The sequence below is a fragment of the Ochotona curzoniae genome, unplaced genomic scaffold (assembly GCF_017591425.1).
Source record: "Ochotona curzoniae isolate NIBS_2020 unplaced genomic scaffold, NIBS_Ocur_1.0 contig_883, whole genome shotgun sequence".
NCBI lineage: Eukaryota > Metazoa > Chordata > Mammalia > Lagomorpha > Ochotonidae > Ochotona > Ochotona curzoniae.
Genome location: NW_024466599.1, coordinates 54,682,914 through 54,749,656, shown reverse-complemented (window position 1 = coordinate 54,749,656; position 66,743 = coordinate 54,682,914). Strand labels below are relative to the sequence as shown.

At 51.0% G+C, this 66,743-nt stretch overlaps 7 protein-coding genes and 1 pseudogene across 10 annotated transcripts in view; 4 read left to right on the top strand and 4 right to left on the bottom strand.

Moving 5' to 3' along the window:
• The first annotated feature begins 2,482 nt into the window (after positions 1–2,482).
• Positions 2,483–6,992, top strand: VAMP8 (vesicle associated membrane protein 8). The gene is made up of 3 exons (XM_040993597.1): positions 2,483–2,613; positions 3,985–4,143; positions 6,591–6,992. Exons 1-3 carry the CDS (start codon positions 2,611–2,613, stop codon positions 6,732–6,734), a joined length of 306 nt encoding a protein of 101 aa, XP_040849531.1. The 5' UTR covers positions 2,483–2,610; the 3' UTR covers positions 6,735–6,992.
• Positions 6,993–10,942: 3,950 nt separating this feature from the next.
• Positions 10,943–19,905, top strand: VAMP5 (vesicle associated membrane protein 5). The gene is made up of 3 exons (XM_040993596.1): positions 10,943–10,980; positions 18,896–19,033; positions 19,477–19,905. The coding sequence occupies exons 1-3, from the start codon at positions 10,978–10,980 to the stop codon at positions 19,675–19,677; spliced, it is 342 nt and encodes a 113-aa protein (XP_040849530.1). The 5' UTR covers positions 10,943–10,977; the 3' UTR covers positions 19,678–19,905.
• A 1,645-nt stretch (positions 19,906–21,550) lies between these two features.
• On the top strand, positions 21,551–23,182 carry RNF181 (ring finger protein 181). Of its 4 annotated transcripts, none has more exons than XM_040993593.1 (5): positions 21,551–21,694; positions 22,249–22,379; positions 22,534–22,643; positions 22,789–22,863; positions 23,035–23,182. In XM_040993593.1, exons 1-5 carry the CDS (start codon positions 21,609–21,611, stop codon positions 23,092–23,094), a joined length of 462 nt encoding a protein of 153 aa, XP_040849527.1. In that variant the 5' UTR covers positions 21,551–21,608; the 3' UTR covers positions 23,095–23,182. The 4 variants fall into 4 exon arrangements, with proteins under 4 accessions (XP_040849527.1, XP_040849528.1, XP_040849526.1 ...); XM_040993592.1 differs by having other exon boundaries at positions 21,575–21,733; XM_040993594.1 differs by lacking the exon at positions 22,789–22,863 and having other exon boundaries at positions 21,570–21,733.
• A 631-nt stretch (positions 23,183–23,813) lies between these two features.
• On the bottom strand, positions 23,814–27,191 carry TMEM150A (transmembrane protein 150A). The gene is made up of 7 exons (XM_040993590.1): positions 27,063–27,191; positions 26,643–26,690; positions 26,287–26,373; positions 25,736–25,803; positions 25,232–25,359; positions 24,857–25,034; positions 23,814–24,599 (listed from the first exon to the last, which is right to left on the bottom strand). Exons 1-7 carry the CDS (start codon positions 27,125–27,127, stop codon positions 24,358–24,360), a joined length of 816 nt encoding a protein of 271 aa, XP_040849524.1. The 5' UTR covers positions 27,128–27,191; the 3' UTR covers positions 23,814–24,357.
• Positions 27,192–30,607: 3,416 nt separating this feature from the next.
• On the bottom strand, positions 30,608–35,619 carry CUNH2orf68 (chromosome unknown C2orf68 homolog). The gene is made up of 4 exons (XM_040993589.1): positions 35,439–35,619; positions 35,228–35,346; positions 33,421–33,572; positions 30,608–33,169 (listed from the first exon to the last, which is right to left on the bottom strand). Exons 1-4 carry the CDS (start codon positions 35,543–35,545, stop codon positions 33,047–33,049), a joined length of 501 nt encoding a protein of 166 aa, XP_040849523.1. The 5' UTR covers positions 35,546–35,619; the 3' UTR covers positions 30,608–33,046.
• Positions 35,620–35,929: 310 nt separating this feature from the next.
• USP39 (ubiquitin specific peptidase 39) lies at positions 35,930–61,396 on the top strand. The gene is made up of 13 exons (XM_040993588.1): positions 35,930–36,249; positions 37,056–37,125; positions 38,297–38,391; positions 39,473–39,609; positions 42,231–42,383; positions 44,573–44,798; positions 46,881–46,958; positions 52,470–52,537; positions 53,374–53,562; positions 55,123–55,265; positions 58,177–58,312; positions 60,075–60,161; positions 60,895–61,396. Exons 1-13 carry the CDS (start codon positions 35,985–35,987, stop codon positions 60,940–60,942), a joined length of 1,695 nt encoding a protein of 564 aa, XP_040849522.1. The 5' UTR covers positions 35,930–35,984; the 3' UTR covers positions 60,943–61,396.
• LOC121165124 lies at positions 41,366–41,999 on the bottom strand (annotated as a pseudogene).
• Positions 61,397–63,655: 2,259 nt separating the features above from the next.
• Positions 63,656–66,743, bottom strand: part of SFTPB (surfactant protein B) — a 6,087-nt gene continuing 2,999 nt past the window's right edge. Inside the window, exons 7-11 of the mRNA XM_040994098.1 lie at positions 65,581–65,764; positions 65,277–65,437; positions 64,752–64,832; positions 64,409–64,490; positions 63,656–64,078 (exon numbers count right to left, since the gene is read on the bottom strand). Coding sequence (XP_040850032.1) covers positions 64,428–64,490; positions 64,752–64,832; positions 65,277–65,437; positions 65,581–65,764 — 489 coding nt within the window. The 3' untranslated portion in view covers positions 63,656–64,078; positions 64,409–64,427. The remainder of the gene's footprint in view (positions 64,079–64,408; positions 64,491–64,751; positions 64,833–65,276; positions 65,438–65,580; positions 65,765–66,743) is intronic.

Here is a 66,743-nt window from a genome sequence, read left to right as displayed (position 1 = left end):
AGTGAATCATTGGACAGAAGATCTTTCCCTCGGTCTGTCCTCTTCTCTATATATCTGACTTTGCAATAAAAAATGAATAAATCTTTTGAAAAGAAGAAGAAGGATGCTCACCATGTTCGATCCTTAAAGAATTGCAAATTAGAGCAGCTACAATGAGAGATTACCACATTACTATTTGAGTGACTAAAATACAAGGCATTGACAACATGCAGTGTTGGTGAGGGTGTGGAACAACCGCCTTCACAACCAATGGGATTGCAAAATGATATAACCACCTTAGAACATGGTTTGGTAGGTTTTTTTTTAATTTTTAAAAAGATTTGTTAAAATCTGCCTTTAAATAAAAATAAGTGAATATTTTAAAAAGAAAGGAAAAGGAAAGGGGTGGAGTGAGGTGTTTGGGAGAAGAGCTGATCATTTAGCGTGACTGAGGGGTTGGCTGGGAGGTGAGTCTCATGACAGATAAGCTTAGAAAAGCAGGTTGAGTACACTCTCAGAATGCCAAGCAGAGAAGTATGGGTTTTAAGCCAGAGGCTGAGTGGGACTTAGTCAAATATGTGTTTTTGGAGGATAGTAGATAGTGAAGGAACAGACAAGCACAAGAACAGTCAGTTTGGGTCCCAGCATGGTAGCCAAGCAGCTAAAGTCCTTGCCTTGAACATGCTGGCATCTCATATGGATGCCAGTTCTAATCCCGGTGGCCCCGCTTCCCATCCAGCTCCCTGCTTATGGCCTGGGAAAACAGTCGAGAATGGCCCAAAGTCTTGAGACCCAGCACCCACATGGAAGATCTAGAGGAGTCTCCTAGCTCCTGGCTCCTGGCTTCAGATCCGCACAGTTCCAGCCATTGCAGCTACTTGGGGAAGTAAATCATCAGACAGAAGATCTTCTTCTCTGTCTCTCCTCTTCTCTATATATCTGACTTCCAAATAATAATAATAATAGTAATAGTAATGGTCAATTTGGAGGAGGTTGGATTTGTCCTGTCCAGACAGGATCACTGGCCTTGACGAGGAAACAGGAGTTGCTGTGGATAGGAGACAGGGAATGTGGGCTACATGACCAACAATGATTCAGGACTCAGCGAATGGGATGGAATTATGGCAGTGTGGATAAAGTCACCACCTGAAATGCTGGTCCCAACTGTGTCACTTCCCATCCAGCTCCCTGCTTGTGACCTGGGAAGGATGGCTTAATCCCCAAGGGCCCCTGCATTCACGTGAGAGACCTGCCAGAGGCTGCTGGATTCACATTAGCTCAGCTCTGGTCATTGTGGCCGTATGGGGAGTGAACCAGTGGAAGGAAGATTTCTCTCTCTCTGTCTCTCATCTCTGTAACTCTTTGAAGTGAAACAAACAAATCTAAAAAAAAAAAAAAAAAAGAGGGAGAGGTTTGTTTGAACAACAACAGGGAGCCTGAGTCTCCCATATGGGTGCAGGGGCCCAAACACTTGGGTCACCCTCTGCTACCCACCTGCCCCTCCTCCAGCCACTAATAGGGAGTTGGTTTGGAAGTGGAGCAGCCAGGACCTGAACTGGAGCCCATGTGGGTTGCTGGTGCCACAGGCAGTAGATTAGTCTGCTAAGCTCCACACTTTTTTTGTTTTTTTTAAGTATGTGTTGGTGAAGGTGACATTTCCTCTTTGGAACTGTCATTTCTTCTGGGATGAGACAGGAATGTTTGTTTCCTTCTGCATGTCCCTGTTATTGTTCTTCTGTCTTGATAAATCCCATCCGGGAAGAGCAAATTTTCTCTGGCTTTTCTTTGGCCTAGGGCCACATGGGTGGAAAAATTCTTTGTGCCTGGGTCCTTGTCTGGTTCATTGGGTCGTCCTCTGGCCACTGACTTGGGTCACCGACCCTTTTCCCTCCCCCCCTCCTCTGGCCAACACACTGTCCCCTGAAGGGAAATGCAAGATAGTTGAACCCTAAAAGGGAAGGAGTCCAGTCGGTGGGCTAATATTTCCCGACAACCTAGCTGATAGGAGATACCACGCTGGGCACATCGCTGTTACTGCTTAGCACCTGCAAAAGCTAAAGAAGTGAGGAAGTTCTCTCAGCTTCATGTAACCTGTAACCCAGAGCCTTCTGTCATTGAAGCTCAAGGTGACAGCATTCCAAACTTTTAACCTTTCTTGTCCATCCACAGTCCTAAGGTCTTGCCACCTCTGCACCTGCTTTCCTGTGATCTCAACAGTCATCCTCCTACTCTCCCTCAAATTGCTTCAAATTGATTCCCGGAGTTAGACATAGCCTAGACTTTAAAACTTGTCAGTCCAGCCTCAGGAAGCCCAAGCAGGCTGCTTGATCTTTGCTTTGTAGTTCCTGACGAGCGGTGAGAATTTTGGTGTCCCTCGCCTAACCCTCTTCCCCCACCCCGGGGAGCCTTGTGGCTTTAAGCTGAAGCCCTGGCTGGGTGGAGACTTGGGAGGGCAGGGACGTGAGTCCGCCTACCTGGGGAAACCTGCGTTAGGTGTGGCCGGAGCGCAGGGATGCGAGGTGGGCAGGGGCGGGCTGAAAGTTGGAGAAAGCAGGAAGTGGAGCGAGAGCTGCCTGGGAGGAAGCAGCCAGGGTGAGCTGTGCTGCTGACGGGCCCCAGCGACTGGCAGACATGGTGAGCGATCCGGGCGCCAGACGCCGCCAGACCGGGAGGGGGGCTGCTTTGCAAACGGGGGCTGGGGACTGGGGCTTGGCCGGCCGGAAGGGAGGCGCGGAGGGTGGTGGCAAAGTCAGAGGGCCGGACCACTGCTTGTGGCCTCTCTGACAAAGTTGGCCACAAATAGTTCTGAGCCGCCTGGGCGGTGTTCCTCTCCCTTCCTACCATCTCCCTCCCCTGAACTCCTCCCCACCTCTTGCCCCCACCACACACCTCTCTCCTGACCCTGAACTGGGCTGCGGTGGGGGTGGGGGAGTCCGAGTTGCCGGCGGAGAGTTGCTGTCACTTTCCACCTCCTCCCCCCCTCCACCCAGGGCCAAATTGGCTGTTGTGACACCCGCCACTGGGGCAGCGAGTGGCTCTGTCGTTCCTGGCTCAAGTTCCAGGCCAACAGTGCCAACTCTGACATCGGGGCGGGGAGGGGTAGTGGGGGGGGGGCTTCCACTTTATCCCTGTACAAAACCCCAAAAGATCTGCCCCAATACCGAGTCAAAGGAAGCAACCAGGGGACCAGAAATTGGTTTTCTGGGCTAAATCAAACTTCCTCCAACTCCCTTGGCTGTGTCCCTGGGTGCCCAGAGGGTCAGGAGGGGAGGAGCTATGTGCTGTTTTCCCTCCCTGTTCAAAAACCTTATCATGAAGCCCGCGGCAGGAGGCACAAGACTGGAAGGCTTGTCCTCTACTTCCCCCACCACTTAGGTGGCTGTTTTCATTGAGTATCTGCACAGAGCAGGCGGCGCCAGGGGCCCTGTGCCTGGGCAGGGTGCCGGCCCAGCCAAGAGGGAAGCAGAAGTGTGTGTTCAGCAGTTCAAGACGCCTTGTGGGGGACTTGTTTGCTCCCTGCTCTGGATCCCAGCCGCAGAGCTAGGACTTGGCTGTCCTGGAAGCCCCTGGGGCTGGAACAGTCCCCCAGCAGCTGTCTGGGAGCCCAAGGAACCCAGGGCCAGATGCTGTGTCCTGGTGGCTGGCTCTGACAGGTGTCCTGAGGACTCAGTCGGGCAGGGCTCCAGGACTTGGGTCTGCCCAGAAGGAGGACACTATGAGATGCCAGCTCTGCAGCACCCACCACCCTGTGTGAGCAGGCCCTGAGAACCCAAACGAGCAGCGTGATCCACTGTGGCCAGCATCAGCTCTCACCATCCAGGAGTTGACACATGTGCTGTTTATGGCACGAGTCAGACAGGAGAAGATGGCTTGTAAACAATTCAAGCACTAAATACACACTGAAGCATACCTCAGCATACCCTGCCCTGCCCTGCCCACTGAGCCCCGGGTCTCATACCCCACCTCCACCGCTTTGCCTTAATTAACCCCTGTCCTGTGTTTCAGGAGGAGGCCAGTGGAGGTCGAGGAGATGACCGCATGCGGAACCTGCAGAGTGAGGTGGAGGGAGTCAAGCATATCATGACCCAGAATGTGGAGCGAATCCTGGCACGAGGGGAGAATCTGGACCAGCTGCGTAATAAGACAGAGGACCTGGAAGCCACTGTGAGCTGTGGAGCCCCTGTGGGCTAGGAGAGTTGGGGCTGGGAGGGAGGATTGCTGGCTGGCTGGCTGAGTGGAAGGGATGGGTCTGTCACATCTACTGCCTTTTCATCTATTCTGGGTATTGACTTGAATTGGGTCCCCGTTTCCTATTCTGCTTAGTTGCGTCCATTGGTCATCGGGTCCAGGGAATGAGTCCTGTGACTGGGTAGGGGGTAAGAGGCTGACCCATGGAGACATTTTCTGAGCCAGAAAAATGGCTCAATCAACACATTCATTAATTAAAAAAAAATTATTGATGAGGCCAGCACCATACCTTAGCAAGTTAAGCCTCCATCTACAGCAGTAACGTCCTGTATTGGTTCAAGTCCCGGTAGCTCCACTTTCTTTTTTTTTTTTTTTTAAGATTTATTTTTATTATTATTTTTTTTTTTTATTGAAAAGGCAGATATACAGAGAGGAGAGACAGAGAGGAAGATCTTCCGTCCGATGATTCACTCCCCAAGTGAGCGCAACGGGCCAATGCTATGCCAAAGTGAGCACAACGGCCGATGCTATGCTGATCCGAAGTCAGGAGCCTCTTCCGGGTCTCCCACGCGGGTGCAGGGTCCCAAAGCTTTGGGTCGTCCTCAACTGCTCTCCCGGGCCATAAGCAGGGAGCTGGATGGGAAGTGGAGCTGCCGGGATTAGAACTGGCGCCCATATGGGATCCCGGGCATGCAAGGTGAGGACCTTAACCACTTGCGCCACCGCGCCGGGCCCAGTAGCTCCACTTTCAATCCAGTTCTCTGCTTATGACCTGGGAAAGCAGCAGAGGATTGCTCAAGACCTTGGTCCCGGTTCCTAGCTTCAGACCAGCCCAGCTCTAGCTGTTGCAGCCATCTGGGGAGTGAACCAGCAGAGGGAAAATCTCTCGCTCTCTTCTCTCTCTCTGTAACCATACCTTTCAAATACACATAAATAAATCGTTAAAAAGCAGCATTACACAGAGAAACAAAGAGATCTTCTATTTACTGGTTTACTTTCTTATGGCTGAGCCAGACCAACGTTCCACAAGCCTGGAGCTCTATCTGGGTCTCCCATAGGAGTTTAGGGAGTCAAAAACTGGGGCTATTCTCTGCTGCTTTTCCAGGTACATGAACAGGGAGCTGGATTGGAAGCAGAGCATATGAGATGTCAGGGTCGCAGGCAGTGACTTAACCCACTGTGCCATAGTGCTGGCCCCAACCTCTGCATTCTTAGGCTTCTCTGCTTCGAGATTTTCCCTGTGAAGGTTGCCTGTGATAGTCATCTAGAGCCAAACTCCCCCTCCCCAGAGCAGAAACAGCCCTTCTGTGAGAAGCTTCCTGGGGTGCTGAGCTCCTCCAGGAATTAGGAAACAGGTGGTGGGAAATTGCTAGAGTCTTGCTGAGTCAGCTTGAGAAAGATGCTGGGAAGAGTAATGAACTTCTGCTATGCTGAGGTCCTCTGCCAGCTGGGGCTAGAATAATATCTCCCACACATCTTGCTGGACCTCATTCCTCCCTCTCCCTAGCCAAGGAGTGAGGCCAGCTGCTCAAGAAGGCAATAACTCCAAAGGTCAGCCCAGCCTGGGGGCCTTGGCTTTCCTGTCCAGCCCTGGAGAGACTGGTTCTTGCTTTTCTTTCTTTATTTCTTTCTCTCTCTCTCTTTTTTTAAATCGGAAGGACAGATTTACATAGAGAAGGAGAGACAGAGAGAAAGATCTTCAATCCACTAATTCACTCCCCAAGTGGCCACAACAGCTGGAGCTGAGCTGATCTGAAGCCAGAAGCTTCTTCCAGGTCTCCCACATGGGTACAGGGTCCCAAGGCTTTGGGCCATTCTTTATTGCTTTCCCAGGCCACAAGCAGGAAGCTGGATGGGAAAAGTAGTCAGAACACAAACCAGCACCCATATGGGATGCTGGTGCTTACAAGGCAAGGATTTAGCCACTAGGTCACTGTGCTGGGCTCTCCTAATTCCATCTTGCTGCTGATGCAGACAGCAGGTCGCTGCCATCTTTGTGGGAGATCTGGACTGAGGTACTGGATTCTACTTCGTGGCTGGCCCAGACCACTTCAGACAAGGGAGCAAATCAGCAGATGGGAGCTCTATCTGTCTCTCTGCTTCTCAGACCATAAGAATAAATACACAGGATTGCTTTTTTTTAAAAGAACCCGCAATGTGCTTGATAGTACAAGGAGAATAACAAAAAGGGACTCCTGGCCTGTATCCAGGTGGAGAACTCCCAGGAGCTTAGGAATTCTAAACCCGAACCTGTTCAGCCAGACTAAAGATATAGGTGTGTGGGGGATGGGGAGCAGGGGTAGATTATCTCTGTATTTAACAGTTTGTTAGCACGTAGATATTTTTGCTGTATAGCAGGTGGGCCTTCTTCTGGTACTCCCCTTATCTCACTCACTCCGCCTTTTCTCACCCATCCCCAACAGTCAGAACATTTCAAGACGACATCACAGAAGGTGGCGCGCAAGTTCTGGTGGAAGAACATGAAGATGATCATTATCATTTGCGTGATTGTCTTCATCCTGGTCCTCATCATTGTGCTCCTAGCCACCGGCGTCATCCCCACTTAGGGAGCCCCTCCTCCACCATGGGTGCCAAGAGGGACCCTTGCTCCTGCTCTCCTCCATGGGAATGCTGCTTGGGTCCCCTCGGGGCCCCTCTGCCGCAGTATGACACCCTTCCCCCCCAGAGTACCTCGGTCCCCCAGAAGGAGATACCTGGGCTGTGGCTGTATTCCATTGGTCCTGAGAGCAAGTTGGAGAGACTTAGAGGGCTCAGTTTGGAAGCTGATGGTGGCTGGGAGTGGGGGCAATAAAGACCTTCCCATATCCGTGTGTGTGTGTGTGTGTGTGTGTGTGTGTGTGTGTGTGTTTATGGTGGCGTCCCTTTAGCCCAATCTAGGAACCCCTCTGGCTAAGGTTGTCCCATGATGGCCTCACATAGGCAGACAGATACTCTCTTTATTCTTCTCTATTCCATTCGTTGTCAGGGGTCTCAAGAAGAAGCATTTCCTATGGCTGGTGCAGTGGCTCAATTGGCTAATTCTCTACCTGTAAGTACTGGCATCCTGTACTGGTTCGTGTCCCAGCTCCTCCGCTTGCCATCAAGCTCTTAGCCTGTGGCCTGGGAAAGCAGCAGAGAATGGCCCAAAGCCTTGGGACCCTGTACCTGCATTGGAGACCCAGAAGAAATTCCTGGCCCCTGGCTTTGAATTGACTTAGCTCCAGCCATTGCATCAATTTGAGGAGTGAACCAGCAGATGGAAAATCTTTCTCTCTATCTCTCCTTCTTTCTGTAAAATCTACCTTTCCAATAAAAATAAATAAATCTAAAAAACAAACAAATAAAAAGCAATGCATTTTCTGGGGCCGGTGGAGAGTTCTTTGCATAGAGAACATTCAAAACCTGCACAGCACTGGAGGGCAGTGTGCAAGATTCTTAATTATCCCCCATGGATAGTGCCACTTTTTTCTTTAAAGATTTATTTATTATTGGAAAGTCAGATATACAGAGAGGAGGAGAGACCGAGAGGAAGATCTTCCGTCCAATGATTCACTCCCCAAGTGAGCGCAATGCCGATGATATGCAGATCCGAAGCCAGGATCCAGGAGCCTCTTCCGGGTCTCCCACACAGGTGCAGGGTCCCAAGGCTTTGGGCCGTCCTCGACTGCTTTCCCAGGCCATAAGCAGGGAGCTGGATGGGAAGTGGAGCTGCTGGGATTAGAACCGGCGCCCATATGGTATCCTGGGGCACGTTCAAGGCGAGGTCTTTAGCCGCTAGGCCATGCCGCTGGGCCCGCCACTTTCTTTTTTAAGGATTTATTATTATTTTTTTTAAGATTTATTTTCATTGGAATGGTAGATTTTGCAGAAAGGAAAGATCTTCCATCTGCTGGTGCACTCCCCAAATGGCTATAATGCTTGGAGCTGAACCAATCCTAAGCCAGGAGCTTCTTCTGGTTCTTCCACATGGTTGCAGGGTCCCAAGGCTTTGAACTATGCTCTACTGCTTTCCCAGGCCACAGCAGGGAGTTGGATGGAAAGTGGAGCAGCCAAAAAACAAATCTGTACCCTTATGCAATCCTGGTGCATGCAAGGCAAGGATTTAGCCATTCAGTCATGATACTGGGTTTTCTTTTTCTTTGAAAAGTAGAGTTAAAGAAGACAGAGAATGATCTTCCATCTACCAGTTCATTCCCTAATAACCGTAACAGCCAGAGCTGTGCCAATCTGAAGCCACAAATAGGGAGTTGGATGGGTAGTGGAGGAGCTGGGACACGAGCCAGTACCCATATAGGAATATGCCAGCATTATAGCTAAGGATTAGCATACTATGCCACCGTGCTGGCCCCTGCCACATCCTGTTTTATTCCTCTTCTGGAAGTGTTTGCTGAGGCCTGCAGCTTTCCTGGAATGAGTGCTTAGAATGTGGTGTGGGGCTTCCTGCCTCTGCTAGCACAGCCATCTCTCCTCTGTAGCCCGGCTGGTATCTAGACCCAAAAGCGATAACTTCTCTATTTCTGATGCTTCTGAGTGTCCCATTGGCCTTTGGCCTGCTCCTGCCCTTCTGAGTCTCTGCTGTCCTGAGGGGGCGAGCATCTCTTCCCCCAGCACACCCTGGCTGGGTACGGTCATTGTCACGGGACAGGGCCCCGGGGCCCTCCTTCCTGTCCACACACAATGAGCCTCTCTGTGTTGGAGCCCGCCTCCTCCCCACCAGGTCCCACGGTCATCACGGTCATTGCTGTTCTTCCCAGCGCCCAGTCTGCCTGGGCGTACGGGGAGGGTTCTAGCCACTTCCGTGCCTCTTGCCTCTGTAGGCTTTCCAGAAATGCAAACAGCCTGATGTTGGAAGTCAATGTAGGTGGGGTAGGCTGAGCAGACGGGACTAGAGACTACACTAGGCAGTCCAGGCCTGCAGTTCTGCTCCTAATCTGAGCAAGAACAGGGGTTCAAGTGGGGTGGGTTTGGCCAGCCTCTCTCTCTTTCTCCCTCTCTCTCTCCTGCTCCCTCCCAAGCCCTAGATCCAAAGAACTGAGGGAAAGATTGAAGAGGCCTGTCCAGGGTAGGGGTGGGCTCTGTGCTCAGCCAGGTGGGCTGTCATTAAGATGCTGGTGGTGGGGAGAAAAGTGTTGGTGACATCTCTGCAGCGGGGGGAAGAGGACAGGATGGACAGGTAGTCTCAGCTCTGGAAGGCTCCAGAGTAGTGGCAGGCAGCCGCTTCCCCATCCGAGGATGAGGGAGCGGGGATGCACCAGGGTAGAGATGCACTTGCTGTGGGTGTGAGGACAAGAACACAAAGTCAGAACCTTCCCAGGAGGGTCTTTTTTCTAAGTTGATGTGAAATTCATAGGACTTGGGGTTACCATTTCTTCTTCCTCTTTTTTTTTTTTTTTTTAATGTTAAAGGGATCCTGGCAGAGAGGAGAGAAAGATAGAGAGATTCCCATTTGAAGTTGATTCCCCCAAATAGCTGCAACAGCTGGAGCTGGGCTGAGCTGAAGCCGGGAGCTTCTTCCCAGTCTCCCACATGAGTGCAAAGTCCCAAGATTTGATTCTCCTCCTCTGCCTTCCCAGGACATAAGCAGGAAGCTGGATGAGAAGTGGAACAACAGAGACTTAAACTCCCTCTTGTGTAGAATGCACACACCTTAGGCAGTGGCTTTACCTGCTATACCACACTGCTGTCCATTTCAGTGGCAAGGTACTGTGAAAGCATTGCCCCAGATAACCGCATCCATGAACAGGGTTGCCTGGGTTTAGGTTCTGGCTCTGCTTCCCATTCTAACTTCCTGTTAATGCAGACCCTGGGCAAGGGGTTGGGGATTGGAGAGGGTGATAAAGCCTCAAGTGGTTGGATCCTGGCCCTTCACATGGGAGACCCAGAATGAGCTCCTGGTTCTTGACTTCACTGTGGCTGTTTGGGGGTGGGGAGAGTGAAACAGCTGAAGAGCATTTCTTTCTGATGCTTTGCCTTTCAAATAAATTGTCAATAACAATCGAAAAGGTGCCTGATGCAGTGACTGAATGGGCTGATCCTCACCTTGCATGCACTGGGATCCCGTATGGGTGTTGGTTCGTGTCCCAGCTGCTCCACTTCCCATGTAACTCCCTGCTTGTGGCCTGGGAAAGCAGCAGAGGATGGGCCAAAGCGTTGGGATCCTGCACACATGTGAGAGACCTGGAAGAAGCTCACCTTTAGTCATTTGGGCCACTGCCTTTGTCTCTCCTTCTCCTTTCCAAGAAAAATAAATAAGTCTTTAAAAATTTTTTTTGAAAAGGAATATCATGCTTCAAGCATCACCTTTATTTATTTAATTTCAAAACTTTGTCCGGGAGGATCTGCTTGGGCTAGGAGTGAGAAGTGACCACTCAGGGCACCCTCAGCAAACCAGCAGGGTCTGAGAAGACTACCCTACAGATGCTTGTTGAAAAAAATGGATGAGCCCTCCCCAGCTCATCTACTGTACAATGCTGACCCTCGAGATGGGCCGACTCCACACGCCCAGCTCACCCACTGGGCCAGGAGGCATGTTCAACCTCGCACCGGGCAGCTCAGTATCCCCTTAAACAACCAGGCTGAGGTGTCCCTCGAAATCGGGCGCCGGCGGCCCGGCAGGAGGCGCCCCACGGACCCGGGTCGCTGTCGTGGGCCGCTTTCGGTTTGCCCGGGTCTCGGTCGCAGCTCGCGGAAGGCGCGCCCCCCGCCCTCGGCTGCCCGGCCCCGCCTCTCCGCTTCCTCCCGGGCTGCTGGCACCGGCGCCGCTTGGCGGGCAGAGAGCCGGGCGCGGGCGAGGCGGCGGCAGCGGCGGCGATGGTGAGCACCCGGCTGCACGGGCGGGCGAGGGGCCCCGGGGCCCTGACGGCGTGAGGGTGGGTGCCGGGCGACTTGGGTTCGAAGTCCGGGAACGGCGGGGGAATGGCTGGGAGCGTCTTCCTGGGCGCATGGGCTCGGACCCGATGAGTGACTGGTGGCGCCCAGCGGGACCGGAGCCACAGGTTTCCACGGCTGGCGCGCATCCTGGGAAGGAAAAAGGGGGCGTGCGTCCCATCGGGTGCCCCACTCCCCGCGATGCAAGCAAGGTTCACGCTTGCCTTCGCCCTAGAGCCGAGTAGCCGAGCACAGGCTTTGGAGTTAGACCTGGGATCCTGACTCGGTGACCTCGGGGCAAGTCACTTGACCTCCCTCCGAACGTGTTTTTCCGCGTTTGAGAAGTGGGGTCAGCAATCACTGCCTTGTTGGGAGCTCTGGCCCAGACCTGCCTGGCACCCAATCCACTGCTAAGGAGTAGGTAATGCCATGACCTCTTGGCCCTTCTCTTAGCCGGGAGGAGCCAAGCCTGGCCCGGGAGCTGGAAATCTGAGCAGACTGACACAGAGATGGAGGTTGTTCCAGCCCCTGGGCAGGTTGGTGCAGGACAGAGTCCCTCCTCCCCACCCCTCAGGGGAAGAAACAAGTTTATGTAAAGTTCCACTGAAGTTATCAAGCCTGTCTCAGCCCAGACCCCCTCCTAACCTCTACTTAGTGACACATTCCCCAGTTGAGTCACCCCCAATCTGGCACTGTCCAATCTTGCCAAGGCTTGAGGTGTCAGGGACAGCTGGTGCCATTCCACCTACTGCCCATTCCAGCCCTGGTTTCTGGGAAGGTGGACCAGGCAGGAAGCAGGCTTGGTGCTTACAATTTCTGCTGTTGGAGAAGTTGGCACACTTTGTGATGGATATGGTCTGCCTAGGGGTCCTGATGCCTTCATGGCCTGGTCTCCAGGGGACCCAAGGCAGGAAGAGGAAGTGAGGCAGGAAGGTAGCACTGAGCTCAGAGGCCAAGCCAGGAAACTGAGGGAGGCTCTGAGAACAGAGCCAGAGCCCAGAGCACACTCCTGAGCATGTTGGAGGAGGGATCGGGCAGAGCTGGGGTTAGTTTTTAAAGTGAATCTTAGCTCCCAAGTTGAAGAGAAAACTCCGGAGTGGAGACAGTTTGCCAGGGGAGGCTAAAAAGGTTTTTTTTTTTTTTTAAAGATTTATTTTATTTTTATTGGAAAGGCAGATATACAGAGAGGAGAGACAGAGAGGAAGATCTTCCATCCGATGATGAGTGCAACAGTCGATGCTATGCCGATCCGAAGCCAGGAGCCTCTTCCGGGTCTCCCACGCGGGTGCAGGGTCCCAAGGCTTTGGGCCATCCTCGACTGCTTTCCCAGGCCACAAGCAGGGAGCTGGATGGGAAGTGGGGCTGCCGGGATTAGAACTGGCGCCCATATGGGATCCTGGTGCATTCACGGCGAGGACCTTAACCACTTGCGCCATCGCGCCGGGCCCAAGGTTAAAAAGTTTTTTAAAGGATGCTAACAGATCATGGATTAGAGTCTGGGGACTCTACACAGTGTTTCAGGATGCGTAGGGATTGCTTCCAGGGCACCCGTGGATACCAGACTTACAGGTGCTCATGTCCCTTCTGGGAAACGGTGTGGTATTTGTATATAACCCACACAGTCAGTCCTCTGCAGGGTTCCGTTGTCTGTAGATATCTGAATCACTTCTCAGTCTTTTGGTTACTATCAAGTGTAGATGCTTGAGAAAACCTAATCCAATGCATATACTGCATTGTTTAGGGATTAAGATGACAAGGGGGGCCCCGGTGCAGTGGCGTAGTGGTTAAGGTCCTTGCCTTGAATATGCTGGGGTCTCATATGGGCACCGGTTCTAGTCCCGGCAGCTCCACTTCCCCTCCAGCTCCCTGCTTGTGACCTGGGAAAGCGGTTGAGAATGGCCCAGGGCTTTGGGACCCTGCACCCATGTGGAAGACCCAGAGGAAGCTCCTGGCTCCTGGCTTTGGATTGGCTCAGCACCAGCCATTGTGGTCACTTGGGGAGTGGACCATCAGATGGAGGATCTTCCTCTCTGTCTCTCCTCCTCTCTGTATGTCCACCTTTCCAATAAAAATAAATAAAATCTAAAAAAAAAAAGATGACAAGGGGAAAATCTGTATGTGTTTGAGAGATGCCACCCCCCCCAATATTCTCCACCTGCACTAGTTGAGTATCAACCATTTTTTCTGTCCCACCCTACTGCCTCCCAGCCCCACCCTGTCCTTCTACTCGTCGCTTTATTTCAAAGACTTATTTATTTTTATTTGAAAGGCATATTTACAGTAAGAAGGAGAGACAGACGTCTTCCAGTCTTTGATTCACTCCCCAAATGGCTACAACAGCCAGAGCTAAGCTAATCCAAAGTCAAGAGCCTCCAATGGGTCTCCCATGGGGTGCAGGGTGCCAAGGCTTTGGGCCGTTCTCTACTACTTTTGCAGGCTGCATATAGGGAGCTGGAAGTGGAGCATTTGGGACAGGAACCAGTGCCCATAGGTGCTGCTGGTGCTGCAGGAAGAGGATTAGCCTGTTGCACCACCGCGTAGACCCCACTTCTGTCCCTCTTCTGCCCGAAGCTCTTTACCTTTTTTCCCCTCCCCGGTCCTTCTTCCTTTCTTGCTTTTCTCTCCTGTAACTCATTCATGCAGCAATGATTTCATGGGCATTTCCTTGTGCCACACGTGAGGGCAGCCCTAAGGGATCAGTAGGGCCAAAGCAGTGCAGGAAAGGCAGAGGGCAAAGAGGAATTACTTGCATTCATTCTCCAATACATGGGCCTCACTTCGAAGAATTTGTGTCTGGAGCCACAGACACATGAGCATCAGAAGATGTGGTCATTTTCAGCCGGCCAGCAGCACCCATGATCCTCCCATTATCTGTGCCTAATTTAGCAAGTAGCTAAGGTGCTGAACCCAGGAATCTGTGCAGGTTCCACTCCCAGGACTTCTACTGGCTGTGATGGTGGACAGGTGATTTAATATCTCTGCCCCCAACGTTTCTTGTAGAGGTAGGACAATGATCATTGTGAGGAATACACGAGATGGGGCACATGAACAGCCAGCAGCACAGTGCCTAGCCGGGGAACCTGCTGATGGAACGGTGGCTGTCAGGACAGAAGATGTCAAACCTTGCCAACAGCCTGTAGTACCTGATGTAAAGAAACTAGATGCTGCTTCTCAGAGGCCATGGAGGGTTCTGGATTTAAGATCTAAGAGGTTTTGCTGAGCACAAAGATGGACAGGGGAAGAAGTTAGGGATGTGTGGGCTACACCGACATGAATGGCTATTACTTATTAAGCATGTAGTATGTAGCAACCATTATGCTAAGCATTTTGTTTACAATCTGTCACATAATTCTTGGCTAATATTATGAGGCAGGTGTTGCTAGTTGCACCCCTTTACAGATGAGGGAAGTGGAGTGCTAGGAAGGTCATGCCCTCAGTGTCTGCTCCAGTGCTGGTGAATGGCAGAGGCAGGATCTCAACACACAGAGGAATGTATTGCAGGGCCTCAGCTGAGTGCCCACCCAGGAAGGTGATGATAGCCTGGCACCTGCCTAGTGCCATCTGACGACACTGGAACGGGAGAGAGGGAATGGCAGGGGGAGTTTGGAGAGTTGTGTTTTCAGAGACGGAACCAAGAGTGTGGAGCCCAGAGAAGCCTGCCTGGAGACATGTACATCATGAGAAGCTGCCCTGTGCAGAGGGCAAAAGTCTGTCAATAACATTTCCTGTGCAGCTATTACCCTCTATGTGACAACAAGGATTCCCATTACCCATGGTTCCAAACCGCAAGCCCGAGGCAAGTGTTGTGGCATAGCAAGTTATAGGATGCCCACGTCCCATATAGCTAGTGTTGCTGCGAGTCCAGGCTGTTCCACTTCCAGCTCAGCTTGGATGGAGTTCCAGGCAGCTTCCTATATCAGCCCTGGTGCTGACAGCATTTGGGAAATGAACCAGCAGATGAAGATCTCTCTTTCTGTTTGTTTCTCCCTTCCTTAAAACATTTATTTATTTGAAAGAGTTACAGATGGGGAGAGTGGCTAAAGTCCTCGCCTTGCATGCACCAGGATCCCATATGAGCGCAGTTTTGTGTCCCAGCTGCTCCACTTCCCTTCTAGTTCCCTGCCTGTGGCCTAGGAAAGCAGTCGAGGATGGCCCAAAGCCTTGGGACCCTGCACCCATACAGGAGACCTGGAGGAGGAGGTTCGTCCTGGCTTCGGATCAGCTTAGCTTTGGCTATTGCAGCCGCTTGGAGAGTGAACCAGCAGATGGAAGATCTTTCTTTTGGTATCTTCTTCTGTCTGTACATTTGACTTTCCAATAAAATTTTAAAAATCTGACTTTCCAATAAAATTTTTAAAAAGAAGGAGTTACAGGGAGGTTAGGGGAAAGACAAAATAAAAGAGAGATCTTTCATTTACTGATTCACTCCTCAAAAGGCTGAGATGATCAGGGCTGGGCCAAAGCCAAAACCAAGAAAAGGAAATCCATCCAAGTCATTTGCCATGTGAGTTGCAGGGACCCAAGTTTTTGGACCATCTTTGCTTGCTCATCTAGGTACATTAGGAGAGAGGTGGATCAGAAGTCGTAGAGGAGCTAGGACTTCCACCAGAGCTCCTATGGGATGCTGGTGTCACAGGTGGCAGCTTAATTTGCTGCATTACACTGTCAGCCCCTGCTCTGCCTTTCAAGTAGATGAAAATTAATAAAACAAATCAACAAAACCCCCTCAAGCTTTGTGGGTCCCTGGTAGTGGCTAGAAGTGCTTCTCTCTTACCCACCTTTCTCTGTTTGCCCCGGGTGCCTGGTAGGCATCTGCTCACACTCTGGCTTTTGGCACTGCTCCCTAGCTTCTCAGTTGGCTTCTCTGCTCTGACTTTTCTCATTTCCTTCTGTGCCTGCCCAGCACCAATGGGGAAATCTTCTCAAAGTGCTTTTCCAGTGCTGCCTTGGCTCCAAACCCTGCACAGCGCCCGGGTTATCACACGCTCCAAGCCAGCCTACTCTGCTGGACTTTTACTGTTTTCTCCAGCCTCACTCTGCCCTGTCACCATACCCTCTGTCCAGTTCATCCCTGTCGGGGGTGTCCCCCAGCTCCATCCCATCCTTCCAGGGGTCCCCAATGGCATTTCTACCTCTACCCTTTGTGGGTTGCCACAACACTTCCTGCTGGTAAACCACAGGGTTAACTGTTTACTTTTGTGTGGTTGGATCATATGTGTCTCTTCCCCAGCCGGAGAGCAAGAAAGACAGATCTCCTTTAAAACACACACTGTTGTTCAAAACACAACTGTCCCCCATCAGGCTGAGTTATACTGCAGCAGACGACAGCATGGCCCAAGCCTTCCACCTTGTCTAGTGCCAGCAGACACCTGTGCACACTGACTGAGTGGGCCCAGGAGGGGCAGCCTGAGAACTCGAAGGGTTTCCTGGAGCAAATGTGTTCTTTGAGGCCTGAGTGCCCCTTGGCTGTGGCCAGTTATGGCTTGGCAGTGGCCAGCCTGCTCCAGATGACAGTGGGAGACCCACAGCCAGCTTTCTCACAGGACGAGAATGTGACCCCACAGGACCCCTTGCTGGAGAACAAGAGCAACAGCTGTCACATGCAGAATAGAAAAAAAAAAATGCTGTCCCCCAGCCCACCATTCTCCAACAAAGATTCATTGCTGGTTCCCCAGTGTTTGCCTTGGACTGTTGGAATGTGGGGGAGTTCAAAGGGCCAGATGATGGAACCTTGGGGAGTAATACAGCAGTCAGAGCAGAGAGGGTGGCTGGCTCTGGGCCAGGGAGAGTGAGGGCAGTTTCCTTGCCCTCTTCATCCTTCCTCTGCACCCTCCAGCGATGGCTTCCCCCCAACCCCCGAGAACCCCTCCCCCTCCCCCACCAGGGCTTTGCCTGACCCCACTTGAAACAGGCTGTTTTTCTGGCTCATGAGTAAATATTGACCTATCTGGGTTTCAGATGCCCGCCCCTCAAAATTCCTGCTGGGCTCGATAAACACACTGGGAGAACATCTCTTGGCCATGAGAGTTGCTCTTGGCCGTGACACAGGTGACCCACTGACTGAGTCCTTGTGATAGTCAGCGTTCTGCTGGTCCATCTCCCCAGCCCTCCCTGCATCCTTCCCGTACAGGATGGTGGTTGATGAAGGTAGGGCCCTGCTCCCCACCCTCTCCCCTGGCAGCCTGGGATCCATTTGGAGATAGGAATCATCTACTGGGAATGCTCTGGAGGCTGCATGCAAGGCAGCTGCCTGGACTCCGGAAGAAAGATTCTTGCCCAAGTGGGAGGGGTCCTCAGTGACCACACCAGATCCTTTCCAGCACTGAAGTTTTCTGCTTTTGAGCAGGAATTTGGTTGAGTGCCGAAACGTGTGCTGCAGCAATGGCTTTGTTGGCTGGCAGGAAAGGAAGCTTAACTGATACTCTGCTGGGAGGAGGTGACCACAGGGATGGGTAGTCGCGGCTGAGGGCAGGAACTGCTGCGCTGATCTGTTCATATTCATCTTGCTGACATGTGCCTGCACTTGCCTCTTGTCTTGGGTCTCTGAGCACAGGCCGATCCCAGTGCCTATCTCACTCGCTTACCCAGACTTCCTCTTTCCCCTAAACCCTTAACTGCTCCAATAACTTGAAGCAGCCTTCCCTTCCCAGTCCTCTGAAAGGAACTGAATTTCTGCTAGGTGAGGCTACTGACTGCACTGCTAAAACCAAGGATTGTTTTCAGCATGGTGAGTTGGACCTTGCTGAAGACTGGCTGGCTGGAAGGCTGGAGGCCAGAGACCAGGATGGCGGAGGCTCCTGGGCAGACAGGAAGTGACTGAGGCCAACTGAGGCGGGCAGTGGGCGCCTGACCAAGAGGTAGCACTGGCTAGACCAGTCAAAGACCCTCAGGAAGAAGATCTGAGCTACACAGTTTGGAAGCAGCCGAGGGTTAGGCAAGGCTAATTCGTCCTGGTCCCGTATCACTTTGGGGGCCCAAGGGGTGGGTTTTCTCTCTCTGGCTTTCAGCCAAGTGCTTGGTTCCAAGTTCTTTGCCACCTCTTGTGGTCAGCTGGAAGCCACGGGGCAGGTACTTTGTGGGAAGGTGGAGTCTTGGGAAGCTGAGGATCCTAGTCTGACTTCTGTCCTGCCTAATCGTCAGGGGGAGGAGCCTGTCAGACCAAAGGTGAGCTGCAGGGTCAGGCGTGGTGGTGCAGCACGTGAAGCTGCTGCTTGGGATTTCTGTGTCCCATGTGGGAGCACCATTTGATGTCCTGGTGATTTCGCTTCTCATCTAGCTCCCTGCTAATGCACATGGGAGGCAAGGGCTGGTGGCTTAAGTACTCAGGCTCCTGCTACCCACTTGGGAGACTCCTAGATGGAGTTCCTGGTTCCTGGCTTCAGCCCTGGCCCATCCCTGATTATTGCTTCTCCATCTGCTGGTTCACTTCCCAAATCTGAAGCCAAATGAGGAGCCGCCTCCTCATCCATGTGGGTACAGGGGCCCAAGGACTTCAGCCATTCTCCACTGCTTTCCCTGGCCATAATCAGGGAGCTGGATTGGAAGTAGAGCAGCTGGGAGCATAGCTGGTGGCCATTTGGTATGCTGTCACTGCAAGGTGGAGGACCAGCCTGTTGAGTCACTGCACCAGTCCCTTGAAATGTTATTAAATAATAATAATAAAAAAGAGGGAAAAAATTGTAGAAAAGTTGAGCTATGTCTACCCAGGCAAGCCTTCATGTGTGCTCCACACACACCATGTCATTATACAAATAGTGCCATTGCTCATATGCTGTACCCACACACAGTTGGGCAAAGGACTGTAGGTTTCAGGGCCCGGTGAGGGGCCTCCTGCAGCCCTGACCTGGGGCTTGGTGCCCAGGCAGGGAAAGAGTTGGAGCGATGCCAGCGGCAGGCTGAAGAGGTGACAGAAATCATGCTCAACAACTTCGACAAGGTCCTGGAGCGTGACGGGAAGCTGGCGGAGCTGGAGCAGCGGTCGGACCAACTGCTGGACATGGTGTGAAGCTCATGGAGCAGGGGATGGAGGGAGGGGAGGGAATGCTCAGGTCCTCCCTGGGATATCTGGACCCTTGGTGGTGGGGGAGCTGAGGCTGATTCGGGCTAGTGTGAGGCTTTGGGGTTCCCTGAGGCACTCCTAGTGGGTGTTAAATGCACAAGGTTCAGAAAGGAAGGCATTCTGGATTTGAAGCTTTGGTTCTTCCTAAGGGTGGAAGAACCACGTTGTTTCCTGGAGGGGGATAAGCCGGTAGGGCAGAGGGTCAAGGAAGGATTAGTTACAGCAGTGCCTGAGACCAAGAGTCAGGTCCTGGAGGTTCTGGGTGGATTGTGGAAGAGGGGAGCAGAAAGGATGGGGAATCCTGGGGAGGAGCCTGGGAGGAGCTAGCTCAGAAGCCACCCAACCAATGCTAACTCCCACCCCATGGCTGGGTGTGTCCACAGAGCTCTGCCTTCAGCAAGACAACCAAGACCTTGGCCCAGAAGAAGCGCTGGGAGAATGCCCGATGCCGGATCTACCTGGGGCTGGCCGTGGCCCTCAGCCTGCTCGTCATCCTCATTGTACTGCTGGCTGTCTTTCTCCCACAGAGCAGTAGTGCCCCACAAACCCAGGAAGAAGACCGAGTCTCAGGATCTGGGGAATGACCTAGCTGGGCCTGCGAGAGAGGCTGAAAGAGCTGCACATGCTGGCTCTGGTCTCCAGAGAACCTAGGTGTTTTCACTCCTGTCTGAGCCACTTCCATGAGTGCCAAAGGATGTGCATCTTTGCATCTCCCACCAAGCCACAGACTGGTCCTCAGGGGCAGCCTTCTGCACTGGCTGTGCCATGCCAGCCCCACCTGGAGCTTAGTAAAAGCTGCTGTTTGATTCAAAGTGACGGTGTATGTGTCTGAAGCTCCCCAGGTCTGCAAATCCTACTTTGCTTCTACCCTTGGGGCTGCTTAGAAGGCCTCTCTGCCAAAAGGCTCCACCCCACCCCTCCACTTCCTGCTGCTTTGCTTGATTCAACCTTACACAGACAGATGGGCATGGGTGTGAAGACACAGCAGCCCCCAAAACCTGACCCTTGAACCAGTCCTCCCCTTTGGAGCCTGCTTCCTCTGAGAATGGAATTTTTCGGTGTTTTTGACATCTGCAGTGGGGGAGGGGGGAGTGCTTAGAGGATCTCAGTAGGATTCTAGAAGGGATGCCAAAGAGGAAAGGGCTTCTGTTTTGCCTGAAACTCTCACCCTCAGCCAGACGTTTTTTCCCCCCATTTCTCCAGTTTCCCTCCCCTCCAGATTGCAGATGCTCGGGTCTCCTGGGGTGCTGATAATGCAGGGTACAAAGTATGGCCAGCAGAGATGGCCCAAACAAGAAACAAGCAGAGCAACCGCTGCCTGGGCTACTTATCTACGGTTCTAACTCAGAAGTGTCAGAGGCAAAGGGAATTCAGAGTCAGGTGTGTGAAATAAACATGTTCCTTCCTCAGGAGGATGAGGGTTACCAACAGGCACCAGAACCAGCCCTGGCAGTGGGGTGGAGCTTTATCCAGGGCAGAGGTCACTGCTTTCACCGTCCTGCGAGGCCACGCCCTTGGCCTTGCTATCGGTCAGGCCCGTGTGATGTTGAAGTCACAGCTGTGACTCAGTTTTTATAGACATGAAAAGGACACAAGGGTGTGTAGCTCCAGGACTATTGGGAAAAGTCTCTGATGTGCTGTGGAAAAGAAGCTATCAATCCTGCTGTGTCCCGAAGCTAACCAGGAGCTGTCCCAGTCCCTGAGACCACCTTGCTTGTACTGCAGATCCTGGAAATCAGCATCTCCAAGGGCACCAGATCCCGGACTTGCTTTCTAAAGCCCCACCTCTCCTTCCCCTGGGGGGAGAGGGCTTTTGTTCCAGTCACCAGTCACACTGATGGCGGGGATCCGGAGAGGAGGTTGAGCGATGGGGTGAAGGAGGCAGGCAGAAACCACGAACAGGTGAAGCGGCAGGGCAGGGACCTAGCGGCTCTCGGCGTGGTGGTCTGCCCCACCCTGTATTATCAGACCTAACACACAGGAGGGGCGCAGGCCTTGAAAGGCCCTGGCGCGGGCTGCTGGAGGCATCACCCGAGCGCGGCCGGCACAGGGGCCCGGAGGAGGCCTGGGTAGAGCGGCAGCCAGAGCCCCGACACCAGCCAGGCTCGTGGAACTCTAGGCTGGCGGCCGACGCCCCGGCTCCCCGCTTTTCCCGAGTGTTCGCAGCTTCAGAGCCGACTGAGGATCCTCACACTCAGACGCTCGGCATTCCAGGGCACCACGGCCGCGACCACGCCAGAAATTCCCGGGAATTTTTCTGGTCTCGAGTTCCAAAACACTAGCGAAGCACCCCCGCTTTCAGCCATTGGCTTTAGTGTTTGGTCATCTGATTGATGCGTTCCAATGAAAGGCAGCCAAATTACGACTTCCGGTTCCTGGTCATTCAATGAATCACTATGCCCGCCCCTTAGATACTCTCATTGGCCAGCCTTCCCCAATTGGCCATCTTATTGGCCAGCACGGTGAGGTAGCTATCGAGCGGGGGCCGAACGCTGTGTCAGACAGAGAAACAGCCATGGCGTCCTACTTTGACGAGCACAACTGCGAGCCGTTGGACCCGGAACGGGAGACCCGAACCAACATGTTGTTGGAGCTCGCCAGGTGGGTGCGCAGTGCTCGGGGGAGGGGTGAGTCCAGGCAGTAGGTTTTGGGCGGGAGCTTTCTAGAGAAGGAGGACTAGCTGGGGTGGAAGAGAGGAATAATCTGGATTATTAATTGGGTGATGAGACTGGGGAGTGGCAGGGGAGGCCGGGGCTGGTTTTTTTCTGCACGGCCTCGGGACCAGGAGGCTAAAGGGAGACGAGCTGGAGAATGGTAGGGAGCCAGCGGTTGGGAGATGGAGGTGAGTCGTGGCAGTAGCACGCCCTTCCAGTTTACAATCTGGCTCCACCAGTTAGTTCCTGCGTGGCCCGACGTTTGTCTGTTATCTGAGTGCAAAAGGGGAATGAATGGTGTGTGTACTGGAGTTGTCAGAGGGCAGCTCTGACCTGTTTGCCTTCGTGCTTTGTAGCTAGTTAGCACCTCCTAAGGGTAGTTGGTTGGTATTACTGCTGGCTGGGGAGGGCTTCTATCTGTTCTTGCTCAGTAGGGGATAGGGATGGGGCAAAGAGGAGCTCTGGTTTTCCTCCGCGCTGACCTCGCACCCTCCTCCCTAGGTCACTTTTCAATCGGATGGATTTTGAGGACTTGGGGTTGATAATGGATTGGGATCACCACCTGCCCCCACCAGCCGCCAAGGCTGTCGTGGAAAACCTCCCCCGGACAGTCATCAGGGGCTCTCAGGCTGGTGAGGCCACTCATTCCTTTTGTTGTTTGGGGCAAACCTGCCCCGCCTCCCTTCCTGGAGCCAGGGCAGGCCTGGGCCATGACTATCCCTCCAGGAATGGGAGCTGGGAGGTTGGGCTCTTGGCAGCTCTTCTGATCCACGCTCCCTCCTAAAGAGCTCAAGTGCCCCGTGTGTCTTTTGGAATTTGAGGAGGAGGAGACCGCCATTGAGATGCCTTGTCACCATCTCTTCCATGCCAACTGCATCCTGCCCTGGCTAAGCAAGGTACTGGTTTCTTTTCTTCCAGCCTTCACCTTACTCCTGGGACCAGTTCTCAAACTCTGCCCTTCCAAATGGCTGAGAGATCAAAGAAGGGTGGGAGGTGGGGTTGGTCTGCCCACTGGAACAAACAACACCCTGTCTTTCCCAGACAAACTCCTGCCCCCTGTGCCGCCATGAGCTGCCCACTGATGATGATGCTTATGAGGAGCACAGAAGAGATAAGGTAAGAGTGGGAATGGGCTCTGTGGAGTTCCTGTCCTCACAGCTCCCACCTGGGCAGGCTCTGGCACTGACTGCCTTCCCCTGGAACTTTGCTTAGAGCCAACTCCTGCCCCGCCCCTGCCATTTGGGCCTTCAAGTTGGGGGCCTACAGAGTGTGCCCTCTCTCTTGCAGGCTCGAAAGCAGCAGCAACAGCACCGACTGGAGTACCTCCACGGAGCCATGTACACGTGAGGTGGCTGGGATTACACGCCGGCTGGCAGGCCACCGCAGCTGCCTCTTGCACCTTGAGTCCTCATTAAAGGTTTCGTTATGCACCCTGCCACTGCGTTGCTCACAGGCTGCGTGCAGGGGCTTTGCAAAATCCTCTGCCAGGCTCCTGGTGCTATTGGCAAAGGTTGGTCCTGAACCTCTGAAGGGACCTGCCTGCACTGAGGGCAAGTGGAGCCCAAGTCCAACACCTTAGCCACCTGACCAGCCAGGACTGGAGCATAAGTGTTCATGGTTCAAAGGCAAGGACATGCAGGATTTGGCACCCAGTGGTTATTCACAACTGATAAACCAGCCTCCATGCCCCTTCCACAGAACCTTGGAACTTTTAGTTAATATTGGAATCCTACAAGTTATTCTGAGCTCCATTGAGAAAATTGCTTTTAACATTTAAAAGTTGAACTGCTCTCCCCTGTCCCCGCCTTCCCCATTCCTCCTTTACCAAAGACTCAAAGTTCAAATTAGATTCTTAGGGGGAAGAAGTGTGTGATGGTCAGACCAGGTCAGAAAGCATCCAGTTCCTTCTAGGCTACTGGCTCGTTTTTGGCAGTCCCGCTGTTAAAGAGGAGTGGGCTGAACTCAGGACACTCTCTGGGGCAGGAGTTTCCTCCCATCCTTTGCTTAGGGAAAGCCATTCTGGATCTGGGCCTTCCCTGGGTTCTCCAGAACAGACTACAAAGATGCAAATTAGAGTTCTTTTTAATAGGTATAAAAAAAAAGTACTAAAATACCCACGTGGTTCTGCTGTGTTATTTGCCTTAAAGGAAGTGAGAGGCAGAGTGAAGAATCCCAGTGTAGCTCAGTGGGCCCAGAGTGGGCTTTCCCATCCAACTAAGATGTGCCCCAACCCCCACTAGACCTTAATCCCCTCCCCACCAACCTGTTGGTCCTAGCCCCTCCCCGATTCCTGCAGCAGAAACCCCCAGTGATCTGGCTCGGGCACTGGAGGTAGAAGGCACCTGAAGGGCTGGCTGGGTGAGTGAGGACAGGTGATCTTTCAACACAGAACAATGTCTCCTTGGTGTGGGGGAGCAGGTCCTGCAGGTGAGGCAGCCAGCAGGGACTGGTCCTCTATGGCACAGGTAGATGCGGGCTGCCCACTTCTCCGCAAGTGAGGAGCCCAGATCCTGACAGAATACTTTTCCCCCAAAAAAGGGTACAAAATAAATGCAGGGAATGGGGCAGGGGTGTTGCTGCGGAGGCTAGGCCAGCCACCCTCCTCAGGCTTCAGATCATGGCAATGCTCTCGGGGGCGCAGTTGAGGTGGGTGGAGGTGCTGCTGCTCCCGGAGGACTTGCAGGCCCGGCCAGGGGCAGGCTGCAGCGCAGCCACCAGTGTGTCTGAGGAGATGGCCCCGAACTCATAACTGAAGGTGCCATAGAAAATGAGGATATCGATGACGAATACCCACTCACACAGGGCCGCCCCATGCTGCAGCTGCGAGCTTTCGTGGACAAAGAAGACACCACCTGCAGTGAGGCTAAGGAAGCAATCAGGAGTATGTGCGGGTGGCTGGCCACGCCCCTGGTCCAGGCCCATCACAGATAACTAGGCTGAGGCAAGGAAGGGCAGGCTCAGGTAGCACCTTTTCCTGGAGGGTGGGGCAGAAATGAGCAAGCAGGAGCTGGCACCCAGCCTCCCCCTGCTCAACTCCACACCCCTGTCTGGGATGGGAGAAGGGCTGAGCTAGAGGAGAAGGACTGGCTGCCCAGTCCTGGAAGGATACTGAGGACCAGGGTGATGAAGGCGATGACAGCCAGCACACTTCGCAGGTGGGCCACAGCCAGGTCCAGGGGCGTGGCAGCCCCGTGGTAGGAGAGGGCACAGTGCAGGCACACAAACAGCAACCCCGCGGGGAAGGCCACGCCAGCGCCAACGTAGTGCAGAGACTTGGCATGATCCACCTGCTCCCAGACACAGGGACTAGTCTGTCAGGTGGCCCCACCACTCCACCTTCACTTCCCCCTCTCCCTCCCCATTGCCTTCCTCAGCCCCCAGCTTTTAGGTGCTATGGCTGCCACCACTCCTGCAGGCAGCCAGGCCCTATGGGGAGGATGGGGGGGGGGGGTTCAAGATTCAGGTGAGGTGGACAAGAGGGCACCTGAAAGTTGCCGACCACCACAAGGCCCGCGGCGTTGGTGCAGCCCGTGATGAGCGCAGTGGTGTTAACCCAGGAGTGCCGGTTCTGTTCTAGGAGCTGCCCGTAGCGCAAAAGGCAGATGAGGGCCACTGCAGGAGGAGAGCAAGGCTGGGGCTGGCTCTGAATTCTTCTCCCAGGCCCACCCACCCCCAGCCTGCCAGCTGCCCCCACCACGCCTCCCCAAGTTCTGGAACTTTTTTTTTTGCCCTGGGGGCTAGAAGGCAGTGGAGAGGCCTGTGGTGAACTGAATTTGCTCCGGGACCTGGGGCCTGCAGAGGATGCAAGATGTGGGCTGTGTGGTGTGGGCTGTGTGGGAGTTGGCCTTTGGCCTTCAAGGAATGGGCAGGAGAGAGATAGAGAGAAGTTGCCCCTATTGCCTTAGCCCTTGGTGGGGAGGGGTGAGCTGGAGGAGGGCTTCCTGGGGGAGGGAGGCTTGTGCAAGGTGGGACTTCGGGGCCAACTCACCCATGAAAGCACCCATGTTGCCAATGAGGCTGAAGAGGCAGCTCTCTGGGGGATATGTGCCGCACTTGCTGAGGGAGGGGCAAGGGCAGAGTGAGAGGGGTTGTCCCAGAGGAGCACCGCTTGGGCCCAGCAGTGCTCCCCTTGCCTTCCGGGCACCTGTTCATTTGCAGGCAAGGCACTGCTTTAGGAACAAGGCCTGTGTTCCTGACCTATGACTGGTTTCCCAGCAGAGCTTGCATGTGGGAGAGCTACGGGAGTGCCCAGGAGTGGTCAGTTAAAGAGACTCTCAGCTGAGGCTTGTGGCTGGTCAGCCTTTCCTTAACCATAGCTCGGCAGATGAACTGTGGTGGCCTGGACAAGTGACAACTCTTGAGCCTTGATTTCCGAAATGATAAAAAATGCTAGAAAACAACAGCTGCCTTGCTGGTGGGAGGAGGAAGCTCAACTGCCAAGTGCTACTGCCCTTAGTATAAGCATCATTGCTGACCCTGAGGACAGTCAGTGCTGAGGGTCTCCCTGACCCGCCCCACTTTCCCACTTCTGCAGCTTACCTGATGAGGGGGACATCATCCAGGGTACAGCAGGTCTTGGGGCCCCCTTGTTCAGCGGGGTCAGGAGAACAGGAGTCGTTGTAAGACCTGGTGGGCAGGACAGGGAGTGGACTGGGAGGAAGGGGTGCCCTAGTCCTTGGGCAGCAGAGCTGCACCCCAGGATCTGCTTGAAACAAGCCAAAGGGATGCAGGGGAGTGGGGAGAAATGGGTGGGTGGGCAGGAAGCCATGCCTAGGGACCAGTATCAGAATTGCAGGGAGGCCTAGGGTCTCTCTTGGGCCCTGGCAGCCACTGATATGCGAGGGGACAAAGCAGAAGGGAGCTCTAAATAAGGCTTTCTGCAAAGTGCTCCATACCAGTTCTCCACAGGGCACACGTGGCGGTTCATCACGGCCATGGCATACCTGCAGGAGCAGAACTGTCACTCTCCCTGCAGCCCAGCCGCCCCTCTCCCCTACTGGCTCTGCTCTTCCACTGGGATTTCTGGCCCCATTCAGCCTCATCTTTATCGCAGAGAACTCAAGAGTGCCCTGAGGCTTGATGCCACACCCCGGCAGCAGCCAGGCCCTCAGGAAGCTGTTCCTCCTCCTCCCACCCCCCTCACTAGCTACAGGCTGGAAGTTAGTCTGTCAGGAATCCATTGCTGAACAGCAGTGGTGCCAGCTTGTCCCAAGGGGCTGTGTGCCCAGGCATCAGGCCAGGCTTTGGAGGCAGCCAGGGCGACCCTGGGTCCTGCTGTGGGACAAGGGACTTTGTGTGACCCCCCCAGTACTCACACAGTCCATATCCCGGTGATGGAGAAGGCAGACAGGCTGACAGGGAGGAGGATCCAGGCGGTCATGAGGGAGGGGAGCCAGGGTGGTGGTGGTATGGGGGGGAGGACAAGAGGTAGGCAGGGAGGAAGGGTCGGGCCACAACCATCAGCTGCCCTGACCTGGTGGGGAGAGAGATCAAAGTCCAGGGTCTGGTGAGCGGCCAGGAGAAGGGGGGAGGGGAGAGGGCAGGTGGTCAACACTTCATCTGGAGCTGCCCTGGGGCCTGTCACTAACTTTGAGCTGAACCTTGGCATTCACGGGGGGAGGTGGGGGAGCCCTCCACGGACCACCCACACGCCAGTGGCATGCTGAGAGGGTCAGGCTGGGCTGCAACATCTGGAAAGAGTCCCCCTCCCTCGCCTGGGAGAAGGCTGGAGCTAGGACAATCAAGGGGTCCACGCCAAAGAAAAGCAGGGGCAATGTGTGGGGCCCGGTGGTGGGCGGTGAGGCGGCGGCGCGCAGGCAACCACCTGATCACTGCGCCCTGGCGAAGGGGCGGGTTCACGCGGGAAGTCCGATCCGGCCCCCTGCTCGCGTGGGCGCGGGGACCCCAGCGTGGGCAGCAGTCCGCGGTCGACAACCCTCCTGCCTCGGGGGAACCTGCGGACAGGGGTCTCCCCTAGGGATCCCTCGAACACCCAGGAAAGGAGCCCAGTTCGTACCTCCGCGTAGCGTCAAGACGCCGCTCTCCACTCAACCCCCTCGTGGTGCTGTCTCCGGCTGCGGCCCTCGGAGCAGCCCTGAAAGGTTTAAAGAGCCGGCGGCCCCGCCCCTAGCGGCCCCAGGCCGCGCCGCCCGCCGGGACGTGGAGTCCGCGCAGCCCCGGCCCCGCGCTCACGCTCCCTGACGGAGACTACAACTCCCGAGCCCCCTCGCCCGCGTCACGGGGGAGACGTGGGCGGCGCCCAGGTTCGGGGGACCGAAGCGCCGAGGGCTGTGGCCCCGGGAACCCCACTGGCCCCGATGCCTACGAGACCGTTCGTTCACCCTGTTATTGCGGTGGAAGGGCCGGGAGGCAGGGATAATCAGCCTTTAGCTCCACCTGTGATTGTCATCGCGCGCACGGCTCGGGAGAGCCTCCTTTTGCCGCCCTGCACTGTTTGCAATCTGGACCCGGGGGCGGTGAGACTTTTTTGGGAGAAGCCCCCCACGATCGTAGCGCGCCCCCTGGCCTCCTCGGTCCAAGGCCTGAGGCAGGAGCCAGAAAAAGGAAACACAAAGCCTTGGCTGTTCCTTAGGAAAAGCAAGCGGCCGGACTCTGGTTTATGCTTCCCGCAGCTTCGCAAATTCGGGAGGAGGGCGGCTGTCAACAGATACGTTTTTTTTTTTTTTTTCCCCAGGGCGTGGGAGTACAATGGACAGAAGTCAGTGTCCAGGACACGTTTCCCGACCGATTGGCACTTGACCAAAGGCTAGCCAGCAGAGACCAAAGGCTAGCCATTGCAAAAACACTCGTGTAGGCGTTAGTGTAAGGTGGGTTAAGAGTTAACCTGGCAATGAAGAGGGTTGAGAGAGAGAAATAAAGAGACTGACTGGAGGAATTTAAGAAAAAGAAACAGGACAGTGTGGGGGATGATCTACTTGTTTCACCAAAATTTAAGGTCAGTATGCACTTCAGAACATTCCTGTCGTGACTGAGAAAGGTGTTGCCCTGCAGCCCCAGCACGTGTTGGAGCTCTTGGTGGGATGACCTTAGGGTAAATCAGAAACGGGGAAGGGACACTGCAGAGGTGGACAAGGGCGAGCTGATGTGCAGAAACAGGCCCCTGTACTATAAGAGGGCAGGGCTAAGAAGGATGGCCGTGCTGAGTCAACAGTGCAAGAACACCGGCTGGGTATGCAGTGGGGGGGGGGGGGCGAAACTCCAGCCCCCCTACTAGCCAGGCTCTGTTGCTAAGGACAGAAGGGTGCCTCTGATCCAGAGGACCCATATTCTTGCCCTTCGTCAGGCACCTTCTCACGTGCCCATTAGAGCTGAGAATCCCCACTGGGAGTTTCTACACTGAAGTGGGTTTGGGTCCCTATCCAGTCATGACAGTACTAAGGTCCCAAGGTCACTGTTCTAACGTGATGGGCAAGGCATCACCGTCCCAGAGCTGAGATGCAGAGCTGGCGTTGGCTTACTCTGACGATCTGATCCCTTAAGTAGAACCATGACAGAGCTCCCTAGAACAGAAGGGCTCCTCATGGGTCCCCAGTAGGGGAGAGTCCTGCACCAGGTTAAGCAGAACCAAATGTTAAAAGCCCTTCACAACGTGAATGCTTCCCGAGTTCAGCCAGTACATTCCAAACAGGACAGTTCTTGAATGCAAGGGGAGATGAGATTTTCAGTGCTGATGCTGTGGTGTGTTGACTTTAGGGCAGGTATTTTATCTCCAGTCCCCCATGTACTTAAGTGATTTCACAACTCTTGGCAAAAACAGTGCTGTAAAAATAGCACATTTATTAGTTAAAAAATACTGTACTTGAAAAGAACCTTTACTTCTTGGCCTAGTCACATAATCTGCACACTTAGTTTTATTAATCCACGCAACAGAAACATTGAAAAATGAGGAAACAAGAGATGTGGCTTTGTATACATTTAACACAGGCACAGTGGTCTTACTCCACTGCCTCTGAGAGAAGGCTGCAGAGTGGTCACTCGGCATTCACTCCAACTCCTGGGAAAATCTGGGGTGGGTGCCTATGGCTCCTCACTAGCTCACTGCTTGAGGACAGGGCAGGAACTCCATCAGAGGTTTTAAGATGTTTTAATTAACTGCCAACATTCCATGGTTCTACAAAAAGGCGGCTTGCTCAGAGGTAGGGAAATAATCTGTCCTATTGCTCTTGCTACCTATAAAGGTTCCACTTGAATTTGTGAGCTAGCTGGGGGTCTGTTCACTTGTCATGACTGGATCCTGCTGAACGCATGGAGGTTGGATGCCTACTCCAAGTGCTTTCACCTGGGTTAATTTCCAGTAGGTAATGCCCCTCCATGGAGTGGCCCATAGAGATTAGCATCCTTTCCACAGAAAATGCACCTGTAATCGCCCATGCACACAGGCCTACTGGCTGGCAGGTCTACAGAGGTGCCAGCTCTCAATGGCACCTCTTTTTCTCAAAGAAAAGCTTTCTAGAGGAAAGTGATTGGCCTAGTGGCTGGGATGCCTATGTCCCACCAGGAACATGTGGTTTCAACTTTCAACCCCTAGCTCCAGTTCCATAATACCATTTGGGGGAAAAAACATAAACAAACAAACAAAAAACACAACTGCATAATTCCTTTCCCTGCTTGTGTTACATTCTTCAAAGACTTCTATGTTTGCCAACTGGCTGCAACTCAAGTTTTAATGTTTACTCTTGCACAGCCCAAAGCCCCTGCAAGCCCAGGTTCCTTGTACCTATGACATGACCTACTGGCCCAGGAAACACAAAGCCTTAAATCTAGGCTTACTTTCAGTTAAGAAATAATACTGCATACTAAATGGCAAGAAACATGCCTATGAGACCATTTTTTTAAAGACAGCCAAGAACCTATCTAATCAAAAGAGGACTGCTTCTGAAACAGTCTGGCATACCAGTGGCATCCATAAGTGATGCCACTGCCCCCACCCAACACAGGTCAGTCCTGAGACAGGCTCCTAGCTGGCAAATTGCAGATTTTTAACATGTGGAGGACTTCCAGAGGCAGATCTGGTGATTAGACGAGATAGTACCATTTTGGACTCCCATTGGGGAGAAGGGGAGTTGGCAATACACAATAGGTTAACAGCCCAGTCCTGGCACAAGGCTTAGTGCTTTAGAGTCATGCTACACAGATTAGAATACTTGTATGGGTGGAAAATGTGTCACATACACTTGGTAAACCAAGAATTTCAGCAAAACCAAGTCATGAGGCAAGGAGATTGTAAGCCTGCACTGGAAGGTCTCTGAGGATGGGTCTCTGAGGATGCACTGTGCAAACACCACAAATGTCCCTGCACACAAAACAGGAACAGAAGTTTAGAAATCTCAGGTACCATGTCCCCCAAACACCTGGGTTATACAAAAACAGTGTAACATGCGATCCAGTTGTGAGATGCACACAGAAAGAATTTCCAGACTCAGCAATCACAGAATTCCAGTGAAATCCCATGTCCCAAGCCACAGGATCTATTGAAGAGCCGGCAGACTTGAAGTGACTGGTCCTGTAACCTGTGGGGAGAATAGTCCTGCCCCAGGAGGGCAGTTAACATAAGGCACTTGTAGCCTGTTGCATAAGTAGAGGGAAGGGACTTTCTCCTGTGAAAGCAGACCTGAGCCCAGGACTGGCAGTTTAAGGCACTTAACCTTGGGCAGCTCCCAATGGGTCGGGAGTACTCTGGTCCCTGGCTGCTTTCACAGCCAGACCCTTCTAACCAATCCGCCTCTTGTACTGTAGCAGCATTCCTGGGTACTGCAAGCTACAGCTCAGGTGTTTTGTCATTCTCATGGTGTGGTGGAGGTAGCTGCCTTGGCCTGTTCTGAGATGATCTGTGGGGTTTGGACTACAAATCCACAGTTCTCTCAGGTGTCCTTTGAGCAAGAAGCTGTTGCGATGGGACAGACGAACTGATGTTCAGAATCCTGACGTGGGGGCAGAAAAGGCTTTGGCTTCAGGAAGTTCTGGGCTCAGAGGTCCATTTCAAGCTGCTGAGGTAAGGCTGATTTGCTGGCAAACTCAAGCTGCCTTGGAACTTTGGTGTGCTCGACATCTTGTGGACTTCAGACCTTAATCTAACCCTGGGGTAGAAGAGATGTTCCCTAGGTAACGGCAGTGCTGTCCTGGGACTCTTGAAGGATCTGTTACATATACACAGGGGCTTCAAGAAGTTCAGACCGTCCACACTACCTTTCAGTTCCATTTCCCATGAACTTTTGGAAGCCACCTTGGGTGTATCCTTGAGAGGTAGTGTGGGAGAAAGAAGGCGACAGATGGACATGGGACAGGGAGAGGAGGCAGAGCTTGTTTAGTAACCTTCTCTGTAACTCTGGCCCCAAACAGGCAATTATTGCTAATGTTGAGTTTCCCTTGGTACTTAGGGACCAGACTTTTAAGCCACACTTGCAGAGTTAGCTTCAAGCAAGCTTGCTTTGCTAATTCTCTGTTAGTGGCCAATCTATTCACAGCGGGAATTCTGCAGCCTCAGATTGGTTCTGCTGCAAGAAATCCGTGTGGGTTAAAACCAGGATCTTTCTAGGTCTCCTATCTGACAGAACAAAGCAGTGGAGCATGCAAGCTATTTCAGAAAGCCAGGGGATACAGAGGGAAGTGGTGGTGGGAGCCGGGAAGGGAGGCATGCTTGGGAGCAGCTTTCAAAAATGAAGGTCTTCCATTTTATCCTAGTGTCAGAATTACTTGGAGAACTTGTGAGAAAGGCAGATCCCCAGCAACTCCCCCACCTCCAAAGTCTGGAGCAGCTGGAGGTGCTCAGTCCCTTTGAAGGGGTGGGGAGAGAATTGGCCTAAGGCAAAAGCGGTGAAGGAAAGGAAGAACAAAGGAATAAAGCTTAAAAAAAAAAAAGCCTGAGGACACGTGGGTGGAAGTGAGCACAAACAAAGAAAAACAACCAAAAAATAACAAACAAGGCTCAGGGTGCTGGGTGGAACACAGAGCAGCCAGGCATGTGGGCCCAGTGACAAAGCAGCAGGACAGCTTAGGTCTTCCTAAACCCTGCTTCTCAAGTCTGTGCTTCCAGAACACCAAGAGAGCCATGTTCAACACTCCTCCTTCCAAGAAAATAAAATAAAATAAATAGATTCCAGATCACAAGGCCGGCACAGAGGCCAACACAGGAAATGGCTGTGGGGGAGCAGGCCTCCATGGATGCAGCAGCAAGCAGCAGCTCCGGCAGTGTCAAGATCAAGCAGCCTGGCGCTGAGCTCCTGGGGCAGAATTCTTCCAAGGCTGGGAATCCGGCCTGCAAAGAATGCTTTCAAACCAGTCAGTGGCGGTTCTGGCGCTTGGAGATCTCCTCTTGGACCCTCAACTTGAGGGCTTCTCGCATGGACGGATCCAGAGGCGTGTGGGCAGACACCTCCTCGCTCACCCTTCCAGGGTCATCGTCCTAGGTGGAGGAAGTCAGCAAGCTCAGGGCCTGTGCACTTTTGAGAAAGGTGACTTGCCCTGTTCCTGGACAATACTTTTCTGTACAGAACTCTGCTTGGCTCAAGGCTTTGTGCCAGTTTCTGTCCTTTCTCAGATGTTCCCTGCTACTAACAGGGACTTTCATCTGGGGTCCACGGGCCCCCCTGTCCTGCCCCCTCTGAGAACTGCTGTGCCATGGGCCCAGGCTACAGCTCCTTGCACAGCGCATACCTGATACACGATCACTGACGTGACCTCGCCACTGTCTGCCTCGTATTCCAGGCAGAAGAGCTGGTGGCCAGCAGGCTCCGGTTCAGAACCTCCACTGCTGCTACTGTCACTGGACTCTTCAGGGTCTGGTTTGCCTGGGCGGGTAGAGCCATCTGGAAGGATGAACCAGAAGGAGAGGAGGAGGGGATGCTGCTGAAGCCCTTGCCTACAGAGAAGATGCTGGAAAAGTGCACCCAGAAAGGAAACACCCAACCTTCTTTGGAACATTGTGTGTTTTCACGCACGCATGCTACCTGTCACTTTTATTGATTTTGGAGTCCCTGCCGGGAGCCAGCACAGTCCTGTCACTGGGTAGGTACACAAGGCTCATGTGTTGGGCAAACAGGGACTGGAAGGTTCCAGAAGGGGAGCAGAGCTCTGCCATTGATTGACAGAACTCTTGGCCACATCATTTACTCACTGCATGACACTGACACAGAAATAATTCTCAAGGTGGTGCAATGGCTCCATTAGCTAATCCTCTGCTCCAGCATCCCATATGGGTGTTGCTTCAAGTCTTGGCTGCTCCACTTCCAATTCAGCTTCCTACACATGGCCTGGGAAAGTAGTGGAGGATGGCCCAAGTCCTTGGGCCCATGCTCCCATGTGGGTGACCTGGGAGAAGCTCGGGATTCATGGCTTCAGATGAGCCCAGCTACAAACACTGTGGCCATCTGGGTGGGAAGATCTGTCTGTCTCTCTGTAAATCAGCCTTTCAAATAAAAATAAATTCTTTTTTTTTAAAGATTTATTTTTATTATTTTTTCATTGGAAAGGCAGATATACAGAGAGGAGAGACAGAGAGGAAGATCTTCCGTCCGGTGATTCACTCCCCAAGTGAGCGCAACGGGCCGATGCTATGCCGATCCGAAGCCAGGAGCCTCTTCCAGGTCTCCCACGCGGGTGCAGGGTCCCAAAGCTTTGGGCCGTCCTCGACTGCTTTCCCAGGCTACATGCAGGGAGCTGGAAGGGAAGCGGGGCTGCCGGGATTAGAACCGGCGCCCATATGGGATCCCGGGCGTGCAAGGCGAGGACCTTAACCACTTGCGCCACCACACCGGGCCCAAATAAAAATAAATTCTACATATTTGTTTTTAAGATTCATCCATTTTAATTTGGAAAGGCAGAGAAGGAGAAAAAGCAAAACAGAGAAATATCCTCCATCAGCTGGTTGCAACTGCTGGAGCTGATCTCATCTGTAGCCAGGAGCTTCCACTGGGTCTCTTACATGGGTGCAAGGACCCAAGGTTTGGGTCACCCTCCGCTGCTTTCCTAGGCCACAAGCAGGGAACTGGATGGGAAATGCGACAGCTGGGACACAAATCGGCACCCATATGGGATGCAGGTGCTTGCAAGGTGAGGATCTAACCTTTGAGTGCGAGTCCAATCTTTTTTTTTTTTTTAATTATAACTCTCATGGTGAAGTATAGGAAAGAACTGAGAGCACTTTAATGCTGAGCAGTGTCAGCGTCCTATGCAGTCTGAGTGGCAGGGAAGCTGGGGAAAAGATCAGTTGCTGGATTAATCCTACACGTGGGTGCTGGTTGCTCACGGTGGGGCCAGGTTTTAGCCCCACTAATAGGTGGGGCAGTCTAGCATGGCAGACAACTCCTGTGGGCACCCAGGTACTAAGCGATGCTTAGCTGCGGGGCCTGGAGCCCTTTCCAGTCCCCGGGGAGAATGAGTGATGAAGTGGAAGTGGGTGAGCTGAGCTGAGCCCCTGCTGCATCGGGGGGAGGAGCCACGTGGGCGGGGCTGGCGGCCTCACCTCGGTGTCGCGGCAGGTACACCTGCAGGTCGGGCTTGCGGGGCCGCGTCGGCGCGGGCGTGTGCCGCCTCCTCACCTTCTCCTTGGCCGCCTGCTTCACCTTCTTGTCGTAGTCGTCCCTGCGGGGAGCCGGGCGGGAGTCAGGGACCGCCGGCCGGCCGTGCCCGGCCCAGGCCACGGGCAGCGTCGGCGGAGAGGGGCGGGGAGATACCGGGCGATCTGGTTCCGTCGGATATGGTGCACGAAGCCGTGGCTCATGTCCAGCCGCCCACCGGGCTTGCAGCACAGCCTGGGCCCGGGACTCCGGGCTGCCTCCATCCGGAACCCTGGGCTCGTCGCCACCTCAACGGGCCCAACGGTAGCCCTCTGGCCGGGGGACACCCTCTCTCAGCTTCCGTCTGTGACGCCTGACTTCCGGCTCGCGGGCGGGCTGGCGGGACGCGCCCGGTTCGCGGCCCCGACCGGGTGGAGGCGGAGCTTTTTCTATTATTATTGGAAGGAAACGAGAACTTCTGCGGACAGTTGATACATAAAACTCATCTGCGAACTCTCATTAACGCCACTGTTTGTTTCTGCTGAGCAGTCGCATGCCCCGAGCTGGACGGCGGCGGCCCCGCCCACCATCACCGGTGGTTCCGTTTGTCCCTTCCGGCGACTCGTAGCGCGCTTCGTCAGCTTGGCTCCTGATTGGCTGCGCGCCGCGCACTGCGAGCGTGCCTTGGGCGCCTGAGCTGTGGCGACGAGCCCGGTAGTGGCCATGTCCTCCCGGGCCAAGCGGGAGTCTCGCGGTTCCACCCGTGGGAAGCGCGAGTCCGAGTCCCGGAGCAGCTCGAGTCGCGTCAAGCGAGAGCGGGATCGGGAACGGGAGCCCGAGGCGGCCAGTGCCCGGGGCAGCCCGGGGCGCGTGAAGCGCGAGGTCGAGGCGGCGAGCGCGCGCGAGGCCCCGGCCGCCGTCCCAGCCGTGCGCGTCAAGCGGGAGCGCGAGGCCGACGAGGACTCGGAGCCCGAGCGGGAGGTGCGAGGTGCGCGAGGCCCGGCCGGCCGGGGCGCCGCCTCCCTTTTGTCTCTTTGGGACCTTGGGCTGACGTTCCCACCTGGGTACGGGGAGGACGGGGAACGCCGAGCGTGCGGCGGGCCCGAGGGTTTAACGTTTTCACGTGAAGCAATGTGCACGTCAGCCCTCCGCGGCCCCAGGCTGGGCTGGCACGGGTGATGCTCTTAGGGTACGGTCAGGGAACCCCGAGCTGGAGTTTCGCTATAGAGCACAGATTGGGGGCCCACACACAGTCCCTCATAAAGGGCTTAGCATCTCCTGACTCCGAATTCCGCTCTTTGTGAGAGCTGATGTCTCAGCCACTGCTGTTACTGCTGTGAGAGACTGCGTTGTTTCATTCCCTGGAGTTGGGTGTCCTCCATCAAGCAAGCTAGCTTGTTCAGCTTGCAGAGAGGGTAAAGCCAGGAACCCCTCACAGTTCCTGCCGAGTGTCAGATTCAAGGGCGTCAACGTATAGGATACTCTTCTTGAAATTGTTCTTACACATTGCATGTATTCATCATTTCATGAATCTGTGTTGCCCTGGGAAATTTCTTTATGTAATAGATTAATGAGTCCTTTGTTTATGTCACCTGTATATTTTCTCTTGGTTTGTGGCTTGTCCCCCCAGTAGATTATGATTATTATCGGCTGTGTTGTTGCTCTCTCAGAGGAGTGTGTCCTAACTGGGAACTCCTCTAGACTGGTTATTTGCCGTTCTTTGGGTCCTCAGCTGTGTCTTCATTCGGCCTTGAGCCTGCTTGTTCTCAGAGCCTGTGGTGATTTTCCTTTCAGCGAAGAATGGCCGCGTGGATTCCGAGGACCGGAGGAGCCGCCACTGCCCTTACCTGGACACCATTAACAGGTCAGTGGGCGAGAGATGCCAGAAGGAGCAAAACAGTGGAGGAACCAGGCTGGGTTCATGCCAGTGTAGGCCCCAGGAGGCAGCAGTGATCGCACAGGCGGCTGGACCCTGATGCCCGTGTGGAGGAACCAGATTGAGTTTCCAGCTCCCAACTCTGGCTGGCCCAGGGGTGATCGCCGTGAACGCATGGAAAAAGAGCTGGTGGAGGGATCTGTGCCTCTCTGCCTCTCAGATAAATAGGGATTAAGAAATGGTTAAAATGGCAAGTTTCAATTTATTTATAAAACAATGGAATTTGTATAGAAATTCCCTATGGGGCCAGCATAGTGGTATACCTGATTAAGCCTTAACCTGCATTGATGGAATCACATTATGGATGCTAGTTGGGCACTTGGCTGCTCCACTTGTGTTCCGGCTCCCTGTGAATGTACCTGGGAAAGCAGCAGAGATGGGTGGACCACGTGCTTGGTCCCTGCACTCATGTGGGTGGCCTGGAAGAAATTCCAGGCTTCTGGCTTCAGCCTGGCATAGCTTCAGGGAGGAAAGCAGCAGATGAATTGCTTTTCTGTCTTTTGCTCTGTTTAACCTTGCCTTTTTTTTTTTTTTTTAAGATTTATTTATTTTTATCAGGCAGATTTACAGAGAGGAGAGACAGAGAATGATCTGTCCATTGGTTCATTCCCGGAATGGCCATAATGACTGAAACTGAGCCAATCCGAAGCCAGGAGCCAGGAGCTTCTTCTGGTTCTACCATGCGGGTTCAGGGTCCTAAGGCTTTGCACTGTCTTCTACTGCTTTCCCAGTCCACAAGAATGGAGCAGGATGGCAAGTGGGCCATCCTGTATACAAATCGGCCTCCATTTGGGATTCCAGCACACGGAAGGCAGGGATATAGCCACTAGACTATTGTGCCAGGCCCAGAAGATAAAGAAGTTAAGAAAAAATTAATGATGAGAGAGGATTGTGGGTCTTGTGTGTTTGGTAGAAACCCCTTGACACTGTAGTGGGAGATGGGGAATGGTTGGCATTCCCCACTGTTTAGTCACAGCTGTTAAGGCATTGTCTGAATGATGTGTGACACTGTGGAATATGGAGCTAACACTGGGTCACTTGGGTACCTTTCCAAACTTCCAGCTCTAATTTTTGTTGTTATTCTGTTTGGTTTTTATAGGAGTGTGCTAGACTTTGACTTCGAGAAACTGTGCTCCATTTCCCTGTCACATATCAATGCATATGCCTGTCTGGTGTGTGGCAAGTACTTTCAGGGTAAATAAATGTTATCAATTGTAAAATGAAGTGTTCAGAGCTTGTTGCAGTTCTGCTGAAGTGCGGTTTTATGTTTGTGTGTGTATGTATGTTTGTGTGTGTTGTGAGTGTATTTTCAAATAAAGTCAGTTGTTTTCAGGAGTCCTCTGTAGTAATTCCTGTCTTTGTTTTCTGAAAATTGGCATACTCTTAGAATACTAACAGGCGGTTCTCTGGTCAGAATCTGAAAGGGAGAAAGAATGAGTCGTGTGAAAGATTGTGGTTTCAAAAGCTCTGGCTTTCTGAATATCTGCTGTTGCTATACTCAACTCCGTTTGCTCTAAGAACTTTTTAGTGGCTTCTTTGAATTTTTTTAATTTCAACTCATTCTGACCAATGCTGTATACATGGTGTTGTGAAGGATTTGAAAGAGACACAAACTACATTCCCCCATCTTATAAGGAATCAGGGTTGACTCATGTGACAGTCATTGCATGCTGCAGAACCATTAAGGTTTCTACTAGATTGTGTCACAATGAGTAAAAATAAGGACAGTGGGAAGTATGCAAAGATCACTGTTAGTTTACAGAGGAAGTAAGGTGGAGCTTGAACTGGACTTGGAGAATGTGAATGGGTTAAGTGGGAAGGGTCTCAGTTTCCTTGTGAGTGAGGGTAGTCCACAGGTGCAGATTGGCTAATGTGGACAGTTGGGGACCCAGGACTAAGGGATGATGGACTCTCCCAGGATACGTATACGTGTTTGTGTGTTTGTGTGCGTGCATATTTTATATCACATTATCTAATTTTTGGCATATATGAAATTAACTTGTATGTATATAAACTCATATGTGCATTTCCATTTTGAAGTTAGTTTCTAATAAACTGCTGTCCTGTGCTGTGTAGGAATAAAGTAAATACTGTGCTAATCTTTCTTGCTAATTTTTGTGATGTGAGAAGTTTGGGAGTTATTTTATGAATTGCAGAATGTTTTGTTTTTGCCAAACTTAGCATGTTGCAGTACAGGATGATGAAAGAGGAAACAAACCTGCTTTGTGCCCTTTGAGGCCTGCCCTCATTTCACAGCCTTTTCCCTTCCACACAGGCCGGGGTTTAAAGTCTCACGCTTACATTCATAGCGTCCAGTTCAGCCACCATGTCTTCCTTAATCTTCATACACTCAAGTTTTACTGCCTGCCAGATAATTATGAGATCATCGATTCCTCGCTGGAGGATATTACGGTATGTCCGGGTGGGCTGGTTGGATCTAGTTGATGTGGGAGCTGTCACCTGAGATCAGGGGAGAACACGCAGGCCCTGTACACCTGAGAGGCTACTTCCTGGCAAGAGCCAGCAAAAGTGAATAGTGTCAGAGTTCATAACTGTAGTCTGTGATGTGCATCATTGAGGGCTAGGACTGAAGAACTGTGGCTCCTTTTAATAGGAGCTACTGCTGTTGTTGTCTTTAAAAATCTTGTTTTTTGTTTGTTTTTTTAAGATTATTTTTATTGGAAAGTAAGATTTACAGAGAGAAGAGACAGAAAGAAAGATTTTCTATGTGCAGTAAACTCCCCAAGTTGTTTCACTCCCCAAGTGGCCCCATCAGCTGATGCTGAGCTGATCTGAAGCCAGAAGCTTCTTCTGGGTCTCCCACATGGGTGCCGGGTCCCAAGGCTTTTGGCCATCCTCTACTGTTTTCCCAGGCCACAAGCAGGGAGCTGGATAGGAAGTGGAGCTGCTGGGAATAGAACCAGCACCCATATGGGATCCCGGTGGATGCAAGGTGAGGGTTTAGCCACTGAGCTATCACGCTGGGCCCAAGATTTAAAAAAAATTTTATCATTGTTATTTTATTTGAAAGGCAGAGAGAGATCTTCCATCCACTGGCTCATTCTCCAGATGCCCAAAGTAGCTAGAGGTGGGCAAGGCCATAGTCCAGGAGCTTGGAACTCCATCCAGGTCTCCTATGTGAGTATTTGGGTGCTAGCACTTCAGCCATCATCTGCTGTCTCCCAGGATGTAATTAACAGGAAGCTGATTTTCAATGGCCCTCTCTTATGGGATGTAGGTGCACCAAGTGTTTCTAGTAACAGGAAAGTGGTGCATATTGATGATACTGAGTGTCCTGCTTATTGTTAAGGAAAGTTTAGTGTTCAGAGGCTTTGAGCTTTGTGTGTACTATTTTTAGAGTTTTATAGGCCTGGCAGTTAGAGACAGTACTTGCAGAGGGAGAAATTAATAAATAAATGCAGAGATTCATAGTTCATCATGGCCTCTGTATAGTCTGTGGCTTGGTGGCTGTGGTCACACAGTGACTGGGAGGATTGTGATCTTGCCCCTCTAGCCCCAGGGAGTCCTGGAGATTCAAAGTGCTGGGGAGGAGATGTGCCTGCTGTGAGCCAGGTACATGTGTTGCTCTGGGTGGGGTTTGCCTGAAACATGCAGTTTGTGGAAACTTGAGCATCCTGCAGTTTCTAGTAGTCTCCTTTCATAAGTAGACCACATGTGAGGTCTGAAGAAAGGCTAAGTGATTTGGAGTTAAACCTAGAGATCCTGGGGCTGGCATGTTAAGGTACCACCTGCAGTTCTGGCATCCCGTATGGGCACCAGTTCAAGTCCTACCTGCTTCAAGTCTGATTCAACTTCCTGCTACTGGGATCCTTTCCCGTGGTGTTCATGTAGGAGACCCAGATGGAGTTCTAGACTCAGCTTTGGCCTGGCTCAGCTCTGGAATTGTGGGGAATGAGCCAAAGGATGGAATAGCTATCTAATTATCTTTCTCAAACTCTGCCTTTCAGATAAATAAATGACTCTTTAAAAGCCACAGCGAAGAGATACGCTTGTAGCTTGTATCTCAATAGTGAGGGGAGGATGTACTCCATGGTCCTTTGTTTCTTAGGGACCTATTTAGCCATGAGGTGAGACTTTTTTTTTCCCAATCTCAGTGGAGTTGCTATTTAATATCTGAGCAGATTATAAGAATATCGGAACAGGCACCTTAGTTCATCCTTCTAATAAGCCTGTTGATTTGGTCTTCCCTGTTGCTAGAGTGTCCACCCTCTACAAAATGGGTGGTCTTTTTCTTCATCCCACCTCAGGGAGAAGACAACATGAAGGGCCACCAGAAGTTATTTGCTTCTTTGAAGTGTTTTCCTACAGTGTAGATCTCGTGAATCAGATCCTCCAAGCATGTATTTACCGAGAGAATGGGCAATCAGGCTGTTATCCATCAGGTCAATTCACTTCTTATTGACTTTGCAATAGCCATGCTTGTAGATCAGCTCATTCACTGACTTTAGATTCGGGTAGCCCCATGCAATGTAGAGTTCCACAATCCTCAGCATGTTAAGGGAAGCCTTATTGAGCTTCACAAAGGTGCCATTGAAGATGTGGCGAATGCGAAGAAACTGCAGCACCTTGTGGACTTTGGGCTCCACACCACTGACACCTCTGATGCTGGTGACAAATGCCAATTTGGGTTCTACAGAGACGTAGAAGTTGCCAGCTTTCCTTGCCATCCTCACCATCCGAATTTCAGTTCTGTACATCTGCCTGTTCTCTTTGTGATAGTACTTGGCCTGCTCGTAGATCAGCTTCCTTCTTGCCTTTCAGAGCATCTTCTGGGCAAACTTCTTTCGCAGGCACTTGATCTTCAACTCTGCAAAATTCCTCCGCTTTTTCTTCAGTGTTTCTGGCACAGTGGGGACCTTCTTTTCTTTGGCACCCTCCCTGGTTCCAGCCAGAAAGGAGGAGAGATATTTGTAACTAACATGTTTTTACTTGTGGTAGAGGTTGCTGTTCCAATTATATTTTGTGAGTTCTGTTTATAATGCCAAACAACAGAGTTTTCTTTTGCTTTGCAGTATGTTTTGAAGCCCACATTCACAAAGCAGCAAATTGCAAACTTGGACAAGCAAGCCAAGTTGTCGCGGGCCTATGATGGCACCACTTACCTGCCTGGGATCGTGGGGCTGAATAATATAAAGGCCAATGATTATGCCAACGCTGTCCTGCAGGTAGGATGAAGACACCATGAACGCTGGCGAGGAGAGGGCAGCAACCTGGAAACTGCCTGAGTGTTAGGAAATTCCTCCCTCGCTATGGGGTGCTCAGTGGTTCCAGACATGAAGTTCTGCTGAGGACACCACTGAGTTTTGTGTAGCGAATGGACCATTCTCTGCCTGCTCAGGGCACTACTATAAGTGGTGAGGATTTTTCTGGGGGACTCTTAGTCTCTGGAGCTTCCAGGGAAAGAATAGAAGCATCATCAAACAAATGAAAAACATACTAGATACTGCCTCTCCTCCCCCCAGTGATGTGGATATTGGTTGTGTTGGCTCTTGGGTTTCTTATTTTCCCAATGTTTATGCACCAAAAGCAAAAAACTGAATGTCACAGTTATCCTTTTTCCTAAATGTTTTTATTATTATTATTATTATATTATTATTATGTATACACTATAGAAAAAATAGAAAGTGCTGATACAAAAATTCTCATTCTTTCATTGTACCAAGAAAAAAAAATCCATTTTAAAAATTTGCCCCGGCGTGGTAGCCTAGAGACTAAAGTCCTCGCTTTGCATACACCAGGATCCTATGTGGGCACCAATTTGTGTCCTGGTGACTCCACTTCCCATCCAGCTCTCTGCTTATGGCCTGGGAAAGCAGTGGAGACGGCCCAAAGCCTTGGGACCCTGCACCCACGTGGGAGACTCAGAAGGGCTCCTGGCTCTTGGCTCCTGGCTTCAGATTGGCAAAGTTCCGGCCATTGCAACTGCTTGGCGAGTGAATCAGTGGATGAAAGATCTTCTTCTCTATTTATGCTCCTCTGTGTATGTCTGACTTTCCAATGAAAATAAATAAATCTTAATAAATAAATAAAAATTTGTAAGGAAAGTCTCAGGCTTATTGGCTAAAAATATATAAATTATAAAGTAAAAGCTGTATTCTTATCCTTAATACCTTGTCCTGGAGTAGTGAACAATACTTAGACTTACAGAACTTTTTAAAAAAGATTAATTTTGTTTTTAAAAAAATTTATTCTTTGGAAAGTCAGATTTACAAAGTGACGAGAGGCAGAAAGAGAAGAACATCTGCTGGTTCACTTCTCAAGTAGCTACAGCGAGCAGAGCCGAGCTGATCTGATGCCAGGAGCCAGGAGGAGCCGGGGATGGGGGGCGCCTCTGTTTTCTATCTACCTTCCTGCTAATATGCTTGGGGGGCAATATTTGATGGCAGAGAACTTGATTTCTTCTTTTTTTTTATTTTTTAAAGATTTATTTTTATTGGAATGTTAGATATACAGAGATAAGAGACAGAGAGGATGATCCTCTATCTGTTGATTCACTCCCCAAGCGGCTACGACAGCTGGAGCTGAGCCAATTCGAAGCTAGGAGCCAGGAGCCTCTTCTGGGTCTCCCATGCAAATGCAGGGTCCCAAGGCTTTGGGTCATCTTTCACTGCTATCTCAGTCTATAAGCAGAGAGCTGGATGGGAAATGGAGCTGCCAGAACACAAACCGGCACCCATATGGGATCCCGGCACATGCGTAGTGAAGATTTAATAATTAGGTTATCATGCTGGGCCCAAAGTACTTAATTTCTTGCCATCCATGCAGGAGACCAAATGGAATTCCTGGTTTTAGCCTGGTCTAACCCTAACTGCTAAAAGCACTGGGGATAATCAGTGGTCTACATGGGCATGCATCCATCTCAACTGTGTAAACACAAATAAAATAAATTTATTTAAAAAAAAAGTATTTGGGGAGTGAACCAATGGGTGAAAGATCTCTCTTTTTTTCTCTTTGTGTCTCCCTTTCTCTCTCACTTTGCCTTTTAGAAAAAAAAAAGTGGCGAAGGACTATGTTGATTTTCAGCCTTTGACACTTTGTGAATTTAAATGTTGTCCAAGATATAAGTAAAAAACAAGAGATGTTGTTGAGTGCTTGAGGATTTGAGTATCTTTTTACAGATTTCTTTGTTTTACCTATAGTATCAAAGTTTTCATAGACTTATGCTTCCTCTAAGACTCAGTATGAGGAATATTGTATAATGTGAGTCCTGGATGGGGATTTGCCACGGTCTGTTGTCCCTGACTCTTTAAGGCCAAAAGCCATGACAGGTGTCATTAGAACCTTAGATGGAAAAGCTTGACTCCAGGAGGTTCTGCAGAAGGACTTGGGATTAATTAAAGTGCTTAATTTCCAGGCTCTGTCTAATGTGCCCCCTCTCCGGAACTACTTTCTGGAAGAAGACAATTATAAGAACATCAAGCGACCTCCGGGAGACATCATGTTCTTGTTGGTCCAGCGTTTTGGAGAGCTGATGAGAAAGCTCTGGAACCCTCGAAATTTCAAGGCACATGTCTCTCCCCATGAGATGCTTCAGGCTGTTGTCCTTTGCAGCAAGAAGACTTTTCAGATCACCAAACAAGGTAAGAAACAGGTCATTCCTGTTGCTTTGACAGTAGAACTAGTTTTATGAATATTTAGTTTTGCTAATTTTTTTCTAATGAGTTTTGCTGTTTGTTTGAAAGAGTTACAGAGAAAGGAGACACACAACAGAGAGAGATCTGCTAGGAACTTCTTCTTGGTCTCCCACTTGGGTAGCAGGGGCCCTGACATTTGGACTGTGCTCTGCGGCTTTTCCTTGGCCATTAGCAGAGAGCTGGATCTATAGTGGAGCATCTGGAGCTTGAGCTGGTACCCATGTGGGATACTAGCACTACAGGCTGCAGTATACCACAGTGGTGGTGCACTAGGAGGATCTTTTTTTTTTTTTTAAAGATTTATTTATTGTTATTACAAAGTCAGATATACACAGAGGAGGAGAAGAAGATCTTCTGTCCAATGATTCACTCCCCAAGTGACCACAGCGGCCGGTGCTGCACCGATTCGAAGCCGGGAACCAGGAACCTTTTCCAGGTCTCCTGCTCGGGTGCAGGGTCCTAAAGCTGTGGGCCGTCCTCAACTGCTTTCCTGGGCCACAAGCAGGGAGCTGGATGGGAAGTGGAGCTACTGGGATTAGAACCGGCTCCCATATAGGATCCCGGGCGTGCAAGGCGAGGACTTTAGCTGTTAGGCCACACTGCCGGGCCCAACATCCGATTTGTTTTAAAAAAAAAAACGTTGTGGGAAGAGTAACTTAGAGGAGAAGTTTGGTAGTAGCTTTGAAGGGTCTTGGTACTTAAGGGAAGGAGTAGGACCCAGGGGCTTTGTGATTATAGGGTAGGAAATACCAGTCTGAGATGGATAGTTTATGGTGATCAAGCTGCAGGATTTATTCCTAGGTGAGGGAGCTTCAAAAAGTTTATAAAAAGTGGAACTAAGAGATAAATTTATTTTAATACAAAAATATTTGAAATCTGTGTATTGTGTTTTCATAATATGTATCATCCATGAACTTTTGGAAGACCCCTCCTGTTATAGCATGGTTACTGATGGTGTTTAGGAGTTTATAACCATGGAAGTAAAATGTTCATTCAGTGTACACCCATGATATGACCAGGTGACTGCCAGGCTGTGTAGGACCAGCAGGTTGCATGCCTACCTATCCTGGCTAGGGTGTCATCTCTTCAGAGGGGCATTGTTTCTTGACCAGCTCTGTAAGTCATCTCAGCTTTTGATATAACTCCTGGCCTAAGTATGGGTTCTGGGGCCACTCAGCTTTTGGCAACACTGGAAAATTGAAGCATGATTGTTGAAAAAGTCAGAATGTACAAAGATAAACTTACCCAGTTTCTCTTGTCACAGCGTTGGGTATGATAATTATGTTGTCATACGAATGTGGCATCCTCAGCTCTGGGACCCGCAGGTCATCAGTTGCCTGGTGTTTAGATTGGTAAAGGCATCCTAGTTCTGATAGTTGGTTTTCATGTACAAGCATTGTATGTGAGGTGAATGACAAGAAAGTCATTTTGTGGTATAGAGGTCTTGGGATCAGAAAAGGAAGTTAAGAACACATTTTATAGTTTTTGAGACTTAAGAAAGCAAAGAGGGAATAAAAGCAAAATTGACTTTTTGGGTAAGAAGCCATTATTCTTGAAATAGCTCGTATAAGCTCTGTAGACACATTCTTGAGGATGAGGGGTACTGTTCATGTGCTGGTTCCCAGAACCCCCTTGCTTGAGATAATTGTAAATGCCATTTTGGTCTTGCTGCTAGAATTCACCTTCCTGCAAGGTAGGAATCTTTGTTAGCTAAAAAAGGAAGAAGGAAGCCTGGGTTTACTCTGGAGAAGTTGTTAGCTATTTGTTTTGATCATCCCTGGATGAAGAGATGCAAATTTGGAGAGGAGATGAAAATTGAACATCCTAGTGTGGGTTAGAGAGCCTAGTGAGAGAGGAAAGACTGGGAGAGTAAGAGCTTGACCTTGAAGAGTTGCCAGTGTTCCATGGTCAGACAGGAGGATAAACAGGGTCAGGATGGTGTGGCCTGAAAGGAAGGAGGGAAACCAGGAATTTGGTTTCCTTGAGTGACTCCTAGCCTCAATGTATTCCACCTTTCCTTTTTCCCAGGGGATGGAGTCGACTTCCTGTCTTGGTTTCTGAATGCTCTGCACTCAGCTCTTGGGGGCACAAAAAAGAAGAAAAAGAGTAAGTCATACTGCGTGTACAAAGACACTCTTTCTTGTTTGTTCTCAAAAAAAAAAAAAAAAAAAAAAACCTTTGTAACTTTCCATTCTTTTGTTGTTAACTGTTTATCATGTGGGAGCAGGGGGAAGATATCTTTTGTACACATAGGCCCTGTTGTCAGTCTGTTTTTCCTGTGTAATGAAATTCTTTTTTTTTTTTTTTTAATTTATTTTTATTGGAACGTAAGATTTACAGAGAGAAGGAGAGACAGAAAGAAAGATCTTTTGTCCGTTGGTTCACTCCCCAAGCAGCTGCAATGGCTGGAGCTGTGCGATTCTGAAGCCATGAGCCAGGAGCTTCTTCCAGGTCTCCCTTGCAGGTGCAGGTCCCCGACTGCTTTCCCAGGTCACATGCAGGGAGCTGGATGGAAAGTGGAGCAGCCAGGGTACAGACTGGTGCCCATATGGGATTCTTGTGCATGCAAGGTGAGGACTTTAGTCACCAGGCTACTGCTCTGGGCCCATAATGAAATTCTTGAGGCAAACCCATGTTATAAGAAGAACTGTATTCCACCTAGTTTTTGGATGCTGAATGTCTAGATGGTATGGCATGGGCTTTATGTGAAGCATGACTCACACTTTGAAATAGGATACTGCAGCAAGAGACTTAAGGGTCAGGCTCACTTTTATAACAGCTCACTGTGCCTGGAGACCTCCCGCCAGGTCCTGCCTCTTGAAAGTCCCACCTTTCTCAGTACTACAGCCCTAGGGACTAAACTCCAACAAAGGAACCATAGCACCCTTCTCCATGTTTTGGTTAGAATAATTGTATTTTTAATATATATATGTGTGTGTGTGTGTGTGTGTTTTAACTTGAGACGAGTGAATTAGAGACGGTGCCTGTCCATTGATTCACTCCTCGGATGCCTACAGCAGCCAGTTGGCTGGAGCCAGGAACTCAATCCAAGCCTCTTATACGGGTGGCTGGAACCCAGCTAGTTGCATAATCACTGTTGTCTCCCACTGTACATTAGTGGGAAGCTGGAGTCACAGACTGAAGCTAGGGATCAAATCCAGGTTTATTTAGGATGGGACGCAGGTGTCTAATGGTAAATTGATTGCTAGGACCAAATGCCCACCCTCTGCAATGATATTTTAAATGAGCAGGGATACCTAGAGGATATTAATTTAAGTGAAATATGTCAAATACAGGAAGACAAATACTCTAATTATGTGGAAGCTAAAAAAGCTGATCTCAAAGCAGAGGTGAATCTTTTGCTGCATCAGTTAAGACATTACTTGGGATACTGTTGTGTATTGGAGTTTCTGCGTTTGAGTCCTGGCTCAAGGACTCAAGGAGAGATAGAAAGAGAGCTCTTCCGTCTGCTAGTTTACTCACCAAATGACTTTAGTGGAACTGAGCTGATCCAAAGCTAGGAGCCAGGAACCTCTTCTAAGTCTCCCCATGTGAGTGTGGGGTCCCAAAGACTTGAGCCATCCTCCACTACTTTGCCAGGCCATAAGCAGGTTCCTGGATCAGAAGTGGAGTAGCCAGGACTTGAACTGCCACCCATAGAGCATGCTGGCACTGTAGGCAGAGGATCAGCCATCCGTTTGGCCTGTGGTTCTATTTCTGATTCCAGGCAGCAGGTGCTAACTCAGGTCAGGTACTTTGATCCCTGCTACCCCCACATGAGAACTTGAATTTTGGGCTCCTGGCTTCTGTCCATCCCAGCTGTGACTGCTGGAGGCATTTGGGGAAGTGAACTGAAAAATGAATGACTTGTTTGTCTCTGTACTTTTTAACTACAAATTAAAAAACTCTCCTCAGAAACAGTGTGCAGAATGTATTTTGTGGCTCTTGGGACACTGACCATGTGTTCCAGAGCGACTGGCTTGAGCCCTGACCAGTCCACTAGAAGTTGTGTCTGGGAGGCAGCACGTGACGACTGCAGTGCTCAAGTCCCTGACGCCTGCCTCAGACTGCCAGATGGAATGCTGGCTCCTGGCTCTTGGCTTCAGCCTGGCTCACACAGGCTGTGGTGGGTACTTGGGAGTGATCCAGCAGATTAGAAGATCTCTATCTTCCAGATAAATAAAGAGAATTAAGTAAATAATAGTAAATAAAGTAGGGGTGTGCATCTGCTGAGGTGATTAAGTTGCTGCCTGGGGGGGGCTGATACGATAGCCTAGTGGCTAAATCCTTATCTCGCATGCACCAGGATCCCATAGGGGTGCCAGTTCACATCCCAGCTGCTCCACTTCCCATTCAACTCTGTGCTTGTGGCCTGGGAAAGCAGTGGAGGACGGCACAAAGCCTTGGGACCCTGCACCCATTTAGACAACACTGACAAAGCTCTTGGCTTAGAATCAGCTCAGCTCGGGCCGGTGGGGTGGGGGGGGGACAGCCCTGCGGCTTAAGTCCTCGCCTTGAACATGCCAGAATCCCATATGGGTGCTGGTTCTAATCCTGGCAGCTCCACTTCCCATCCAGCTCCCTGCCTGTGGCCTGGGAAAACAGTCGAGGATGGCCCAAGGCTTTGGCACCCTGCACCTGTGTAGAATACCCGGAGGAAGTTCCTGGCTCCTGGCTTCGGATCTGCACAGCATCGGCTGTTGCGCTCACTTTGGGAGTGAATCATCAGAAGGAAGATCTTCCTCTCTGTCTCTCCTCCTCTCCATATATCTGACTTTCCAATAAATAAATAACTCTTTAAAAAAAAATCAGCTCAGTTCTGGCTGTTATGGCCACTTGGGGAATGAATCAGAGGATGGAAAAATCTCTCTGCCTCCCTTTTTCTCTATAAATATGACTTTCCGATAAAAAGATGATTGAGGAATGTTTAAAAAAAAGAAAAAACAAACGACACTGTTTGGAACATCCACATCCCTGTCAGAGTGCCGGGCTGCCCTGTGCTTCCTATCCAGCTTTCCGCTAATGTGCACCCTGGGAGATTTCTCCATGTTTTGATCTGTCATTCTGTTTTTGTTTTTTAAGCTTTATTTTATAATACTTTTTTATTGGAAAGGCAAATATACAGAGAGGATAGAGGAAGATCTTCCACCCGCTGATTTGCTCCCCAAGTCACCACAGTGGCTGGAGCTGATTCAGCCTGAAGCCAGGAGCAGGAGCTTCTTCTGGGTGTCCCACATGGGTACAGGGTCCCAAGGCTTTGGACTATGCTCTGCTGCTTCCGCAGGCCACAAGCAGGGAGCTGGACGGGAAGTGGAACAGCCGGGATATGAACCAGTGCCCATATGCAGATGCAAGGCAAGGCTTTAGCCAGTAGGCTGTTGCACCTGGCCCTGTCATTCTGTTTTTAAGATTAAAATAAAACAGAAAACAGGATGGTAATTACCAGAGGCTGAAAAGGGAACGGGCAGAGAGAGGATGGTTAATATGCCCAGGGATAAAGTTGGATATGGATAATAACTTTTAATGTTCTTTAATATGGTAGAGTATCTGGTAAAGAGCAGTGAGTTGTGTATTGCATAATAACGAGCAGAGGACTTAGAATGTTCCAAAGCAAAGAAATGCTGAGTGTTTGGGCTGGCACCTGGCATAGTGGATAAAGTCACCACATGCAGTACAGACGTCCCGTATAGGCACCAGTTCCACACCTGGCTGTCCCACTTCCAGTCTGGCTCCCTGCTGTGTACCTGGGAAAGCAGTGAAGATGGCTCAAGTGCTTGGGTCTCTGCACCCATGTTGGGGACCCAGAAGAAGCTCCTGGCTTTGACTTGGCCCAACCCCAGCCATTTTGGCTATTTAGGAAGGGAGCCCAATGGATAGAAGATATCTCTCTCTCTCTTTAACTCTTTCAGCTGAATAAATAAATCACCCAAAAAGAAAAAGGAGTTCTCAGTTTGGTGGTAAGTTCTTTTTCTAAAAAAAGAAGAGGAAATGCTAAATGTTTGTGGTGACGGATATGCCAGTCACTCAGATCTAATCAACACACATTGTGCTGAGATCACACTGTACCAAATGACTGTGTATAATTAAGTGTCCATTAGAAACAGAGACAAAGTGAGATTGTGCCTTGGAAATTCTGACCCATTTTCAGATTGTGGCACTAGACAATGAGTTGTGAGCTCCCAGTCTCTTGCCATGCAAGAGTTAACCCGAGAACTCTCTGGTTGGTTGGCTGTAACCTGAAGGCTGAAGCAAACTCAAGCTGATTCCTCAGCCTGAGAATATGCTTAGAGGAGTAAAGCAGCCTCCTGCAGGGTCTCAGCATATGTTGCCTTAGCAGTAGAAGAACATTTTCCTGAATGCCAGTTAAGACTGAGCTAAGCCCAGCGTAATAGCCTAATACCTAAATCCTTACCTCATATGGAATCCCATATGAGTACCAGTTTGTGTCCCTGCTGTTCTACTTCTTGCCTCCTGCTTGTGGTCTGTTAAAGCCCAAAGCTTTGGGACCTTGCACCCATGTGGGAGACTTGGAAAAAGCTCCTGGCTCCTGGCTCCTGGCTTTGGATCAGCTCCGCTCTGGCCGTTGCAGCCACTTGGGAACTAGTGGATAGAAGTTCTTTCTCTGTAAATCTGCCTTTCCAAATATATATATATATATAAATAAATCTTTAAAAAAAGAACACTCTGAGATGATATAGCCTGCAGAGCTGGGCAGATCATTTGAGAGACTAAATGAAGGACAGAGTTATAGAGAAAGAGGAAAAGACGTTTTGCATCCACTGGTTCCCTCCCCAAATGGCTGAAGTGGCTGAGGCTAGGCCAGAGTGAAGCCAGGAGCTTCACCTATATTTCCCATGTAGGGTGGCAGGGTCCCAAGTACGTGAGACGCTTTCTGCTGTTTTCTCAGGTGGATTAACAGGGAGCTAGGTCAAAAGTGGAGCAGCTGGGATTGCAACTGACACCCATATGGGAACTGCCGCTGCTTCAGGCAGCAGCTTAACCAACTTTGCCTCCACACTGGCCCCTCTTGTCTTCTATGTACGATTGGTCTAGATGGTGTCTTGATGTGGGGCTGTGGCCTGGTGCCTTCTCATTAAATGACTGCCACCTTTAGCAGATGTCTTCACCCTGTGATCACCTGTGAGTTCTCTAAACTTGGGTCTTGGTGACATTCTAGAACATGGTTGTGCTTTCTGACTCCGGTGCTTCACCTCTCTTTTGGTCCATCTCTTAGTCTCTTGTTTCCTTTTGTATCTAATACAGCTTGGCTCCTTTTGTAGGCAGTATGTGGTTAGGGAGAACTTGGCTCTGAATTTTGAATTAACCACGTATGTCCAGGCTATCTAAATCTTTCACTCTAAACATCCTTAATCTCTTGTTGGTCAGACCCTCTGAAGTTGAGAAGGCATATAATAAAGATATCTATGATGGCATATGTTACAAAGGGAAATTTATATTTAGTGAGAGTTTTGAATCTTATACTAGAAGTTATTGGCTAAACACAAACAACAGCCAAAAAAAAAGTTGTTGGCTCATTTCAGGGATTTAGGTGTTGGAAAAATATGTGATTTGCTTTGCAGTTTCATAGACCTTACATTCTGCTTTCTGTTTGTGCAGCTATTGTGACTGATGTTTTCCAAGGATCCATGCGGATCTTCACCAAAAAGCTACCCCATCCTGATCTGGTGAGTAGATTGGGCAGGATTGGGCTGGTCTGTGGTGCCTGAGAGGGCTTAGGGGGCCTGATTGACGTTTCGAGAACTGGCAATGCTGCTGATCTCTAAGCAGGTTCTGCAGAGCCCTGCCGGTTGCAGGTGGGCTGCTTTGATTTCGGCCCTCGAGTGGTGCTGGTGTATATTTTCAGGAGCTACATTTTCTGGATGCTCTGAGAGGTTACTTCCTTTTTTAAAAAATTTTATTTTTTTATGTTTATAAATTTTATTTTTTATAATGATTACATGGTGGATCGGGGTGGGAATGTTTGAGGTTTAGGGAAAATTGGGTATATTTATTGCTTCCAAATTTGTTATTTCTTCTTGTTACTGGGGCAAGGGGAGAGGCAAAGGGGGAACCACTCATGACTTTGCACACATCCTAGTACCCAGGGATGAGAAACTGCCACCTCATATCAACCCAGAGTCTCAATGTGTACATATTCCTAAGGTTCTGTCCAAGTGGTTTGGATAGTACTGAAATGCTGCCAGATCTCGGTAAATGGAGCCAGTGGACATTGGGAGGGTGACATCATCCTTGGATTGGTGAGATCAGCTGCATTTTAGAGGTTACTTTCATAATTGGTATGTGAGCAGAGAATCTCCCAGAAGGAAACTCACTGGTTCTTGAGTTGGTCCAGGTGGCGCTGCAGTGTGCAGAACTACCCAGCCCCTGGGGTCCCCTCTTCAACCCCCTTGGATGAGGGAGGAACGCGCCGATCTTGTCTGATCTCGGAAGCTAAGCAGGGTCGGGCCTGGTTAGTACTTGGATGGAAGACAGTCTTTCTTTCCTCTCATCCTGCTTCTAGCCAGCTGAAGAGAAAGAGCAGCTGCTGCACAACGATGAGTACCAGGAGACAATGGTGGAGTCCACCTTTATGTACCTGACGCTGGATCTTCCTACCGCCCCACTCTACAAGGATGAAAAGGAGCAGCTCATCATTCCCCAGGTCCCCCTCTTCAACATCCTGGCCAAGTTCAATGGCATCACCGAGAAGGTAGCCCATTGGCACGTGACCTTCATCTTTCTTGACTTTGACATTGTTGTTTTGACCTTGGAAATTGCCGTGTGTGTGTGTGTGTGTGTGTGTGTGTGTGTGTGTGTGTGTGTGTGTGTGTGTGTGTGTGTGTGTATTTATATATATGTGTGTGTGTGTGTCTACTATAAACTATATTATCTTTATTGATCCTCCTTGCCCCCTTGGAGTTCTCAGCTGATTAAGCCCACCCTTACCTTACAGTGCTTCCTCTTATGCTTCTCTTAAAAGGGGAGTCTTCATAATATGAGCAAACTACACACAGGTTTCAAAGTTCGATTCAAATTTTTATTAACTTTGTGAAGCACCTGCATACTTCCCTTTAAGCTTTCTGCTTACCTCTCGGTAGTATAGAGAAAGGGAGGATATTTAAGACAGTAGAAACTCAGAAAAGTAGGAAAATATTTCTGTCTTCCAAAAAATCTAGTTACAGTGACATTAAAGTGAAAAAAAACCTAAAATATAAAAAAAGAAATAATTCATTCTTACTGTAATATCAAGAATTTTTAAAAATTTCCTTAGATAGTCATTTTCTTGATTTCTAACTTTAATTCCATCCTTCTTTTTTTGTGTTTTAAAAGGGAAAATAACTTTGGTTTTGGAGAGTGGGTGGGCCTCCAGTCTTGGAATTTCTGGAACTGTATTGGAACTGTGTTGTGGTGCCAGCAGCCTTGGGAACATTGAACATGTCATGGCAGGTGGCCATGGTGATAATGTCACTGGTCTGGATGTCCCAGCAGCAGAGGGACAGGTGCATGACGCATGGTGCTTCTCAGAGTACTTGTACTTACGGGTATAGCGGAGGTAGTCCCTCTTGGTGACAGCGGTTCTCTGCATCTTCATCTTGGTCACCATGCCAGGCAGGTGAAGACATTTCCAGTGAGAGGGGCATTTCTTGTCAGCGTGGGCGCCCTCAGCAGCCTCCCTGGATGTCTTGAAGCCCAGACCAGTGTTCTTGTGGGAGTGTCTGTTCGGGAGTTTCTCCCAGCAGGAGCGTTTTTCTGAAAGGTGATCGGCTGCTTCTGGTAGGAACTCCCAGCCTGAATGTCTGCCATCCTCCCAGTGGCTTGATAAAAAGCAGTGCTGGTGGCCCAGCACAGTAGCCTAGTGGTTAAAGTCCTTGCCTTAAGTACACTGGGATTCCATATCGGCACCAGCTCTAATCCTGGCAGCTCCGCTTCCCATCCAGCTCCCTGCTGTGGCCTGGGAAAGCAGACGAGGACGGCCCAAAGCCTTGGGACCCTGCACCTGCCTGGGAGACCCAGAAATACTGGTGCACTCTCCACCTGAAGCTGGAACCTATATGACTTGCTGTGATCTCAGGCAATGGCTTTACCCTCTATGCCACAATGTCAGCTCCAGTTAAAATATTTTAATCAGCATTAGCCAGAGTATGGATTGCAAACCTCATGTGCGGTTTCTGGGACCAGGTAGCTTCTGGATTCCAAGTATAGGCCTGAATGGAACAGCTTATTCTCTTCTTTCGGTATCTAGTTTAAAAAATACTTCTTCTCTTTCTAGGAATATAAGACTTACAAAGAGAATTTTCTGAAGCGCTTCCAACTCACCAAGCTGCCTCCATATCTCATCTTTTGTATCAAGAGATTCACTAAGAACAACTTCTTTGTGGAGAAGAATCCCACAATTGTCAACTTCCCTATTACGTGAGTTGCACCTTGCTTCCCTCTCCACGGCAGAGAGCCTGGTCTTAGAGGAAGGCAGGAATTCTACCCCTCCACGCACCCTCGTCAGCACTTCTCCCCTGCATCAAGCACTTTTCCCTTACACATTCCCAGAGTGCACAGGGGAGAGCATCAGAGTGGGGCTGCCTGCAGGTGTTCCTGACGTGTGTGCGTCCTTCCAGAATACCTTCATTCATGGAGTGATGGAGGAGGGCTCTGTTCCTTGTAAGTCCCGACTACAACAGTTTTCTGTTAATGCGCACTCTGAGATGGCAGGTGATGGCTCGTGAACTGGGGTCCTGCCACCTATTGTAGGGAGACCAAGGTTGAGTTTTGGCACCTGCCTGGCTTTAGCTTGGGCTTGGGCTTAGCCCTAGCTGATACAAACTTTTAAAGATCAAACCAATGGCTAGAAAGTCTCTCTTCCTCTTCCTTTCTTTCTCTCTGTGCCTCTCTCCTCTCCACCTCTCCCTCCTCCAGTCCCAATTTTTTGTTTCTTTTGGATTTATTTATTTTATTGGAAAGAAAGATATATAGAGAGAAGGAGACACAGAAAAAGATCTTCCGTCTGCTGGTTCACTCCCCAAGTGGCCACAACAACCAGAACCAAGCTGATCCAAAGCCAGGAGCCAGGAATCTCTTCCAGATCTCCCACGTGGGTGCAGGGTCCCAAGGCTTTGGGCTGTCCTCGTCTGCTTTCCCAGGCCACAAGCAGGGAGCTGGATGGGAAGCGAGGCTGCCGGGATTAGAGCTGGTGGCCATAAGGGATCCCGGCACGCTCAAGGCGAGGACTTTAGCTGCTAGGACACCATGCCGAACCTGTAATTTACAGTTTTTACAGGAAATATTTGTTGTAATATTTTACCTTGCAGTACCTGTTATACATTTATACAGCTGACTGATAGAATTAAACAAATTTAATGTTTCTTAGCCTGAGTTGAAGGACTTTTGTCAGTAGTTGGCTCTAACAATCAGTTCTGAGAAATTTGGAAGCTGTGGGGCCCATGAGAGGAGGGAGCTAGGTTGCAGAGGGGAGTACAGCTGATGGCAGAGAAGGCAGAGGACAGGTAGCTGCCTTGGATCCCGTTTCCTGTGCAGATGGGGTCCAGATGTGTTTCCTACTCTGAAACCTTGATTACATTCCCCTCTGTGCTGAAGCTTCCTTGGAGGAGTTTAGGTTGCTCATGAATGTTACTGCTACCTGACTGAAGGAAAAAGAAGCCAGGCCTGAAAATACAAAAAAGTAAATCTGTGTGGGTGCCTAGTTTGTCATACTGAGTTATAATGGTGACCTATGGTAGGAGTCCTCATAGTGTTTAATCCTGCAAGAACCAGGCCAAGACCAGGTACTGACTGAATACTGCAGCTACAGCTGAATGCACAAGTAGAACCGCGGGCGAGACCTTTTCCCCTGTGTGCCTCACGTCTCAGCAGACAAAGTGACTGTTGTTCTCTTACCAGAGACAGACTTGGATTTAATGATTATGCTCAACTTGTAAGTAGAGCCAGGCTCCAGCTCAAGTCACCATTAGTTCAGGGCCTGCACTTTGCCTGCTAGATCTTGTCCGTCTGTGTATGTCTTTCTGAAGCTAAGTGACAAAGCAGAGCAGGAGGGACAGAGAGCTCCCACATGCTAATTTTTTGCCTACACAGTCTGTAATGGCTGGTGCTGGGGCAGGCCAAAACCAGGAATTCAGCTGTATCTTCCACATAGATAGCAGCTGTCACTATTGCCTGCCAGAGTCTGCATTAGCAGAAAACTGGAGTTAGCAAGCCAGAGCCGGGTATCAAACCAGCACTTCGTATTGGGACATGGATGTCTTAACCAGTGTTTATACCACTAGGCTAAATACCCTCCCCTAGGCATGCTTTTAAAGTATGTATTATATATATTTGAAAGGCACAGTGATAAAGATCTATCTGCTGATTTCACTCCTTCACGGGTTGCAAAGATTAGGGTTGGGCTAGTCTGAAGCCAGGAACCAGGAGCTCCATCCTGGTTTCCCATGTAGGTAGTAGTGACCCCAAGTACTTAAGCTACTGTCTGCTGTTTCCCAGGGTAGGAACCAAGTAGCCACAGGGGTCTCCCAAGCAGCAGCTTAAACTGCTGCATCACAATGCCTACCCCAGATATGCTTTATTTCTTTCTTTTTTTTTTAAGATGTATTTATTTATAAAAATTTATTTTTCTTAGGCAGACTTTTTTAAAATCCCAAGTCTTTGGGTTGTACTAGACTGCTTTCCCAGGACACAGTTAGGGAGCTGGATGGCAAGCAGGCCACCAGGATTAGAACCAATGCCCGTATGGAATCCTGGTGCATGCAGGGCAAAAACTGTAGCTGCTAGGCTATTGTATCAGGCCCCAGACATGCTTTTTTGCATTTTTTTTAAGATTTATTTATTTTTATTGGAAAGGCAGATACACAGAGAGGAGGAGAGACAGCGAGGAAGCTCTTTCGTCCGATGACTCACTCCACAAGTGAGTAAATGGCTGATGCTATGCCGATCCGAAGCCAGGATCCAGGAACTTCCCACATGGGTGCAGGGTCCCAAAACTTTGGGCCATCCTCAACTGCTTTCCCAGGCCACAAGCAGGGAGATGGATGGAAAGTGAAGCTGCCAGGGTTAGAACCGGCACCCACATGGGATCCCGGCACATTCAAGGCAAGGACCTTAACCACTACGCTGTCATGCTGGGCCCCAGACATGTTTTTAAAAGGTGTTTTCTCCATGGAGCCTGTCATTGTTTTTTGGCAACTTTTGTGAATTCCAGTAAACCTAGACTTTTTGGCTTGGCAAACCGTGAGAGTTAGGGTCCTAATAGAAGGCTTTGTGATTGTGTAGGCATTTTTTTCCATGTCTCATATCCTGGCTTCATTTTCATCATCACCAGAAACGTGGACCTGAGAGAATACCTGTCTGAAGAAGTCCAGGCAGTCCACAAGAACACCACCTACGACCTCATTGCAAACATCGTGCATGACGGCAAGCCCTCGGAGGGCTCCTACCGCATCCACGTGCTGCATCATGTGAGTGCAAGGGTGCATGGCTGAGACAGGTGGGTGGCCAGAGTGCCTGTGGCAGCCCAGAAGCCTTTATCCCCCTTGTTCATGGAAACATGAAGAAAGGTGGGTTTTGCCTTATTTACAGTTCTGTTTTCATAGGCCAAAGGCCACAGGCTTACATGGTGGGCAGTGCTTCTGGGGACACTTTCCTGACTACCTATCACTGCTAGAGTCTGAGTTGAGGCTGTGGAGGATGGGAGCCCATGCCCCTCGCCTCTCCTGGTTCTTGTCACTGCACATCTTACTGAGCGTTAGAGGGTATTTTCTCCTCTTCTGGATCACCACAATTTTTTCCCTAAAATTTAAAAAAAAAAGTTATTTGAAAGGGAAAACAGTAGAAACAGCTTTTTTTTTTTTAAGATGCATTTATTTGAAAGTGTGTATGTGAGAGAGAACTTCCATCCACTATTTCACTACCTGCATGATCTCAACAGCTAGGACGGTGCAGACTGATACCAGGAGCTGAGAACTCTGTGTGGGTTCCCCATGTGGGTAGCAGGGGCTCAGGCACTTGGGCCATTGTTTGCTGCCTTCCCAGGTGCATTAACGGGAAGGCGGATTGGAAGCAGAGCAGCAGGGACTCAGACCTGCACTGCCATACGGGATACTGGCATTGTGAGCATCTGCTTCAGCCTCTGCACCACAGTGCATCATTTGCTGCCTTGTAGGATACATGAACAGGAGACTGGATTGGAAATGGAGTAGCTAGGACTTGAAATGGTGAGCATCCCAAGGGTGGCATAATCTGTACCACAGTGCCCACATTTTTAAAAAAGATTTATTTATATATTTGAAAATGAGGTTCAGAGAGAGAATCTTGTATTCCCTTGTTCACTCCCCAGATGACTGCAACTGCCAGGGTTGGGCCAGGCTGGAGCCACAAGCCAGGCTTCTTCCATGGTTCCACATGGGTAACAGAGGCTTAGGTACTTGGGCCATCTTTCACTGATTTCCCAGGTCATTAATAGGGAGCTGGATCGGAAATGGAGCAGCCAGGACACAAATCTATGCCTGTACAAGATGCCAGGGCTATAGGCAGTGTCTTTATCCGTTGTGCCACAATGCCGGCTATGTTCCCCTGGCCCTCTCCTCAGTTCCTCAGTCTTTTTTTTTTTTTTTTTTTTTTTTAAGATTTAGTTATTTTTACTGAAAGATTTATAGAGAGAAGAAGAGAGAGAAAGAAAGATCTTCCATCTGCTGCTTCACTCCCCAAGTCACCTCAATGGCCAACACTGTACCAATCCAAAGCCAGGAGCCAGGAGCTTCTTCCAGGTCTCCCACATGGGTGCAGGGTCCCAAGGCTTTGGGCCATCCTTGACTGCTTTCCCAGGCCACAAGCAGGGAGCTGGATGGGAAGTGGAGCAGCTGTTACATGAACATATGGGATCCTGCCCATATGGGATCCTGGCGCATGTAAGTCAAGGACTTTAGCCACTAGGCCATTGTGTTGGGCCCTTTCTCAGTACTTCTTAAAAGCATACAGAAATGGTTGAGACTCCATTGTACTTCTTGAAATCCTTGACTAGAATTGAGTTCTCATTTGACACTACCAACACTTTTGTTAATCCTGTCAGGCCCAAATGCGACTATGTGTTGCCTTTGTGATTCCTGCCAGGTGCTATCCAGCAGCTGTCCTGGGTTTTCTAACCCTGGGCTGACCTCCCTCCCTTCTACACCATTATGGCTTTAGGGAGCAGACTAACCCAGCTCTTCGTGTGCTCTGCAGGGCACGGGCAAGTGGTATGAGTTACAGGACCTGCAGGTGACTGACATCTTGCCGCAGATGATCACACTCTCTGAGGCCTACATTCAGGTGGGTGTGCACCGAAGCCCACGGTGGGATTGAGCTAGAGTCCACTTGGCAGTCCTGGGGCTTGTTGGATGTGTTGATTGAGATGAGGCCACGTGCGATGGCCCTGAAAGTCAAGCCGACCAAGATGGTCAGAAACTAAGAGCAGGGCAGGGAAGCAGGGCTGGATCATGAGTGAGCCCAGAGGCGATGTTCATGAGCAGCTGAGCTTTGCGGATGCCCAGCCTGCTGTCGTGGGGAGAGGCCTGCCCTCATCCAGGAGGCCGGCTGGGAGTCACTCCTCTAGCTTGGCCTGCGGCCGCAGGTGGTGCTAACACCTTCTCTGCGAGGCCACAGCCTTCTCCGTTCTTTCAGATGGAGTGCTGGCCACGTCGGGTTACTGTTTTATGTTCAGTGAGTTGAGAGTTCTGTTTTTGTGACAGCCTTAGGAGCTGGCCACAGAGGGAAGGTTGACACTAAGAAAAGCTTTGTAAGAGAGAAAGCTCTTGTGTTTCTGAGGCCTCACCTAAAGCTATAGATGGGCCTCGTGTCCTTTCTCAGAAAGGATAGGTAGAAAAGTGCAAGTGGAGTGAAAGGGAATATTCTGGAAGGCTGTGGGGGATTTCAGGGCTGCCGCTACGCAAGGCGCAGGAGGATGAGTTGTCTCCTGCCTGGCTGGTACAGGGTAGGTTTTGGGAAAATATTTGGTAGCTGAATGTCTCCTAAACTGGCTCGTTACTGTTTTCATTTCTTGCAGATATGGAAGAGACGAGATAATGATGAAACCAACCAGCAAGGGGCTTGAGGGAATCAAGGGGGCTTTAGCTGAAGTTGGGGGAATGAGAGCCCTGTGGCAGTGGTTGAGCTCAGGCGACGTGGCAGCTTTCCCAGGAGCCTGGCGTCCCGGCTGTGAATGCGTGTAGATGTGCAGAGCACCAGAGACGCCTGCCCGCCTGGGGTGGCACTGCGCTGTCACCAGCTGGCTTTGATCAGCTTGGGTACGTTGACACGCCTTTCTCCTTCCTGTCTAGCACCCTTTCAGCGTCAGCAGACAGAAGTCTCCCAGCTGTGTGTAATTTATTACTGAGGAACTGGGAGAATCTGAAGGGCAGGTAATTCCTTCCACACGTCCAGCCTCGTGACCTTGGAGTAAGCATAATGCCAGCTACAGCCTTCTCCCTTGTGGATGCTTTTCCTGTGGCCCTTTTCATTTCTGACATGTTTTTTTGAAATGAATTAAATATTTTCCTGTTTTTAAACCAGCCTTTTTTTTTTTTTAAAGATTTATTTTTTATTGGAAAGGCAGATATACAGAGAGGAGAGACAGAGAGGAAGATCTTCTGTCCGATGATTCACTCCCCAAGTGAGTGCAACAGCCGATGCTATGCCGATCCGAAGCCAGGAGCCTCTTCCGGGTCTCCCACGCGGGTGCAGGGTCCCAAAGCTTTGGGCCATCCTTGGCTGCCTTCCCAGGCCACAAGCAAGGAGCTGGATGAGAAGTGGAGCTGCCGGGATTAGAACTGGCGCCATTAGAATATGAGATCCTGGGGTGTTCAGGCAAGGACCTTAGCCGCTAGGCCACGCCGCCGGGCCCTACCATAACCTTTTGTTTTAGGATATTGCAAGGCAGAATGGCAGATCTTCATACACTGGTTCACTCCCCAAATGGCTGAAGCTGGACCAGAGCGAAACCAGGAGCTAGAAACTCCCGTCAGGGTCTCCCACGAGGGTAGCTGTGGCCCAAGTGCTTGAATCAAGCTGCCCACCATGGTGCATTAGCAAGAAGCTGGATTGGAAGTGGAGGAGCCCAAACTTGAATTGGTGGTCCAAAGTGGGATATGGGCATCCTTTTTTGTTTTTCGGAGGCGAGGAGGATGATGTTTACATAATTGAGAAGGATGTGTGCTTGTGTGGACCACTGATTAGAGTGGGAAGGGGTCAAGGATTAGGAGAAAGTAGATGAGACCATTGTTTCCAATTTTCTTTTTCTTGTATCTAGGGGAAGGGGAGAAGCCACACCCAGTATCCTAACTGTGTCAATACCCAAGGGATAGGAAATAGCCACCTAATGTCATCCCAGGGTCCCCCATGTGCAGCATGCTCCAAGGGTTCCACTCAAGTAGTTCTGAAATGCTGTTGATTTTGTTGCTTCACGGTTGAGAAAATCCTTCCAAGGTTCACTGGCTGACATAGTTCACCTTAGAGTCTCCATTCACCCAGATACTTGCTGTCAACTCTTGGCTGAGAGAGTTGTCCAATTTGTTCTGCCTTGTGTCCTCTACAGGCCCCAATGGATTGCCATATCCTCTATGTGCATCTGGGCATGCCATCCCAGGCTTGAGCAAACAAGGAGGCCCAGTTTTGACTCATGCACTCCACGATCAGATCACAGATCGTGCAATTCTCCCCATGATTGGAGTTCTGTGTCCAGCTGGTCAGTTGGGGCTGTCTCCAAAGAAATCTCGTCTCAGGTGACCTCAGATCTGACTCCTGTGTATGCTTGCCAGTATGGGGTCTGGCTCAGTTCATCACCCACATCAGCCTACACACAGACTGGTAGTTGGAATTGCTGGGTCTGTTCTGTCTCCAGCAGTTGTGTCTCTTATATAAACCAGTAGATGCTGTGGCTCAGCCCAACCCAGCCCACAACACACTTGGCCCTTATGTACACCAGTGGGAACTGCAGCCCAATTGGAACAACTCCCAATTACCCCCACCAGGCCTGCCACCAGCCCTGGTTCCTGCACAGACTGGTATGTGCAGCACAGTTGTCCGGTTTGTCTTGCATCCCATTTGGCTTTTGTACACACCAATGGGTGCTATAGCCTAGTTCAGCCCAACTGACCCCCATATACAGCCCACACTTATACTGGCGGGTGCTACTGCCTATTCAGCCAAGTCCATCCCCAGCCCTTGTTCTCATGTTCCCCAGTAGGAGCTGTAACTCATCAGAGGGGTGCCCCTGGTCCCAGCATTTGCCAGCTGATGCTGTGACAAAACCCAAGTACCCTTCACTTACTCTGGCTCATGTATGTATCAGTGTATGTAGTCGCTTTGCACAGCAACTAACCCAGTTCACAAGCAAGCCAATGAATGCTGTAGTCTTGCCTAACCTGGTCTGACCCTGGTCCCAGTTCTCGTGCTTACCAGCAGGAGCAGTGGCACAGCCGGAGAGTCCTAGCTGCCCTCCTACCAGGCTCACCCCCCATCCTGGGGCTTAATGGGTGCTGCAACCCAGTCTGGCATGGCCTGCCCTACTTTGTTATTGCTGGTGGGTGTTGTAACCTGGCCTGACCCAGGCCAGCCTGCTCCCAGTTCTAACTCATGCTTTTCACCAGTATTTTTTTTTTTTAATATATAAAGATTTATTTATTTGAAAGGCAGAGTTGCTGAGAGAGGGAGAGACAGATATTAAATCCACTGATTCCCCAAATGGCTGCAGTGGCTGGAGCTGGGCTGATCTAAAGCCAGGAGCTGCATCTGGCTCTCCCACGTGGCTACAAGGGCCCAAGCACTTGAGCTATCTTCTGCTTTCCCCAGTGCATCAGCAGGGAGCTGGATTGGAAGTGGAGTGGCCAGGACTCAAACTGGCCACCCCATGGAGGTGTCGGCACTGCTGGCGGCAGCCTAACCCACTGGATCACAGCGCCAACCCCTCTTCTGGATTTTCAACTCTGTAGAAGTGTTAGTAACTAACGGTAAAGCCAATCTCTGGGGAACCTTTGTTGAGGGGAAGAAGGAGGACAATTTTCTGTCAGCCCCACCCTCTGGAAGGCTGTGGTTCTGGTGGGATGAGGCTGCAAGCGCAGTCTGTGAGCCTGCGACAGAGGACTGCCCTTGGTGCTTGCTGGAGGGGACAGGAGTGGTGCTGACAGGGACAGACGAGGTGGAGGCAAGGTCGCAGTCACATGCTGGGGTCTGGTGTCCACCAGTGCGAGGTCCTTTTGAAAGAGGGAGGTGAGGAGAGTGATTGTGGGCAGATGGCAAGGACCAGAGTTCAGCCTAGCTCCTGCTTTGCAGCTCAGCACCAGGAGGACCAGGGAGGTGGGACCAGAGCCTGGATTCCCCTTGTCAGTCCACTGCCCTTCCTGTTTCAGCAGGGACGGCTGGGAGCTCTGGGGCCTGGGCAAAAGAGACTGACCCTGTCCTGGGGGGGTTAGGCGTCAGTTTTCCTAATGGTGCCACCAGAGGCCCTCAGCGAGAGGAGGTGAAGGGAGAGATGAAGCCGCCTGCCTGTCCCACCCCAGACCCTCCTGAGACCCTGGACTCACCTGCACAGCTGAAGCCTCATCAGAAGTTGGGATTGTGGATGCACTGGAGAGGGCTGAGCATGGTCACACACACCCCCAGGGCCTGCCACAGGGGCAGCATTAGGGCCCATCCTGGCACCCTTTGCTGCCTATTCCCCATTGTAGGAAGACACACAGTAACCTTTCTCCCCACCCCAGCCCGGGGAATGCACAGTTCTCCAGACAGTGGCCTGCTGCCTCAGTGGATGCTCTTGGGGTGTCCTGGACCCCTCAGGTCACAGACTGAGTCATGGTTGGGGTACTTGACCCAGAAGACCCTCATGTGCCCCTGCCCTTGGGGCTGCCTAGGGAGATTCAGGTGTACCTGGCAGGTGGTACGGGTATCCCAGTCGCTGGAAAGCATACTCAGCAGCTTGGGCGTGTGCTGCTCCACAAACTGCTCACACTGTAGGAAAGCACAGACACACTAGGCACAAGGCAGGGCCAGGCCCTGCACTTGCCTCTCCTGCCTGCCCTGGTTTATGGCACTGCTCCCTGTTCACTATGGGTGTAAGCTAATGGGCGCTGGCGCAGCCTCAGGTTACCATCCCATTACTGCCCCTGAGCGTCAGCAGGGTCCCTGGGCCTCTACAGGTGCACTGTCCTGAGTCAGGTACACTGCCCGTAATGGGGGCAGTGGGGTGCACAAGAGCTTGGGGAGAAGGCCAGGTCTTCTTTAGGATCCAGCTGGCCCTGGCATTATGCATCTGAAATCCACAAGACCCTCGTGGATGCCTCCCACCCCAAGGACACCATGTGGCACCCCTGGATGATAGCCATGGGCAGGCAGCACACCCCAGGACTGGAGTGGAGACTGGGTCCCTTGAACTCCAGTGTACCTGCTCCTCACCTTTTTTCTGTCAAACTCAGGGCTGAGGCAGGCCTGGCGCATCACCTGCGGTATGGCCTGCTCACTGTTGTTCCTGGCCTGGCTCATTACTGACATACAGAGATGGCATTCGGAATCTTGCAACAGCCACTCCCCTGGCAGGGTCTCCGGAGCGGGCAGGACTGGAGAGAAACCAGTGAAGGCCATCTTGGTGGGGTGTGGTGGTTTCATCCTCTCCATGTGGCCGGGGTACTGGAGGAGCACAGAGTAGTGCAGGGGGGAGGAGCTTGCAGAATGGGCCAAAGGTGGCGGGCAGCAGACTTACCTTGTCCACTGCTGTCCTCGCTGGAGCATCGGAGGACAAGGCCACAGACCAGCTGGGGCAGGACACGGCCCAGCAGCGCGTCCAGCAGGAGGACAGTGTAACGTTCAGCCAAGCACTGGCAGATGCCACCCGCCACCAGGGGTACCACGTGGCACACCTGGGCCACAGCCAAGGCCAGCACACCCTGAGGTGGGGGCAGAGAGAGGGCAGGATGGGACCTTCCTTGGCCAGGCTCAGGGGCTGGGTGTTGGGCTCCAAAGCTCCTGTTGCTTCCCGGGAGGGACAGTGGGTGCCACAGGACTCTGAGGACTGAGCGGTTCTGACAGAGTCAGAACTCACCTGCAGCTACTGTGAGGGCAGAAGGCAGCAGGGCAACTGAGTCTGACTCCAATGGCCCTAGACTTGCTACGAGAGCATGGCTGGTCCAGAGGGGACGGGGTGGGGGCATCACCAGGACCACCAACAGCCTGGGCCAGTGCTGGAACAGGAGACTACATCTTCCCGCTCCGGGCCAAGTGCCCTCTTCTTTGTATGGGTGTGTTTGCTGCTCTCTGGCTCAGAGCCAACAGGTGCATGGTTTAAAGGAGCCCCTGCCCTCCCAATTGCCAAGACGGCTTCCAAGCCTGTGGTTCTGCTGCTTTACTCATCTACATGTCATGGTTGGCTTTGACCTTGCTCCTTTCGCAGCTCCTGCTGTACCCTAGGTTCCAGTGCTGAAGTGGAAGTAGAGCTCAGGGACATGCACTTTTCTGGATGTGGTACCTCTGGATGGCAGTGGCAGGGACTCCCCTTGAGCCTCCCCTCTTGTTAGGATGACCACAGTGGACAGCCCCTCCTGTGTGCAAGACTAGCTTGGGTCATGTCCCTTTCTTGACATGCAAAGCTCCCGGGACATGTGTCGTGGTTCCCCACCTCAGGGGCTGTCCCTCCTCAGGCACCTCTGCTGCCTGTGCCACCTGTCCACAGCCTGTCCCTTGCTGGCCTCACCCCTCCCCTTGGGTCCCAGTCTGGCCCACAGCCAGCAACACGCAGAGACCCCCAAGACTCAGAGGTCAGCCTCCTGGTGTCACACAGGCTTCTCCAGCTGAACATGGCCAGGAGGGACACTCTCTTGGTCTGCTGTAGCCTGTCCCTAAGGTCACCCATCTCAGCTGGGACCAAAG

What these genes read in the sequence shown, in the direction of transcription:
- VAMP8 (XM_040993597.1), top strand. An exon ending in CAGAGGACCTGGAAGCCACT is followed by an intron (nt 4,144 to 6,590) that starts GTGAGCTGTGGA and finishes CATCCCCAACAG; the next exon opens with TCAGAACATTTCAAGACGAC.
- VAMP5 (XM_040993596.1), top strand. An exon ending in CGGACCAACTGCTGGACATG is followed by an intron (nt 19,034 to 19,476) that starts GTGTGAAGCTCA and finishes GTGTGTCCACAG; the next exon opens with AGCTCTGCCTTCAGCAAGAC.
- RNF181 (XM_040993592.1), top strand. Translation starts at nt 21,609, where the DNA reads ATGGCGTCCTACTTTGACGAGCACAACTGCGAGCCGTTGGACCCGGAA. An exon ending in GGGAGGGGTGAGTCCAGGCA is followed by an intron (nt 21,734 to 22,248) that starts GTAGGTTTTGGG and finishes CCTCCTCCCTAG; the next exon opens with GTCACTTTTCAATCGGATGG. An exon ending in TCCTGCCCTGGCTAAGCAAG is followed by an intron (nt 22,644 to 22,788) that starts GTACTGGTTTCT and finishes TGTCTTTCCCAG; the next exon opens with ACAAACTCCTGCCCCCTGTG.
- TMEM150A (XM_040993590.1), bottom strand. Translation starts at nt 27,127, where the DNA reads ATGACCGCCTGGATCCTCCTCCCTGTCAGCCTGTCTGCCTTCTCCATC. An exon ending in GTGTGCCCTGTGGAGAACTG is followed by an intron (nt 26,374 to 26,642) that starts GTATGGAGCACT and finishes CCTGCCCACCAG; the next exon opens with GTCTTACAACGACTCCTGTT. An exon ending in CTTCATCACCCTGGTCCTCA is followed by an intron (nt 24,600 to 24,856) that starts GTATCCTTCCAG and finishes GCCTCACTGCAG; the next exon opens with GTGGTGTCTTCTTTGTCCAC.
- CUNH2orf68 (XM_040993589.1), bottom strand. Translation starts at nt 35,545, where the DNA reads ATGGAGGCAGCCCGGAGTCCCGGGCCCAGGCTGTGCTGCAAGCCCGGT. An exon ending in GTACCTGCCGCGACACCGAG is followed by an intron (nt 33,573 to 35,227) that starts GTGAGGCCGCCA and finishes TCATCCTTCCAG; the next exon opens with ATGGCTCTACCCGCCCAGGC. An exon ending in CGTCAGTGATCGTGTATCAG is followed by an intron (nt 33,170 to 33,420) that starts GTATGCGCTGTG and finishes TCCTCCACCTAG; the next exon opens with GACGATGACCCTGGAAGGGT.
- USP39 (XM_040993588.1), top strand. Translation starts at nt 35,985, where the DNA reads ATGTCCTCCCGGGCCAAGCGGGAGTCTCGCGGTTCCACCCGTGGGAAG. An exon ending in ATTGTCAACTTCCCTATTAC is followed by an intron (nt 55,266 to 58,176) that starts GTGAGTTGCACC and finishes CATCATCACCAG; the next exon opens with AAACGTGGACCTGAGAGAAT. An exon ending in GCATCCACGTGCTGCATCAT is followed by an intron (nt 58,313 to 60,074) that starts GTGAGTGCAAGG and finishes TGTGCTCTGCAG; the next exon opens with GGCACGGGCAAGTGGTATGA.